Raw genomic sequence first — 72,089 nt, 5'->3', positions numbered from 1 at the left:
GTGCTGCTAGGACTGAAGAGCAAAGAGAAAAAATAAAAGAGAAGAGTAAATCAGCTTTTAAAGCAGAGAGCAGTTGGTGGGGCCTATAGAGGCAGGTTTAGATTTTCTGTGGACGAAAGAGAAAAGCTCTGACCAAAGTGAGGATCTGTATTAAAAGTATAATAAAAGCTGGTGAGGCAGGTTTTGATTTACATTTTTTTTCCTTTTTTGAAAAAATAAAAGTGTAGCAGAGATAAAAAAAAAAAAAAGCCCCAGTTGTGCACTGGGTGGAAACAGGGCATGGTCCCTCTTTAGACTAAAGAAATCAGTGTGTGTGCATAGGGCCTGGCCCTAATAAGCTCAGGCTCTGAACAGAGAGAAAAAAGAGAAGGCAGCACCAGAATGAAGGCATCTGGAACAGGGCCGGTGCAAGGGGATTTGGCGCCCTAGGGGAGCCTTCTCCCTTGCACCCCTCCCCCCCCCCCCCCCCCCCGGTTGCACCACCACCCCCTGGTCTCAGCCCCGACTCCTACCTCATTCTCAATCACGCCCGCTGACTGTGTGGTTTTCTGGGTCACGAGTAGGTTGGGCACTGCTTGTGGCCCGCCAAATCTCCATTCCTCTTTGCCATCGCTTGCGGCCCCATATGACTCGCACCCAGTGGCGCACCAAGGGTCTCCGGCACCCGGGGGCCAATGCATTTGTGTGCCTCTCCAACATCCCCCCACTTAATCCTTCTTGTACTAATGCTTAAGGTCACAGAAAATCAGTGGTGTCGCTAGACAGAAGAATTTTTTTTTTTTTGGGGGGAGCCAAAATGACATTTCTTCATCACACCCACCTCTATAGCATGGATCCTGCTTTAAAATTGGTTATAAAAAAAAAGTGTTAATAAAAAAGTCCAAAGTGTCTTCTGCGTAATTTTAAAAAGCTGGTCAATTTCACACTATAAAATTATTTGATAGCCTCATTCAACTAATTCTATATGGCTATGAAAGTGAAATGTGGAATATATAGGAAGGGACAGAATGTCAATAAAAATCCTGCACCTCCAGTTCTCTAACTCTGTGCATCCACTGAAATTCCCCCAAACAATGAAGCTTGGATGTTTCCCTTACAGCTCATCATACTAAAAGATATTTTCAAATTCTTGTGTCACCTCACAGTAACAGCAGCATAAACAGCTTCCATTGCCATGCACATTGTGAACTAACACAAAACCCCGCAAAAAAGTCACTCAAAATCTATACTGCAATCCCATCGTAACATAACAATAATAACACCAAGGACTCAAACAACAATAACCCTACCTGTGAATAAGCAAGGGTAAATATTACACTGGGTCCTAGAATACCAATACACCACCTACTGAGGAAACAAAACAAACCCGATTGCTATAGATCCCTATACAGACACTACATGCTAGCAGAATCTCTCATCATGGTCACACATACAGAGCTGAGACAGACCCTCACCAAATACAGAATACAAAATAAAGGAGCACAAATTAGAAAAAAATGAAATGGAAACCCCAAGAAGCCAGACTGTGTATTAACAATGGAAAAACAGAACCACCATTCCTTATAAAACAATAAAATCAAGAAATCAGTTAGAATAGTAAAACCATACTAATAAAAGAATATTTAAAAACTACTGATAAATAGAATTTCTATTAATTAAAATCATATACATTTTTTACAATTTCCCAAACACCAATAAAATATTTCAAACCAATACATATTTATTTATTTAAGGCTTTTTTATACTGGTATTAGTGGTTACATCATACCGGTTTACATCAAACTGAAGGTGGAAAATACATCGAACAGGGACAGGGGATGGGACTACAGAGAACAGGGGAAAAAATAGAAGGAAACTGGCAAACAAGAATTCAGACTGTAGAAGATAACATGTTAAACAATGTAACATAACTTAACAGGTAATATCTAAGCAACATACTGATGCAGCAATAGGGTTAAGACGCAGGGGATCTAATCTGGGTAAGCCTATTTGAAAAGCCAGGTCTTTAATTTTTTTTTTAATTTGATGGTACAAGGCTCAAGTCAGAGGTTTGTGGGTAGTGAGTTCCAGCGGGTGGGACCAGCAATGGAGAGGGCTCAGTCCCTCGTGGAGGTGAGGTGTGCCTTCTTGAGGGATGGGATGTGGAGAGTTCCTTTACTGGTTGCTCTGGTAGGGCAGTTAGAGGGTGTGGGATGGAACGGCTCATCAAGCCAGTTGGAGTTGTGTCTGTAGATAGATTTGTGAATAATGGTAAGGGTTTTATAGAGGATATGGAGGGGATCGGGAGCCAATGAAGGTCTTTAAGGATAGGGGTAATATGGTCAGATTTACGGGCATTTGTGATAGTTCTCGCGACAGCATTCTGGAGCATTTGAAGCAGTTTTATGGTGGAGTAGGGGAGGCCTAGGAGTAGGGAGTTGCAGTAGTCCATTTTGGATGAGAGGGTGGCCTGAATGATGGTACGGAAATCATGGGTATGGAGTAAAGATTTTCGTTTTTTCAGAACATTAAGCTTATAGAAGCCTTTCATGAGGATAGTGTTGATATATTTTTTCAGGTTCAGTTGCTGGTCAATCAGGACACCAAGATCTTGTACAAAGGGCTGAGAGGAGATGGAACTATATGCTGGGTTGCTTGCAAGGGAAGGTTTGGGGATTTGGTGTTGGTATATGAAGAGCAGTTCAGTTTTAGTGGTGTTTAGAGCGAGGTGGAGATTTGTGAGTAGGGTGTTAATAGAAGCAAGACATTTCTCTCAGAATTTTAGAGATTCGGAGATAGAGTCACGAATTGGTATGATGATTTGGACGTCATCGGCATATAGGTAGAATATGAGGCCAAGGTCGGATAGGAGCTGGCAGAGGGGTATCAAATAATACCCAGTAATTAAAACTAATAAGGATTTTAAAAAGCCCCTGCTGTCCATACATGGGAGCTCTTGATTTCCAGTCACCCTGATATTGTTGAGGATTAGGCGGTTATCCTCTCTCTCTCACACATACTCACATGTCCATTCTCTCTCACACATACATTGTCACATACATACACATTCATGCTCTTATACCCACCATAACCTCTCGCTCTCACAGACACTGACACACTCTCAGGCTGTAAGACACTCTCTCCCCCTCCACACACCCCCCCACACACTCTTACTCCCCTGGATTTTCTCATACACACTCATGCTCTCACTCTCAATGGCTCCCTCACATACACACACACACACACACACACACACACACACACACACACACACACACACAGAGGCAATCTCCCAGTCATTCTCACACTGACCCCCAGGCAGGCTCCCATTCATTTTCACACCATTACCTTCCCATCCCCCAGGCATGCACACATTCATTCTCACACACACAGACCCCCTGGCAGGCACCAATTAAGAACATAAGAACATAATAACATGCCATACTGGGTCAGACCAAGGGTCCATCAAGTCCAGCATCCTGTTTCCAACAGTGGCCAATTCAGGCCATAAGAACCTGGCAAGTACCCAAAAACTAAGTCTATTCCATGTTACCATTGCTAGTAATAGCAGTGGCTATTTTCCAAGTCAACTCAATTAATAGCAGGTAATGGACTTCTCCTCCAAGAACTTATCCAATCCTTTTTTAAACAAGGCTATACTAACTGTACTAACCACATCCTCTGGCAACAAATTCCAGAGTTTAATTGTAAATTGAGTGAAAAAGAACTTTCTCCGATTAGTTTTAAATGTGCCACACGCTAACTTCATAGAGTGCCCCCTAGTCTTTCTATTATCCAAAAGAGTAAATAACCGATTCACATCTACCCGTTCTAGACCTCTCATGATTTTAAACACCTCTATCATATCTCCCCTCAGCCGTCTCTTCTCCAAGCTGAAAAGTCCTAACCTCTTTAGTCTTTCCTCATAGGGGAGCTGTTCCATTCCCCTTATCATTTTGGTAGCCCTTCTCTGTACCTTCTCCATCGCAATTATATCTTTTTTGAGATTTGGCGACCAGGTGACCAGGCATTAGGCATTCGGCGACCAAGTATTGAACAGGGAGGGGACAGAGCTTGTCCATTGCCCTACCCATGCAGAGTCCCGCCTCGGGAGACTTCCATTCCCAGAGGAGCAGTTGCCTGTGCATAGGGTGAAACGGGAACATACGTGGAGGAGTCCTAAGTCCCGCCAGGACTGGGTCCATGTTAGCTGCTAAAGAGGGCATAGCAGAATCCTCCGGTGACACTTCAATGCCCAGCTTGTCCAAAATAAAGGGAATGAGCGGGTCCAGCTCTTCCCTTTGGAACAAATGGAGAACACGAGGGTCATCACCCTTTAGGGGAGGCCCTGGGAGCAAATCAGAATCCGGATCAGGATCAGGGAGCACAGCTGGCTGGGGAGGGGGGGAGGGGGGGGGTCCGGGGCTCCCGGGCTCCCGGCACCACTCTGACTCTAATGGAACCCTGGCCATCCAGAACATCAGGGGGCTGTGGAGCAGATACCTGAGGGGCTTTAGCTGGGGGGGGGGGGGGATCATCCTCTTCCTGCAGGCTAGCTAAATAGGATTTGTGCATTAAAAGCACAAATTCCTTTGAGAAATGAGGTTTAGGCTTCCCGGGAAAGGGGGGGGGGGAAGAGGTAGGGTCAGAAAACCCCTCTGAAGAGTGAACGGGGAAACAGTTAAATCGGGCTCTCCTTCTTCTTCCCGCCCTAAATATGAGGTAAAAACCTCCCCCAAAATGGCTGCCGTTCCTGGCACCTATTCTCACACATACAAACCCCAGGAAGACACCCATTCATTCTCATACACAGACACACCCTCAGGCAGGCACCCATGCATTCACACACATACATCCCCAGGCAGACTCCCATTCATACACATGCTAGCAACCTCAGAGCCTCTTTCATTCCTCTGCTGCCACTGTCATTGCTGCCGCGTGGCTATTGGGGAGGTGCTGATTGCTGCTACTGGCACTGAGCCCATTCTGCTGCCTCCTCTGTGCAGGTCACGTGGACTTCCACTTTCTCCATGCTGATCTCGTACAATGTGAGATCCGCATAGAGAAAGTGCTACTCTTGCACATTCCCAAAGATTACATGTGCCAATCAGTAAAAAGTAATTTATTTTTTTTTACATTTGCTGTCTGATCTTAGTTTTCTAATCGGTTGATCACAGGCATTTTTTTTCCACCTTCCCTTTCTTATTTTTTTGCCAATTCCTTTTATATTGTCTTTTTTTCTATTTCTTTTCTCTCCATCTGTCTTCTTCCCTCAAACACACAGTCAGGTTCTCATTCTCACATGATTTCTCTCTCTCTCTCTCTCTCTCACACACACACACACAGGCGCTCACTCTCACATGCTCTCTCTCATACAATGATTCATACACACAGTCTCTCACTGGTACATGCTGTTTGACTCTCACACACACAGGCTCTCTCTCACTCTCACATGCTGTCTTGTTCAAGCACAGGCTCTCACTGTCACATGCTGTCTCTCTCACACACACAAAGGCTCTCACATGGTGTCTGCAAACATTCAGGTCCTCACTCCCACACACAGTCTCTCAACTCACTTTCACACACAATCTCTCAACTCATCTCATACATGCACACATACACACTCTACAGGCTCTCAGCCTCTCTCTCACCTCTGGGCCTCCTCTTCACGGGTCGCCGCAGGATGGGCTCTGCAGCGGCCCTGGTCTTCTCAGGCCACCCGCAATGTGAGATTCATGGCGGCCTGTAAGCGCTGCTCCTCTTCTGCACGCGGCTGATGCTCCTCCTCCTTCCTGCCTGTGCGGCTCTGGCAACTTTTTTCTTCCGGGGCCGGGAGGGCAGGAAGGAGGAGGAGCACCTGCATGTTTAGAAGTGACCTGTTTCTTTGGGCCGTGGTGACATGAGCTCCACTACGGCCCTGCCAATCTTCTTGCTGTGTGTATCCGGCACACAGCACAGCAGTAGTTCACTGCTCAACCGCCAGTGGGTTGAGGTCCACCAGCAGCTGCATGAGCCTTCATGTTGGCCATCAGCGGCTCGGCGCCCCCTAATGCTCGGCGCCCTAGGCAATCGCCTAGTTTGCCTAGTGCTTCCACCGGCCCTGGTCTGGAAGCACTACTGAAGGGAGTTTGCAAGCGTCAATTCACAGCCTCCAGAAATGAGAGAGGGAGTATCAGGGGAGCTTCAGACAGAGCCAGCTGTCCTGGGATAAGGTTAAAAAGATCCTAGAAGCAAACAATGTTTTTCTTGCCACCCTTACAAAGGAGAGCTTATGCTGTCTGACAGTAGATCAAATCACTGGCAATTATCCTGAGAAAGCCACTGCAGAGAAAGCCACTGCAGAGAAAGCCACTGCAGAGAGCCCAACAGCTGTGGAATGTACCTGACTGCAGCTTAAGATGGCAGGAGAAGTGCAAAGGCCTGGAGCCTGCAATGACTGTGTTGGAAGCAACAGAAAGCTCATGGTGGAGCTTCATAGCCATAGCAGGCAGTGGCAACCCAGAGTGCCTACAAGGGGGCAGTTCAGAGTGGCCTGCTGGATGCAGCACCAATTGGCCTAGTGTGGATATGGCAGGGAAGCCAGATGGATTTGCTGCCACTGAGACCCCTGAGGGAGGTACCACCATGACCCTAGAGGAAGGTGCAGCGAAGACTCTAGTGGGAGGTGCCATGGAGATCACAAAGGAGGAAACCCTTGAGAGCCAAAAGGAAGGCACTGTGGAGAACCCAGAGCAGGAGTCCATGGAGAACCCAGTGGGTGGCGCTGTGGAGACTCCAGCAACTGGGGATACAGAGGAGCCAGGAGTGGCTGTACAAAGGAGACACCAGATGCCAGGAAGCGCTTATGGCTAGTAACAGAGGAACCAGCACGATATCCTCCAACTAGTCCAAGAAGCTCTGCTGTGTAATTTGAACCCGGAGCCAGCAAAGGACTCAGTAAAAAGACTGGGGGTGGTAGTGCTCTCTAGGGTAACCCTAGTAGGAGGGGCTGAGCATGACCCTAGAACACCAAGCCCAACCCTAGTTGGTGGGAGACCAGATGAAGGGAAGTAGTGATGTGAAACACTTCCCTGGTTAAAATCCATGGGGAATGAAGATGCTTGGCCCAATTGGTCCAAGATGAGGGGAGGGGTATACGAAAGAGTGCCCCTAGTTTTCCTCTCTAAATCTGTGCATGACCAGGCTACATCCTGGTACACTTTAAATGCCCTAAAGCAGTGGTTCCCAACCCTGTCCTGGGGACCTCCCAGCCAGTCAGGTTTTCAGGATATCCACAATGAATTTTGTGGCGATGATGATGCCCCTGGTGGCAGGTCCTCAGCGGTGACTTCGGGCTTGGGGCTAATTATCAAGGACTGCTTCCACAAAGTCCTTTATAGCAGATCCCTTCCTGAAGTTTCTCCCGCGAGACAGGAGTAGAGGATAACCATAAGGCAAGGAGGCTATGGGTCAGCACCACGTGTAAGGGAAGGCCCTCTTACAACTAGGCCCCTGAGACCAAACTTCCCTCATTCTCCACTAGAGTAAGGGTCACCTCCCTGGCAGCCCTTTAACATAACATATTACATTCAGGTAGGAGTTTCTTATGTACTGAAGTTTATTAATTAAACCAAACTCCACAGAAAGGCAAAATACTCAACTTAACAAGCATTACCAACCAAGCTTCTCACTCTGAGTTTCTAGTATACTTTCCCCTGCACAACATGTGGGCAAAGTAGGTTTTTCCCCCAGTACTTTCTACTTCCCCCAAGTATAACCTAGTACTGAAACCTCCCCCACTGCAGGAACGTCTCCTTAGGCCAGCTGCCAGGTCCTAATTACCTCTTTTCCTCCAGCTGCCTTAATTAAGTAAAACAACTCTTTTCCCTGCTACAAGCTCCCCGGGCTTGTGCAGTCCTAAAACCCTCTGTTAGAGCTGACTTAGCTTTTAGTGGAAAAGGTCTGCCTGGGCACCATCCCCCAGCCTCAGGCTTTGGATCTTACTTGCCTTCCCTCCAGCTCTCCTCTCTCTCCTTCTCTTTGGAAGGCTACTCTCTTTATGTCAGATAGAGTGCCCCTCCCTAGGAAGAAACCGCCTCTGCGTTTCCCTGCCCCCAACCCTTCCTGAGGCTGACTACCAGGGCACCTGGGAAATGTAGTTTCCTTCCTGCAAAGTAACCGTCCCATTGAGGAAAACACCTCAAAGTTTTACAGCACAGAGACTCCGCTCTGGCTCAACTCATCACAATATGAATGAGAGAAAATTTGCATGCACTGCCTCCATAACATGCAAATTTTCTCTCATGTATATTCATTGTGGATATCTTGAAAATCCGACTGGCTGGGGGGTCCTCAGGACAGGGTTGGGAACCATTGCCCTAAAGGGAGAGTGCTCCATGGGCGGGACCCTGTTGGGCAGGAGAGCTGAGAGGGCATGGCCAGTGAGAGGGGAAATAAGAGTGTAATCCCAGCTGGGATAGAGGGGCCCCCATCCCTCCAGGAGTAGGAGCTCCTGAACCGCTCTGGGGGCTTTGTGTGTGTGTACAGAAGACTGCGAAGGTAGGCAGTATTGTGAAGTTCATTTTGTTGTATGAAGTTAATAAAGTGAAATTGCAAGAAAAAAGGCTGGAGTCGAAGTGTTTACTGCTCCAGCCCAGAGGTTTTTGCTCGGCCAGTCCTCAGAATCGGATATATTGGATCCATTGCTGTATTCATTATACTTTTGGATTTTTTATTGTATTTATGCTTGTAATTGATATTAAAATTTGTAATATTTTATCTTATGTGTTTTTGAATAACTGCATTTATATAGTTAGTTAATTATCCATTTATCTCCTTTTTGTTTTTTGTTTACCACTCTTGTTGTTTTCCTGTTTATTTGTGAGGTTCACCCACTTCTCTTTTGTCTATTAAAATGGTCAATGGTCTTCGTTCCAAAACATATCGGGATAGACTTAAAGACCTACATAAATATACCCTAGTGGAAAGGCAGGATTGGGAGATATGATAGAGACATTTAAATACCTCCAAAGTATCAATGAACAGAAAGCAGGCCTCCTTTAAAAGAAAGGAAGCTCTGGAATGAGAGGTCATAGGATGATACTGAAAGAGAATAGACTCAGGAGTCATCTAAAGAAATATTTCTTTATAGAAAGGGTGATGGATATTTGCCTTCCAGTTGAGGCAAGGCCTATATCTGAATTCAAGAAAGGGCAAACCCATATTACAAATCAGTTTAGTTGATGGTATCAAGTATAGATTAAATAGAATAGATGAGAAGACAGCCTCCTGCAGGATACCCGTCAGGGCACAAAAAGTGATTTGATGGGGTTACCCGGTCAGAGGCCTGTGCCCTGCTGGTAAGGCCACAGGATTGCTTACATTGAGGCAGCCTCAGACCAGTGCTAACCCGGAACATAACCACACCCCAAGGATCCAGATTGGTCCCCTGAAGGTTCAAAAGGACTTGATGGGAGATGGCTGAACTAAAATACTGGTGAAGCAACCTAGCATGATCGGACCTGGACAAAACCTTCACAGTGGACTATTTGGACTAAGTTCAATAATAATTGTAAATAAACCTTTGTCTTGTGGGAAAAAACCCCAAACCTTTGAATTTAAGTATAAAGGACAACTGTGTTGTGTCCTAATCCAATAATACCACAAGTTCGTGGCAGAGAAGATGAAAAACCTCCAGGTACTACTCATTGTGTGTGCCCCTTTAAGTAAGAGACAAACCAGTTGAGGCAAACATCTGTTATACCCAGAGACCGTAAAAGATTTTCCAAAATCTGATGATCTACTGTATCAAATACCGTGGTAAAGTATAATAAAATCACACACTGTGGAGTTGATAGCTTTATTGAGCTTCCTGTGAAGCATGCCAACTATAACCACTAATGAACTTTCTGTGCTATGGATTTCTAAATTCAAATTGGCATCTGTTAAGAACTGAGTTCTCATCAAAGGCACTGATTTAATTGGCTAGCCACTACCTTCTCTATAATCCTTGACATAAATGGCAAGTTGGAGAATGGATAAAAATTAGTCAGTACTATAAGATCCAAGGTAGTTTTTCCACTACAAATTTGACAATAATTTCTTTTAAGATTTCTGTAAAAACAAGCTTCATGAAAAGATACATTAATCAATATCATAGGAGGCATAAAACATTCATTATGGGCTTGCTTTAAGAGCCGGGAGGGGCAAGGATCAGACAGGCAAAACCTTGGTCTTATTTGAGAGAGAATTAGCTCATGCATGTTGATTAGATAGTTTTGCAGTGATTTTTACTTCTCTCAGTAAAGTGCATTGGACATCGTAACTTCTGCTGTTATCACCATTTTTGATATGTTAGGCTATTACAAGCTGCATGGGCAAATCAGAAAAAATATTTGCATTGATTGCATTGTAGATTTTTCTTTTAGGCACAGAACTGACCCAAAGGGAGTAATGAATCAGACTGTTTGTGACTTTGACTTCTTGCCCCTCCATTTTCATGGCACTCTCCTGATATGCAACTGTTCTGACATACTATAATAATAATTATTATAACGCATACCAGATGTATACAGAACTACACAGAGACACGTAATGGATAATCCCTACTCCTTGGAGTTTATGACAGCAACATCTTGACTGAGAAAATTTATGGTAGGAGGGATTAAATGAAGGCGGGGCAAATTAAAAACAGTATCTTTAGTTACATGAACAGGATGAATTGGGATTCATGTATTAAAAAATCAGCTTTTAATGAGGTGAGTTTTCAGGCTGGATTTGAATCTGGCCAGAGAGGAGACTGGCACACATGTTCAGGAAGGCCAATTCAGGCAATTGGTAGAGCCAGATGGAAGGGGGGGGGGGGGGGGCATGAGATTTGGCAATGGGCGAGAAGAGTACACATAAGAGCAGCTTACCTGATGAGAATTGCAATGCCATTAAGAATGACTGTTGGGATGCAGAATTCCTGAGCTGTGTCAATGACCCAGCATCAGGAAATGTTTGACCCACAGCATTTTCTCTCATGCTCAGAAAAGCATTTTCTCTCATGCTCTCTCTTGTGTAGCTTTGAGTCCTTCCATACCTTTTGCAAACCTCTAAATGTCACAGAACCAGTCTCTAGGCCTTCATGCCAGAAATAATTGCAATTAATTACCTGATTGCATGAAGCATTTTAGAACATATTTTTTTTCTGCCAGGTAAAAAACAAACAAACCCCAACCAGTTTGGAAAATCATTGATGTGACAAATTATGGCAAGATTACATTTTTGCATGCTGTCAAGAATAGTCAGGCAAATTGCATAAAATAGCAATTTTCATTACAAAAGTCCAAGGCTGATCTACCTAATAAAACAAATTACAGGTTGCTTTGGCATTATGTAAATGTGTGCAAAGTAAAAAAAAAAAAAGATTAAGCAAATAAATTAATCAGACTGCACATCTTAGACTGCTTTTCCTTATCACATTGCAATGTACGGTTTGCAATTTGAGAAGGGAAGGTCTTCAGAGTGGGGACCTTTCCACTAATGTAGTAAGAGGACTTAACTAGCAAACTGTTCTCCCATTAACCTTAGCTGTGTTATAACTAAAAATGGATCACTGTTGAATATGCTTTATTTTGCAAGGGTTACTTTTATTACAACTCCATGCCATCTTCCTTGGGAAACAGAAAAAGCATGTAACGTTTTGTCAGCATTGTTTAAACTGACATCTTTGAGGAGGTAACAACCAGTGGCAGTCTGCAAGTCCCCGCTGAACACAGGGAGTATTGAGTGGAGCTGAGATTGTAAACAAGCTGCCTTGAGGCTGCTTTAATGTTCTGCACCACTTGGCTTCCTGAAGCAGTGGAGCTCCATTGACACAGATCTCGGGGGAGGCTGTGAATGCTGCGGAGCTTCTTTGCTAATATGAAGAGGTGCGTCAACACAAAAATGATTGCTTTGCTAGTATAAACATTTCCTAATGGCCTGAGAAAATAAGGATGGCCTGCCGTGGCTCATTGTTTAGTCACAAAAGTCTGGTCTTCTTAGACCAGACCATGAGATAGCAGCAGACTCCTGTGGGAACTTGTGAGAGGCTGCTGGGAAGATGCGGGGAATCTTCAGACAGCGCTGTAGAAAGCAGTGGAGATGCTTCTGGGGACTCACAGGTGCCTGCAGGCATTTTAGAGGTCTTCGCTGCTATCAAAGCCCCACATTTCCTGGAAATTCTGAGTCTCTCTGCTCTCCTTCTGCCTCCAGTTTTCCTTTGCAATTCTCCCAAGCTGGAGTTAGCAGGGCCAGGTTGGCAATGGAGTAGGAGGAGTGGCAGTGGCAGTACTGCCAGATAGAGCAGTGGGAGCAAAACAGACGAGGAGGAGGAGGAACAGCCTCACAGTAGGGACAATAAAAGCATTGCCCTTCCTACTCCCATTCTGGTTTGGAAGGAAGCACAAGTTGCCTGAAAAGAAGGAGGCAGGGCAGCTGCAGGAACAATTGGGTCAACATTTGTATTGTCCTTGAAATACCACTGCTTCTCGTCTTCTGGTTCATGGAGATTGGGGGGGGGGGGGGGGGGAAGGCATTTCAAAGATAGAGTGATGGAGAGGAGAAAGGGGCTAAAAAGGAGGGGGGGGGGCTTTTTGGATGGGGAACGGGAACGAGAACCAAAGAGAGGAAGAATTAGGAAACAGAGCCAGAGTGGGAGGGATTGGGGTGAGATTGATAAAGCAAGGGTTCCCAGCCTTTTGGGGAGTGTGGACTCCTTTTCAACCTGAAAAAAATCAGCAGAACCAGGGGTCACGATTTGAAGCTCCAGGGAGGAATATTCAGAACCAATGTCAGGAAGTATTTCTTCACGGAGAGGGTGGTGGACGCCTGGAATGCCCTTCCGGAGGATGTGGTGAAGACCAGAACTGTGAAGGACTTCAAAGGGGCGTGGGATAAACACTGTGGATCCATAAAGTCAAGAGGCCGCCAATGAAGAGTGGGTGACTCGCCAGAATGACGGCTACTGCCTGGAGACAATACCCTTATTCAATAAACATACACATGCTTACTGTGACTCCAACATCGCTCTAAGCTTCAACAGCAAGAGGAAATGTGGAAAAATGGATTTACACTCACAAAGAGGGGAGTAGCTGGCTTGTTACGGCGGTTACTACCCCAAACCAAATAAGCCTGATACTTCACTTTCAATGCATATACAGCATAGCTCTGTGCTTCAACGGCAGGGGAGAAGAAAAAAGGGTTCGCACTCACAAAGCGGGGAGTAGCTGGCTTGTTACGGCGGTTACTACCCCAAACCAAATGTGTCTGATACTTCACTTTCGATGCATATCCAGCATGGCTCTCTGCTTCAACGGCATGGGAGAAGAAAAACAACCAATAAGGACTGTATAACATAATCTGGGTAAAACAAATAAGCATGGGTGTAGCTTGCTTATTGCGGCGGTTACTACCCCTACTACCCCTAACTAATCAAGCTAGATATTTCAATGGTGGGGGTGGAAGTGAAATAGAACCAAGAGCTAAGAGAAACAGATAAGTATGAGAGAAAAAATGTGTGAAGCTTGCTGGGCAGACTGGATGGGCCGTTTGGTCTTCTTCTGCCGTCATTTCTATGTTTCTTTGTTTCTATGTTTCTATATTTTGCAGACCTCCACATGCATCTCTTTAATTTTTGCCTGCAGTTAAATGTCATACGGAATACTGATTAATGTAACAACGAATGAATATGCACTCCAGAATCATCTGTAATGTTTGAACTTAATGTTAAAGAAGAAAAGGTTTCTAAGCTGCATTCACCATCCTGCCCCCATATTATGACACCTTCATCAGTGCTGCTCCCCATGTCCACCACAGCCTCTTCCCTCCTGCCCTGCTTCCCTCCACCAATGAACCCTTCCTGAGTACTCCTGCTCTTCCTTTTTCCTCTGCAGCTCCTTCTCTGATTCTGACCGTCCTGCCTTCTTCATCTGACCCCTTCCTTAGGTGCTCACTTTCTTGCCACCTATGGGACCTCATGTTGAGTGCTGTGTGCAGTTCTGGTCACCACATCTCAAGAAAGATATAGCAGAATTAGAAAAGGTACGGAGAAGGGCGAGCAAGATGATAAAGGGGATGGAACAATTTTCCTATGAGGAAAGGCTAAAGAGGTTAGGACTCTTCTGCTTGGAGAAGAAACGGCTGAGGTGAGATATGATAGAGGTCATTAAAATGAGTGGAAAGGAACAAGTAAACGTTAAAATCAGTTATTTACTCTTTCAAAAAGTACAAAGACAAGGGGACACACTATGAAGTTACGGGGTAATACATTTAAAACTAATAAGAGAAAATCTTTTTTTTTGTTCAACGCATTAAGCAGCTCTGGAATTAGATGCCAGAGGATGTGGTGAACGCTATTAGTATTGCTGTGTTTGAAAAATGTTTGGACAAACTCCTGGAGGAAAAGTCCATTAACAATTAGGGGAGAGTTGTAGAAATCCCCTGCTTATTCTTGGGATAAGCAGCTTGGAATCTATCTACCCCTTGGGATCCTGCCAGGTACTTGCGACTTGGTTTGGCCACTGTTGGAAACAGGATACTGGGCTTCATGGACCCTTGGTCTGACCCAGTATGGCAAGCCTTATGTTCTTATAGTCCTTGCCTAATGCCTTCTCTCCTGTCCTCCCCCTCCTGTGTCCCCTTCCCTGGTCCTCCACATCAAGGCCCCTTCCTGAGTGCTTCCCCCCTCTTGCATTCCATCCTCCCTCCTGCCCTTACTCCATGGCCTCTTTCTGAGTGCTGCACCCCCTCCCCATGGTCCCTTCTCAAATGCCTTCTCACCTCCATGGCCCTTTCCAGAGTGCCTTGCCTCCTGTCCTCTTCCCTAGCCCTCTCCTGCCTTCCCTCTCCCCATGGCCCATCCCAAGTGTTCTTTTATTTGTTTGCATTTATTACCCTCATTTTTTTTTAATAAGAAATTCACTCAAGGTAGGATACAACATATTTGAAAGGTAACGTACAGTCTGAAGGAGACTTCAATAAGGACTAACCTTGATATTCATCAACAACAGAACTAAAATAGACAAACTGTAGAACAGGACTAAGCCTGAAATAAGTCAACAGCAGGACTAGGAATACAACACATCTCAGTAAAATCAACACAGGACTAATTAGATAAGAATACAAACAACTCAGCACAGCAATAAGTTGTAGCAGCATTTATAAGGTGCTCAGAAATACAAACATCTCAGTAAATGATATTAGACTGCAGCAGCACTTTTAAGGCACCCCTATAATCTGCCAAGCAGTTTATAGCACCTACTTCTGCCCTCCCCCCTCTTAAGGCCCGTTCCAAGTGCTTTCACTCTTATGCTCTCCCTCTTGCCCTCTCCTCCCTGTGACCCCCTTCTCTGCCTCTTTCTGAGTGCCAAACCCTCTATGGCCCCTTCCCTCCTTCCCTCCTTCCCTCTGACCCGCACCATGGTCATACTACTCCCTCAGTGCAGCTTTTTTCCCCTCGCTGTCAGGCCTGCAGGACAGCCGGAGCACACGTAGCAGTGACCAGAAATGCTCCTCTGGTCGTGTGGAGCAGGGGCTGTTGAAGGCAGCATGCTTCCCCTCCTCCTCTCTGCATCGCTTCAGACTCCTTGTGTGGGCAATCAGCCGCACTCTTCCCCGCCTCCTCTTCAGGCCAGTTTGAGGCTGCCTCTTCCTCTCCTTGGCATCATATCAGGCAGTGGAATTAGGCAGCAGGAGCCTTAGAGCAGAGCTCCACAGAGGCGAGGGTCGGCCTGCTCTATTTCTCAGCATTGCCTCTCTTCTTGCAGACCCCTGTGAAGGTCTCATGGATCCTTAGGGTTTCACGGTCCACAGGTTGGGAACCACTGTAATAAGGGAAGCACAAAAAAATTAAAGTGGGGGGGAGGAACCTGTAAGTGGAAGGCATAAGAATAAGAGCGGGACCTGGGGGTGAGAGATGGGGAGATAGAGAGGGTGAGAGAGATGATACAGGGAAGATGAGACATGAGAGGGAAGGAGGGATGAAAATAAGGTTGCTAACCCTCCAGGATTGCCATGAAATTGCCGGGAATGCAAAGTCAACTTCCTGGACATTGTTGCAAGCAATCCTAGAGAAAATTCCTAGAGGATTATATATAAGAGCAAGAAATTTTAAACAGTAAATCAGATTTAGCTCTTTTTCACTTTCTCATTAGTTTCACATGTCCCTGGAAATCATGGACCAGCAGCCCGTGCTTGCAGAGTCATGGTGAAAGGATCAAGATGCCATAAAGAAAGTCATTCTCTTACAGAAGACCCAGTTTTACTAAGGTAAATAAAATAATATTAAGTTCATTTCATTTAGTCTAATGAACGCATTTTAAGCTAGTTTATAAATCTCTTTTTTTTTAAAAGAACTTATTGAAATTCACACAAACACCATTTAAACATGAATTAAAAAGTGAAGTAAATACCATTTAGCATTACTAGACTACTAGCATTACCAGTGATTTTTAAAAAAAAAGTGTTTGTGTAATGCACTTGAACTTTGCACTTGAAAAATCCCTCTCTTTACACACACTGGTGAATTTTTTCTACTATGAGCAACATGTGAGTGAGCCGTTTTCTCCATAACAAATGAGTTTACATAAGCTCAGTCCTTCAAGTCATTTCATTCTGAGATTAAAAAAAAAATCTCCAAGAATAGGTCCATTTAGAGCTGGCAACCCTAGGAGAGGATAACAATTGTGAAGAGGTGGTGACAGCAGGGAGATAGAGAGAGGCAGAGAAGAGATCAATGAGAAAAACGAGATAAAAGAGAAAGATCAGTGTTGGGGAAAGGCAAAGGGGGAAAAGTAACCATAACAAGGGGCAAGAGAAGTAAAATGGAAAGAATCACCCGCAAAAGGAGTTAGGAGATTGACAAGAAAAGGGCAGAGAAGAAACTGAGACTACAAAAGAAAAAGAAACCCCGTTATAGACAAGAGGATAACATTTTTGTTTAACTGCTTGAAATGTCTTCCTATACAATATTACGGCCCACAGGAAGACATGGCTTTCTTTCTTTCACCTTGAAGAGCAGGGCCTACCTCAGCCATAAGAAGATGCCATGAACTCAGCCAGCACTGGGCATTTTCTACTTTGCAATGCACAGAGGGAAGAGTGTGTTGTCAATGGACTTTTATAGCAAGGTGAGCTTTTAGAAAGGCAACCTGAATATTAGTAAAACACTGGTTTGCTCCCCTTCTCCCTCTGCTTGGAGAGGCTGCCCAAGGGGCATTTAAACAATTATGTTTATTTAAAGATACATAGAAGCATTTAGCTGGATAACTCAGAAGTTATCCAGCTAAATTAATATTTGGGCCCTTATCTGGTTAAATTCTAGGTGGATAATTTTTTATCCGGCTAAAACTTGGCCAGATAAGTCAAAGGCATTCCAGGGCATGACTAGGAGGAAATGATAGGGTCATTCATCAAAATGCATTATGGGGCGGATTTTAAAAGCCCTGCTCGCGTAAATCCGCCCAGATTTACACGAGCAGGGCCTTGCGCGCCGGCGCACCTATTTTCCATAGGCCTGCCGGCGCGTGCAGAGCCCCGGGACTTGCGTAAGTCCCGGGGTTTTTTTGTCGGGGGCGTGTCAGGGGCGTGTCGGGGGCGGGGCCGATAGACGCAGCGTTTTGAGGGCGGGACACGGCGTTTCGGGGGTGGGCCCTGGGGCATGGTTTCGGCCCAGGGCAGTCCGGGGGCGTGGCCGCGCCCTCTGGAACCGCCCCCGGGTTGCGTCTCGGCGCGTCAGCGGCCCGCTGGCGCGCGTGGATTTACTTCTCCCTCCGGGAGGCGTAAATCCGTGGACAAAGGTAGGGAGGGGGTTTAGATAGGGCCGGGGGGGGTGGGTTAGGTAGAGGAAGGGAGGGGAAGGTGAGGGGAGGGCGAAAGAGAGTTCCTTCCGAGGCCGCTCCGATTTCGGAGCGGCCTCGGAGGGAATGGAGGCAGGCTGCGCGGCTCGGCGCGCGCCGGCTGCCCAAAATCGGCAGCCTTGCGCGCGCCGATCCTGGATTTTAGAAGATACGCGCGGCTACGCGCATATCTACTAAAATCCAGCGTACTTTTGTTTGCGACTGGTGCGCCAACAAAAGTACGCGAACGCGCATTTTTAAAAAATCTACCCCATGGCGTTAATGCCTGCGATAACGCATTAATGCATGAGTTAATGCCATAATGCATGCGATAGTTATTACCGCATGGCGCAAATGCAAATTTTTTGAAGGGGCAGGATTGAGCGGGATTAATGAAAATGTGAAGTGATATCACGCGTTTTTATCGCCAGAAATAACTACACCTTTTTTCCTGACATTAAGCAGTGCGATATGCCTGAAACGGCCGTAATGCAATTTGCGATAAAAATTACAAATTGCATTTTGGCCATTTCTGGGCTGGGGGGAGAGTGAGAGAGTGTCTTTTGGAGGCATTCACAGTATTCAACTATTTATATCACTGTAGCAGGCCAGCTTATAACTAGATGTGTAGTTTTGGTGGTGGTTTAGGGTTTTGGGGCCAGTTTGACATGCAGCGTGAGATGTATGAACAGCACAGTGAAGATATGACGTCATTTGGAGTGAGAAAAGTCTCCCAAAGATGAGATTTCTACAATGTTCTCTCACCCTAGCTTGAAAGTACCCTGTTATTGAGTCCATCCATGGAGACTTTCCTCACTCCAAATGACGTCAAATCTTCACTGAGGTGGTCTGTGTTGGTCATACGTCTCACTCTGCATGTCAAACTGGCCCCAAAACTCTAAACCACCACCAAAACCTCACCTCGAGTTATTAGCTAGCCCTCCTATAGTGATATAAATAGTTGAATACTGTGAAGACCTCATAAAGAGTCTCTCTCTCTCTCTCTCTCTCTCTCTCTCTCTCTCCCTCTCCCCTGCAAAATACAAGTATTGCAGGGTGTGAAGACTTTTAACGCGCCTTGCAATGTACTTCCTATGCGAAGCGCGTGGTGTGGTAATTCTAAAATTATCATAAACACGCCCCTTTTTCTTATTGCGGGCATTAACCATGCAAAATTATAGCATTTTGATGAATCTAGGGGTGAGTTAGCCAGATATCTTATTGGAATAAGTTTGGTGGCCTGATAGACCTGTCCTAAAGTTAGTCAGATAATTTTATCCTACTAATTTTAGGATAGCTGGATGTATTCAGAAGTGTGGCTACACCACTGAATATATAGGCTAAGTTAGCTACAGAAACTATCATGGAGGGAGATCCCAGTGGGAGATAGTCCCAACACAGCTCCAATCCCGGGTCCTGCAAAGGGATGTATTTTATAATTTATTTATTTTTTATTTTACTGCTTATTGTATTATTAGTTTGATGCTGAATTTGACTGTTGTATTGTTGTAAAACTCTTTGGATCAAACTTCTGTTTGAGGAAGGCAGTATATAAGTTTAACATAAGAAAATATGGTGGCAGGTTTTATTCTTTTTCACAGTCATGACTCCAGCTAAAAATATTCAGTTTGATCAGGCCCTGCATCTCCCAGCTTTTAAGGGAGACCCCAACATCATTTAAATTATTTAAATTAAGGGTAAATATTTATTTATGTAGAGGATTCTCTATTAGAAAGACTAATCCACTTCTTTTATAAACCTGTGCCAACATCTTAAGGTGTGGATTCATAGTTGGATTCCCTTAATTGACCCTCTTAATTCTCCTGGGGAAAGATTCTGGGGTTTTCTTGAATTTAAACCTGGATATAGAAATGGAGACTGAGTACCTTGTCTCATATTTAGTACATGGTTTTTGGAAACCTTTTTTTGTTATTAGAGGAGGATGTTTTTCCACTCTTCCTGCCTCTGTTTTGGGTTCTCTTGGTGTGTAAGAGTTTTCCTATTTGAGATTTTTGCTGACTGCCTTAGGGTTCATGGACCTAGAAAATCATCAAGGAGGAATGGATTCACATTCATTACTTGGGAGAAGGAGGCCTGGGTGGAGAGAGGATAAGACTGGAGGCACCAGCCAGGTGCATCTATCATTATCTTAAATAAAATTGCCATAGGAGGAGAAGAGTGGGACAGTGACATATGGGGAAAGGGGAACAGGGAATACTGTGGGAGAGGTATGAGAAATTGGGGACTTAAAAAGGGCTACATTTCTACCCATTTCACAATGGGAAAGAACAAAACTTAACTTTCCTTGATTGGCAAGGAGAAGGAACTACATTATTGAAGGAATTGACTTTAACATCTAAAGACAGTTGATGGAGGTTTAAGGTCACAAATTTATTAAAGAGCTTAAGTGAAGAACAATTGGACTGTAAACCATCAAGAGCTGTAAAGAACTTTTCCATCCATTTCCATCAATTATCAGTAAAACTGAGTTGAAACCAGACCAGCTTCCAGTGAGACCATTACTGCTGTTTATCTTCCTGAGATCATTAGTGCTATTTACAATGGACTAACAAGGCTAAGATCTAAGCAAAGCATTAGGGCATAGAAGTTTATCTTCTCCCTACACAGGGAATTCTGGACCCTCAGAGTGATTTGACAACTTTTGAAGAAATGAGCAATTAAAATCTAGATTTCAGGTGTGGCCCCTAGGCCATTATCCGGGACTACCCAACGAAGAGGTTACATGCAATTTATGGTATTTGATCCTTCTCCCAAAAGAGAGAGAGTGGATAAGGGATCAAGTTGGAGAAAGGGAGGCCAGGTCCAGGGATCAAGCTGGGGAAGGGTTGTGGGGGGCAGAGAAAGACCAGGGATTGACCTGAGGGAGGGGAGGGAGAGAAGACTGATCTGAGAATGAGCTGGAGGGTGGGGAGGAGAGAGAGATGTTACTGCACTGAGGTCTCTCCCCTCCCATAGTTTTCATGCAGCAGCTGTCTCTATTTCGAGATATACTGAAATAAATCTCAGCAAGTATAACAACCGTGAGGATTGGTGAGCACTGCTGGCGAAGTTAGATGTTTGAAGCATACCGTATGTCAGGGATCGCCCCACGGAGCTGATATGGCTCTTATTTTCTGAATTTAAATGGCTCTGAGCTGATCCTTGCATTCCCGTGTTTATTTTTTATGACAGATTCACAGCTGTCACTGGCGCTTCTCTGACACGAGCAATTTGTCTGCATGAGATTCATTGCATTCGGAAAATAGTACATCCGTTTTATAAAATGCTTCTCCTTTGCAAAAAGCAAAAGCTGAAATCTTATAGAAAACACTCATACAGTTCACAGCAATGGTCCTCTCACTATTGATGTATTGATAGATTTCATACCTTGCTTAACAGCCTTCTACAAATATTAAAAATTGTATATATTATAATTAGAAACACTGGGATCAACCTTATTGGGACAACCAATTTTAATTACCTTTTCCCTTTGGAAATAATTTGACAGCATTGTGCCTTTATGTTATTTTGTGCACATTTGCTTATTTTTCATAATCCTAGCCGCCAACCTATCCCCACATAGGAGTGGGGAGGCCACAATCGGGGTGGTGCTCTGCCGCCGTATCTTGGGGATGTGGCTCAGGGAGAGAGGGTGGACTCTGGGGGTGAACAGGGTCACAATAATGTGGGTGTGGGCCAGACCACCCACTAGCCTTTTATCTTTCGGTGGTTTTTCCCACACATGCTCCCATTCATGGACAGCCTTGCTGGAAGTCTGGGTATGATGTGGCAGGTTGGGAGAACACCGAACAGTCATGGCATAGTTCAGTGGGACTCTGACCATGTCCAAGGGCACACACAGCAAGTGTTGTGCTTAAAGCTGGCCAGGCAGGGAATACCATGTAACCAGTCTCTCTGTCCCTACGCTGTACGGGTGGATGAGAGCTGAGCTGAGTTGCCTGTCAAGACTTCAGCTTTGACAGCTGGGGCTGGCCTGCTCTCCACCCAAACATTATGTTGCATATTCATAAGTGACTCCTGCTCCATTGTGGACTTGGATGTCGTCTAATTGCAGAGAACGTTTTAGCTGGTAATTAGGAACCAAATTGCAGGATAACTTGAGGCTTTGATGGCCCTGCATCCGAAGACAGCAGAATGTGTAAAGGGATTTGGCTTTTATGGTCAACACTGTGGCAGTATGATGCTTATTGAGTATTTGCAAATTGAAATTCAGCAGGCAAGAGCATGGTCACCCTATGGGTTATTTGAGAAGTTAGATTGCATATTTATTTATATTCAGCAATTGATTTGTTGTATGAAATTGACCTAAGCTGTGGCCATAATACAGCCAACAAAGATCTTCCTTCTTGAATAGCAGTGTGATATAGAGTTCTTTCATAGGTTCAATTGAAAAAGAAAATGGGGGTGAGGATAGCGAGGAATAAATAGGCTGTGGGAGGAGGTGAGTTGTGCCTGTCATGGTTGAGTAATCATGTAGCTAGATTATATTTATGGAGAGAGGTGTGGTCTGCTGCAGCGTTTATCAACCTTCCTCAAATTATGTGGACTGGTTGCAATGCTGATGTGTGTGTGTGTGTGTGTGTGTGTGTGTGTGTGTGTGTGTGTGTGTGTGTGCGGGGGTTCCCTCAGAAAATTAAACAGCAGGGCAGATACTCCTTCTCTACCTGGTCTTTAATCTCATGCATCAGCCCTGCAGCTGCTCTGTGTCATTTTAAGAAGGTAACTAGACAGTTTAAGGAAATTGTCTTTTAAATAAAACTTTCCATTTTCTAAGACAGGAAAAATCCTCTCTCTTTCTCCCCCTCCCTCTCCAAGCCAGCCAATAGTAACATCCTCAGAAAAGGAAAAAAATACCTCCCTCTTTCTCCCAGTCAGCCACCAGCTGAATATTGAAAAAAAAAATCACGTCCCTCTCTCCTTCCCTCCCTCCCAGTCAGCAATCAGGTGGTAATGGAAAAAAAAAAATGTAAACATGCTTCTTTTCCCTCCAAGTCAACCACCATCTTAAAAAATGAGAAGAAATCTCTCCCTCTCTCTCTCTTCCCCCTGCCAGCCAGCAACACTACTACCCCTGCCCCATTGGACTTTTTCTTTTCCAGTAGGGGGCCGATCCTGAGTCCCAATCTCTGGGAGGGGAACAACTGCAATGACTGTTAATGAGCAGGTGTGAAACTGAGTCTTTGTCTTCTCCATGCTCAGGCCCCACAGTGGCCCCCCCCCCATCCTCTCCTGGCTTTTGTATGGGAAGTAGGGGCCTGAGAGCAGAGCAGACACAGAGTCAATCTCACACCGACTCAGCTGCAGATGCTTTTTCCTCTGGGTCTCAGATTTGCCCCAACAGGAAAACAAGTACTAGGCCGCATATCTGCCTACCCCATCCCTGCCTAGCATGTCCCTCTCACACCCCCCCCCCCCCCCCCACCTACCACCACTGAGAATCTCCCTCTCCCACCTTCCACCCCTCCCCACACAGCAACAGCCGGTGATAGCTCCAGGCTTCTCCTCGCCCCTTCAGCAGCATTGCTTACTGAGGCTCCCATGCTCTGCAGCACTGCATTTCTGCTTTGGTGAAGGGCCAGGGAGCCTGCTGGAAAGTGCTTGTAGTGGACAGGGCCTGCTTCAAGTGCATTTGAGTCACACCAGACAGCAGGCACTTTGACTGCTTGGGGGTGAGGAGGCGGTTCCTGAAACACGGCATGGGCTTTGGCCCACACTGGCTTCCAGTGGTTGGAGCTCTTCAAACACTTCGTCTGCAGCCCTGCAACAGCTTTTCAATTAGCCTAAAATTAGGGTGAATATTGGTTTAAACAGATTGTCACCTTTGGAAAACCTGGGAATTTATGGGTGAAAATTGGTTTAAACTGAAAATGAAGGACTCTAGTTATTTAATATGGCTCCCGTTATTTGCAGTGGGACCTATTTGCTAATAATGCATGTTAACACACATTGCACTTTGATGAATAGACCCCGAAGATGTCTATTCTAAATATTTGGCCACTTATCCCCCTGAAGCCTTCCCACCCACCCAGTACCTCAGTCGGGGCCTTCTTTTTCTCCACAGATCGCTGTACATAGCCATCCCGGGCATTTCCAATGTTACTGTACTAATAGTGCAAGAAGCATATTATGCCAGCAGTGTGAATGTTCAGTGCTGGGATGAAGTTATCTGGTTAAGTAGCAAATTATCCAGCCACAAAAGGCCAGATAATTTAAAATCTAACTGTTTTTAAACAAAGCCAGTTAGGTTTTTAATTATCTCGTTATATATAGCTGGATAACTTTAGCCGAGTATATTCAGCAGGACAATTACCCTGTTAAATATCTGAGACAAGTTATCCAGCTAAATTTAGCCAGCTAACTTGTCCACCAAACAGCTTACTGAATATTGGCCTGTTAGTGTATATATTAGGGATGCATTTAAAAAGAATATGCAAAATGCAACAAATAAGGCTGATTCATTTCATTCAGGGGCCCCGAAAGGAATCTGTAGTTCTCCGAATGAAGCAAACCTTATTTGTAGTATTTGTTTTAAATAAATGCATCGGGCCTAGGCCTAGGCCTAAGGCAGGGGCCTTGCTTAAGCCATAGGCTGAGGCCCAAAGCAGGAGCTGTGGCCCACAGCTGAATGCGATGCTAGCACCTCGGCCTAAGCCTACACCTAGGTCCAAAGCCGGGTGCTTGTCTAGTAACACACAAAAACCAACCCCCAACAAATTCTAAAGGCTTTAAATGGCCATCATAATAGGTACTTCTGGCTACACCAACATCTGAGGTGTCAACCTCCACGATGAAGGGGCGTGCAGGATCCAGATGATGGAGACATGACTTAGTAGAGAAAGCATCCTTCAGCTTTTGAAATGCAGTGACAGCCTCCAAAGACCAATTGGCAACATTGGCACCTTTCTTTGTCAGAGCTGTTAATGGCACAGTTAGTGAGGAGTAATTCTTAATAAAGGTTCTGTAATAATTAGTGAATCCCAGAAATCATCTAAGAGCTTTTAGACCAGTGGGTTAAGTCCATTTCTGAATGGTCTCAAGCTTTTGAGGATCCATCTGGAACCCTTTGTTAGATTCTATGTACCCTAAGAAAGGTACAGATTCCATGTGGAATTCACATTTGGATAGCTTTGCGTATAGACGATTCTCCCACAGTCTCTGTAAAACCTTCTTGACATCCTCCTTGTGGGTATTCAGGTCTTGAGAGAATATCAGGATGTCGTCTAGGTATACAACGACACATTGGTAGAATAGGTCACACAGGATGTCGTTCATCATGGTTTGAAAGACAGCTGGGGTGTTGCACAAGCCGAAGGACATCACTAACTACTCAAAGTGTCCATCCCTGAATGAATACGAACAAGGTTGTATGCTCCTTTAAGATCAAGCTTGGAGAATATCTTGGCTCCCTGTAGTCTGTCAAATAGCTCTGAGATGAGTGGTAAGGGATAGTGGTCTTTGACCGTGATCTCGTTTAGACCACGATAATCAATGCATGGACGTAAGGTTCCGTCCTTCTTTCCCACAAAGAAGAAGCCTGCCCCAGCAAGCAACTTTGTTGGCCTTGTGAAACCCTTTTGAAGATTTTCTTGGATGTATTCAGACATCGCTTTACTTTCTACCACAGAGAGGGGGGTAAACCCTTCCCTTGGGTGGTTCAGTATTTGGTTTCAAGTTGATAGCAGAATCGTAGGATCTGTGCGGAGGTAGTACATCAGCGGCTTCTTTAGAAAATACATCCTGAAAAGATGCATATTGAGGCGGCAGCCCAGGCAACACCGGTGTCGTTGGCATGCAGGGGATAGGAGAGACCTCCTTCAGGCACTTGCCATGACAATCTGGACCCCAACATGAAAGCTCCAGAGTGACCCAATTGAATTGAGGTATGTGCTTTTGCAGCCACAGTAACCCCAGTACTAGGGGATGCATAGCCTTCTCTAGCACAAAGAAGGCAATGGTCTCTGTATGAAGAGCGCCTGTTCTTAAACTTACTGGTTCAGTAAGTAGGGTTACTTCACCCGATAAAGGCTCTCCATAGATAGAGGATAGTAGAAGCGGAGACATCATGGTAGTGGTGGAGATCTGCAGATGTTCCACTAGACGTTTTAGTATAAAATTTCCTCCTTCCCCGGAGTCCACTAGGGCAAGAGTCTGAAATTCAAGTGGTCCGCATATCAAGGAGACTGGAAGAGAGAGTGGAGGAGAGGCTGCAGTTAGACATAAGAAGAGTCCTCCCACAGGACTTAGGTCTGCTAGTTTCCCAGACAGATTGGGCATGTTTGTACAGCATGGCCAGCTTGTCCACAATACATGCAGAGGCCCAATCTTTTTTGTGTTCTTCTCTCTTTAGAAGTCAGGTGACTGTGGCCTAGTTGCATTGGTTCCTCCTCGCCAGCAACAGGATTAGACCGAATAGGCTTAGATATGGTCTTGACTCGGATTTCTCCCTGGCTAGGTCTCCTGGAACTCTTGACCTCTTGAACCTTATCCCGAAGTCAGTGATCAATCCTTGTGGCCAACTTCATCAGGTCCTCCAAGGTCTTGGGAATTTCATGAGCTACCAGTTTGTCTTTTAGCCGGGAGTTCAGGCCTTCAAAGAAGAGTGTCTTCAGGCATCTCGAGTCCCAATTTAACTATGAAGCCAAAGTCTTGAATTCTATGGTGAAGTCTGGTAAAGGTTTATTACCTTGCTTCAGATGAACCAATGTAGATCCTGTTGTAGTATACCAGGCATTTTTAATCAGCAAGGTTTCACCTTTAAGTTAGCCAGCTAAATATTTTCAAAATTAGACTCCTATGTGCACACCAGTTCAAAAATACGGCTTAGTAGATACGGCTCCTCGCGTATCTACTAAAATCCCGCGTACTTTTGTTTGCGCCTGGAGCGCCAACAAAAGTACGCCAACGCGCCTTGTTTGAAAATCTACCCCTCAGTGTAGGGATAGGACTTTCTAATCCTCCTAGTTTTAAAGGCTCCCTTCTCCCCTGTTAGACCCGACTCTTAAAACCCTACCGACGAGCCCTGAATTTTTTATTTTTTTGACTTACATGCCAGCAATAGCAGAAGTAAAGTTATGCGGTGAGGACCCCCATTGTGAGTTTGTGCATGTAAGCATTTACATGCACATTTCTTGGTCTTTCCCCAACACGCACAATTCTCGCCCCTTTTTGGAACTTTTTTATTTGTGCGTGTACCGGAAGATACATGAATACACAGGCGCTTCCAAAAATCTGCAAGGTGCATGCCGGTCCAAGACACACGCCTATCTCCCGGCTTTGGCGTGCATAGGGCTTTTAAAATCTGTATGTGTAAATCCCTATCCCACACATACCCTTGGACTGCATCTTCCTTAAGAACATGCCATACTGGGTCAGACCAAGGGTCCATCAAGCCCAGCATCCTGTTTCCAACAGTGGCCAATCCAGGCCATAAGAACCTGGCAAGTACCCAAAAACTAAGTCTATTCCATGTTACCATTGCTAATGGCAGTGGCTATTCTCTAAGTGAACTTAATAGCAGGTAATGGACTTCTCCTCCAAGAACTTATCCAATCCTTTTTTAAACACAGCTATACTAACTGCACTAACCACATCTTCTGGCAACAAATTCCAGAGTTTAATTGTGCGTTGAGTGAAAAAGAACTTTCTCCAATTAGTTTTAAATGTGCCACATGCTAACTTCATGGAGTACCCCCTAGTCTTTCTATTATCCGAAAGAGTAAAAACCCGATTCACATCTACCCATTCTAGACCTCTCATGATTTTAAACACCTCTATCATATCCCCCTCAGCCGTCTCTTCTCCAAGCTGAAAAGTCCTAACCTCTTTAGTCTTTCCTCATAGGGGAGCTGTTCCATTTCCTTTATCATTCTGATCGCCCTTCTGTGTACCTTCTCCATCGCAATGATATCTTTTTTGAGATGCAGCGACCAGAATTGTATACAGTATTCAAGGTGCGGTCTCACCATGGAGCGATACAGAGGCATTATGACATTTTCCGTTTTATTCACCATTCCATTTCTAATAATTCCCAACATTCTGTTTGCTTTTTTGACTGCCGCAGAACACTGAACCGACGATTTCAATGTGTTATCCACTATGACGCCTAGATCTCTTTCTTGGGTAGTAGCACCTAATATGGAACCTAACATTGTGTAACTATAGCATGGGTTATTTTTCCCTATATGCATCACTTTGCACTTGTCCACATTAAATTTCATCTGCCATTTTGATGCCCAATTTTCCAGCCTCACAAGGTCTTCCTGCAATTTATCAAATCTGCTTGTGATTTAACTACTCTGAACAATTTTGTATCATCTGCAAATTTGATTACCCCACTTGTCTTATTTCTTTCCAGATCATTTATAAATATATTGAAAAGTAAGGGTCCCAATACAGATCCCTGAGGCACTCCACTGCCCACACCCTTCCACTGAGAAAATTGTCCATTTAATCCTACTCTCTGTTTCCTGTCTTTTAGCCAGTTTGTAATCCACGAAAGGACATCGCCATCTATCCCATGAGTTTTTATTTTTCTAGAAGCCTCTCATGAGGAACTTTGTCAGATGCCTTCTGAAAATCCAAGTACACTACATCTACAGGTTCACCTTTATCCACGTGTTTATTAACTCTTTCAAAAAAGTGAAGCAGATTTGTGAGGCAAGACTTGCCTTGGGTAAAGCCATGCTGACTTTGTTCCATTAAACCATGTCTTTCTATATGTTCTGTGATTTTGATGTTTAGAATACTTTCCACTATTTTTCCTGGCACTGAAGTCAGGCTAACTGGTCTGTAGTTTCCCGGATCACCCCTGGAGCCCTTTTTAAATATGGGGGTTACATTAACTATCCTCCAGTCTTTAGGTACAATGGATGATTTTAATGACAGGTTACAAATTTTTACTAATAGGTCTGAAATTTCATTTTTTTAGTTCCTTCAGAACTTTGGGGTGTATACCATCCAGTCCAGGTGATTTACTACTTTTAAGTTTGTCAATTAGGTCTACCACATCTTCTAGGTTCACCGTGATTTGGTTCAGTCCATCTGAATCATTACCCATGAAAACCTTCTCCAGTACGGCTACCTCCCCAACATCCTCTTCAGTAAACACCGAAGCAAAGAAATCATTTAATCTTTCTGTGATGGCCTTATCTTCTCTAAGTGCCTCTTTAACCCCTCGATCATCTAACAGTTCAACTGACTCCCTCACAGGCTTTCTGCGTCGGATATATTTAAAAATGTTTTTACTGTGAATTTTTGCCTCTATGGCCAACTTCTTTTCAAATTCTCTCTTAGCCTGTCTTATCAATGTCTTACATTTAATTTGCCAATGTTTATGCATTATCCTATTTTCTTCTGTTGGATCCTTCTTCCAATTTTTGAATGAAGATCTTTTGGCTAAAATAGCTTCTTTCTCCTCCCCTTTTAACATGCCGGTAATCGTTTTGCCTTCTTTCCACCTTTCTTAATGTGTGGAATACATCTGATTTGTGCTTCTAGGATGGTATTTTTTTTAAATGACCACGCCTCTTGCACACTTTTTACGTTTGTAGCTGCTCCTTTCAGTTTTTTTCTAACAATTTTTCTCATTTTATCAAAGTTTCCCTTTTGAAACTTTTGCACGAGAGCCATGGATTTGCTTACTGTCCCCCTTCTAGTCATTAAATCAATTTTGATCATATTATGATCACTATTGCCAAGTGGCCCCACTACCGTTACCTCTCTCACCAAATCCTGTTCTCCACTGAGAATTAGATCTAAAATTGCTCCCTCTCTCATCGGTTCCTGAACCAATTGCTCCATAAAGCTATCATATATTCCATCCAGGAAGTTTATCTCTCTAGCGTGTCCCGATGATACATTTACCCAGTCAGTATTGGGGTAATTGAAGTCTCCCATTATTACCGCACTACCAATTTGGTTAGCTTCCCTAATTTCTCTTAGCATTTCACTGTCAGTCTAACCATCTTGACCAGGTGGACGGTAGTATACTCCTATCACTTTAGTCTTCCCCGACACACAAGGGATTTCTACCCGTAAAGATTCAATTGTGCATTTAGTCTTGTGCAGGATGTTTATCCTGTTGGACTCTATGCCATCCCAGACATAAAGCACCCCACCATCTCCCGGGTGCTCCTCTCTGCCATTGCGATATAATTTGTACCCCGGTATAGCACTGTCCCATTGGTTGTCCTCCTTCCACCATGTCTCTGAGATGCCAATTAAGTCTATGTCATCATTCACTGCTAGGCATTCTAATTCTCCCATCTTACTTCTTAGACTTCTGGTATTAGCATACAAACATTTCAAAGTTTGTTTTTTGTTTGTATTTTCCTTCTGCTTTTTAATTGATAGGGATAAGTTAGAATTTTTTAGCTCAGGTGAGTTTTTAGTTACAGGCACTTGGACTACTTTTCTAATTATTGGAACCTCACTGTCAGGATGCCATAATTCTAATGCATCATTAGTATCCTTTAAAGATACATCTCTCCGAACCATGCGCTGCTGAGCGACTGTCGGCTTTCCCCTTTGTTCTAGTTTAAAAGCTGCTCTATCTCCTTTTTAAAGGTTAGCGCCAGCAGTCTGGTTCCACCCAGGTTAAGGTGGAGCCCATACCTTTGGAAGAGACTCCCCCTTCCCCAAAAGGTTCCCCAGTTCCTAACAAAACTGAATCCTTCTTCCTTGCACCATCGTCTTATTCATGCGTTGAGACTCCGGAGCTCTGCCTGCTTCTGGTGACCTGCACGTGGAACAGGGAGAATTTCAGAGAATGCTACCCTGGAGGTTCTGGATTTATGTTTTCTACCTAAGAGCCTAAATTTGGCTTCCAGAAACTCCCTCCCACATTTTCCTTTGTCGTTGGTGCCCACATGTACCACGACAGCCGGCTCCTCCCCAGCACTGTCTAAAATCCTATCTAGGTGACGCGTTAGGTCTGCCACCTTCACACCAGGTAGGCGTATTACCAGGTGATCCTCACGCCCACCAATCACCCAGCTGTCTACATTCCTAATAATCGAATCACCAACTATGCCAACCTAACCCTTCCCTCCTGGGCAGTAGGCCTTGGGGAGATATCCTCGATACGAAAGGAGAGTGCATCACCTGGAGAGCAGGTGTTGCGATCCTGCCCGCGAGGAGCGTGGGCAGGCTCTTACCTTTTCGCAGCCAGTCGGGCTGCTGACGCTGCTGCTTCCTTCTCCCTGAATCAGCTGGGGCCGTCCCCGCAGCTGTTGCCATGCGGCCCGCTCCTCTGCTCCTGTTTCTGCCTTCCCCCGACGTGCTGCTGCGATCCCGGGACCTTCAGCCAGCAGGGAGGCCGTCCCTGCCGGTGCCTGCTTCAGCCCAGGTCCTTGCCTGGCAGGGAAGCCGGCCCTGCCAGTGCCTGCAGCCTGCTACAGCTCTCTACTCTGCCTGCAGTCAGCCCTTCTCCTGCTTCCTGCTTCAGTCCTTGCAGCTCTCTGTTCTCCCTGCCGGTGCCTACAGCCAGCCTTACCTCTCTCTGCTCCTTCCTGCTTCAGTCCTTGCAGCTGGGAGCTGTTCCAGTGACCTGCCTTCACCCAGCTCCAGCCCAGGGCTGCTCCACTGCTTCCCTGGGCCTTCCACGTGGCTGAGGACGCCACCAGCTTCCAGCCTCTCTGCTTCTCTTCTAGGGCCAGCCAGGTGTGGCCCCCTGCTGGCCCCTCCCTGGGCGTTGTCTACCCCAGCTCTACTAAAGGGCTCAGCGTTCAGTCTGTCTTTGCCTTCGCAAGGAGTTGGTCACTCCTGAGATCCTCGTTCCAGGAGCTGCCTTGAGTTCCAGCCTTCTGCAAGGTCCAGTGTTACTCGTTCTCTGTTGGAGCTTCTCGTCTCGTCTGATGTTTACCTGCCGTTCCAGTCCCGATGTCTGCTTGATGTACCAGCCCTGATGTTTGCCTGTCCATGTTCCTGCCTTTGGCCTGTCTTCCAATCCGATCCCGTGTTCCAGTCCAGTTGATGCCTTGCCTTTGGCTGCCGGTGTGCAGCAATCCCTGCTTCAGGCTGCCGGTGTGCAGCATACTCTGCTTCAGGCTGCCGGTGCGCAGCAATCCCTACTTCAGGCTGCCGGTGTGCAGCATACTCTGCTCCAGGCTGCCGGTGCACAGCAATCCCTGCTTCAGGCTGCCGGTGTGCAGCAAACCCTGCTATAGACTGCCTGTACTGCAGCTACCTGCCTTACCCTGTTCCTGAGTCTCCTGAAAGCTAGCACCTCGTTCCTGTTCTTCAAGATGTCCTGGTGCCTCGCGGCAAGTCATGTCGTGGTCCGTGACCAGCCCCATGGGCGGGCTGAGTAGGGCGCTTCGTGATGCAAGCCTTGCACCTCGTTCCTGAATCTGTGAGAAAGCCTTACCCTGTTCCTGAATCTCCTGAAAGCTAGCACCTCATTCCAGTTGTTCAAGATGTCCTGGTGCCTCGTGGCAAGCCATGTCGTGGTCCGTGACCAGCCTCGTGGGCGGGCTGAGTAGGGCGCTTCGTGATGCAAGCCTTGCACCTCGTTCCTGAATCTGTGAGAAACCCTTACCCTATTCCTGAACTCTCTGAAAGCCTGGTATCCTGCTGCAACCTCTGTCGTGGTCCGTGACCAGCCCCACGGGCGGGCTGTGTAGGGCGCTCCATGTTGCCAGTCTCGTACCTCGCCCTAGAGTCTCCTGTATGCATCATACCTCGTTCCTGACTCCACATCTACACTTCCAGTACCTTGCTTCTGAGTCTATGTCAGCACGTCCAGTACCTTGTCTCTGAGTCTACGTCTGCACTTCCAGTACCTTGCTTCTTAGTCTACGTCAGCACGTCCAGTACCTTGTCTCTGAGTCCTCGTCTGCACTTCCAGTACCTTGCTTCTGAGTCTACATCAGCACGTCCAGTACCTTGTCTCTGAGTCTACGTCTGCACTTCCAGTATCTCGTTTCTGAGTCTCGTCTGCATCCATGTTCCAGTCCTCGCTGCCCTGGCCTCCATCCGGCCTGCCGCTTCATGCTGTACCCTGCGGCAGGTCCGAAAGGGCTGGGAACGGTCGGAGGACTGTTCACAAGACCAACATAGCGTTGTTGGGTCTTCCGAAGCGTGCAGGCTCGGAGGAGGGCCTGTCTTCCAGTCTTCACTCCAGCTTGCTACCGGTTAGCCCATGCTCAGGCATGCCACGCCTCCCGCGGCACCTCTTCAGACTCTCTGGCGTCGAGCCGCGGCCCAAGGGCACACACATCTCCCAGGAGTGGGATCGCTCTCCGAGTGCTCCGCAACAGCAGGTCCTTGCTACAGGATCCTTTCCTGCTACACCAGGTTGATGCTCTCCAATCATGAGACCTTCTTCCTACAAGGCAGCTCCAGGGCTGCCAGTCTGAAGTTGGGACTTGGCTACTATGTCCCTGAAGGTCTCATCTATATACCTCTAAGTCTGCCTCAGCTCCTCCAGGTCTGCCACTCTAGCCTCCAGAGATCGGACTCGTTCTCTGAGAGCCAGGAGCTCTTTGCATCGCATGGGTAAAAAATCATACATGTGACACTTGACTTTGAACATTATCCTCCCCCTCTATTTGTATGTAGGATGGTATTGAACATGTGGTGGAAACAGTAAATTAGGAGCACCATTTTCAAGCTTTTTGCCATATAGAGAACTTTCTTTATCATAACTTGTTCTCCTTAATTGATTCATTCTTTGTCCTTTTTCAGAAAATTTGTATTTCAGGTTTTCTATGTCACTTACTGAGACTGTAATATTGAAGAACTATAAATAGCTCTCATTACAGCTTTCTGTTCTGAAAAGGGAGGCTGTTGGACCAGAATGAAATATTTTCTTTCATTCAGGTTTGATATCCATTGTCTGCCTTTCATTCTTAGAAGTGGATGACTCAGAGTTCCTCTTTCTTATGCCTCACAACATTGTGCTCAGACTTTAAATTCAGCTTTCTGATGCAAGACAGGCAACTGAAGCCATGACACCTTGAACAGCTAGCTTGTATTGACTGGGAAGCTGGAAAATTTAACCAATTTGATGTATATATATAAAAAAGACAATAATAACATAGACAAAAGAGCATGGCTGTCACATTATGATAATATGCAGCCAAAAATAAAAAAACATCCATATAATGTTAATAAAAAATATACCAAACAACTTAAGTTGATGATTTAGATATCTTATGCTCACTATAGACTCGTATTTAGAATTCTACCAATTTAATTCTCTTGTTTATAATGATTTATGAAGTTTACTTAAGGCTAGCGTCAGCTGGGTAATGACTCCAGAGAGACAAATATGGAATAAAATTCAATTATTATTTTCTGCATAAATGAAATATACTAATATGAAATAAAAAGCTAGCAACATTTTCATATAGAGTTTGTAAAGCTTTATAAGGATGATGAAAGTCAGAGATAGAAATGCCTAACCAAATTTACACAAATGCATTTGTACCTTTTAACTTTTCAGTTTTTAATTTTGTACCATTTAAAGGCTCATTTACCACCTGGTCCACAAAAGTGGACAAGCACAGTACATTTTTGAACTGGTGTGCACATAGGAGTCTAATTTTGAAAATATTTAGCTGGCTAACTTAAAGGTGAAACCTTGCTGATTAAAAATGCCCCCACACACAATTGACTAACTTAGGGGGTCATTTTCTATCGGTATTGCATGCAATAGCTTGATAGGGGCGGAGTTGGGGCGGAGTCGGGACCAGAGGAGGAGGAGTCGGGGCGGTGTCGGGGCGGATGCAGCGGTAACTTCGCTGGCGGTGATAAGGTAAGACCCGTTATCGCCGCCAGTAGCGCGCCCATTAGCACCACCTTTCACGGTGGCGCTATTGGATGAGAAAGTCGACAGCGATAACACCGCTGTGGTGCGATCGCTGCTGGCTTTCGCAGGCCACCCCCGCTTCGCCCCCTGCTCCCCGTTACCGTGGGATTCACAAACCTGTGCGATATTAGAAAATCCAGGCCTTAATCAGCAAAATGCACAAGGCCCACAGATTCAGCCAGTTGAAAAATGGGCAGTGCCAGAGGTGGTCTGATCCATTTACAACTTAGTTGGTTAGGTTAGCACTGATTCACAGCATTAGCTGGCTAAATTTAGTGTCCAACCCAAGCTGAACAAACCTAGTTCTAACCAATTAGATTTAGGATATTTTTCATTTGAAAACCTAGCCAGTCATGCTGTGTTGAATATTCAATTAAAGATAACCTGTTAAAATAACTTGTTATCTTTGTTTTTCAGTGACTCTTTGAAAATGCACCACAGAGGCATGAGACTTGGCACCCAATATATTCAGAAGGGATGCAGTATTATTAAGACACTTAATAACATGGTCTAATGCCCATGCTATTTGTAGCACCAGAATTGGCCTCCGTGCTCCAGATTATTGATCGTTGGGAAAATAGTTGGCCTACTAAACTGTCCACAGTTTTGTAACTATCAATAATACACAGTAGAAACCCAATACATCTTTTTTATTTAAAATTCATTGCTGTGGTCACACAAAATGTTTCTGTATTAAATATATAACAAGTATTTGAAAAAAGATTTTTAAGTGAAAGCTTAAATATTATATGAAACCACCACCTTTCACTTAAAATTTTTTTTTCAAATACTTGTTATATATTTAATATAGAAACATTTTGTGTGACCACGGCAGTGAATTAAAAATAAGAAATGATGTCTGCATTATTGATAGTTTCAAGTTGAACCCATACCAGTGATCTGGTTACATTTGGTTTGTCACACAGTTTTGTAAGGCATACTTCAAAATTTGGAGGATATATTTTAACCCTTGTGATCAGGCCCAAATTTGGTCTTGATTTTTAGCAAGTGTACATTTGAAGCAACAAGAAGACTAGGTGTGTGCAACTTCTTTCTGTAAATGTGATTATGTAGCCTGCCTGCTGTTCACCTTGATTCAAATATTAAAACCAATGCACACCAGTAAGATACACTATTAGGTTACAAATTGCAGCTGTTTATAAATAATCTTTTCAACCCAGTATAAACACTAAAGAATGTGTATTTGTTGGAATCAAAAGGGGAAATTTTACCAAAAATGTCCAGTTTCTTTTAAAACAAAGCAAAAGAAAAGCAAACAAAATTTTGTTTGTTTGTCATTCATTTCATTTTATAAACAGGGCATCCCACTGCAATCCCCCTCCCCAATCCCAACAATTTCTGCACCCCCCCCCCAGCCTCCCCAGATCTTCTTACCCCAAGTCTTCCTTCTTCATGGGGTACGAGCTGCAACTCGCCAGCGTTACAGGTGAATGGTGCAAGGCTTAACAGTTGCAGGAGCTTGGCCTCCACAAGAATTCCAGCTCAGAAAATAAGCAGAAAACCATACTGGTTTGATATTTTGAATAAACACCCCTCTTTAAAAAAAAATAAATAAGGAAGTCCCTAAGTGCTGGCCTGACCTAGTTTGCGGTTTATTTGTTTTTATTTTATTTTATTTTTTTGCAGTGGGGGTGACACAACTTTTTTTTTTTTTTTTGTATTCTTGCTTTATACCCATAGGGTTTGCTGCACCATAATCAAGGAGAAAATACATGGGTACTTTCGTTTTGATGATTGTCCAATGAGAAATTTCCTGTTTTCTCTGTGTGTAATTTTTTGACACAAAAGATTGTATATAATTTTGAAAATCAAAATAACTTACATTGTTGAATTCTCTGCCTTCTCCCTGCAGTCTGTACATAAAAGTACTAATGTTGTAGAACAATGCATGAACTTGTACCTGTGAACAGGTGAGATCATATTTAAAGCCCCAATTTCTGCAGGTAAAACATTGTTTTTACCAGTGAAAAGGGTTATGAATATTGCCTCATAATGAGCAGGGATCTTTAATGTTCTAATACTATCATTAAAAGGAATATAAATTAAATATGCATTATGGGCTCAAACATTTCCTAAATGGAAATTGTTGCATGAATGTCTAGGAACCCTGCCTGAACTTGCAATAATTAGAAGTTAAGCACGTTCAGATTGTTTCATATTGTATGGAAACCAACATGAGGTCTAAAAGCATTTTTGTACATTAAATTTGATTTAAAGATAATAATGCTGCATGGAATCAGATAATGTATCATAGCTTAAGTACAACTTGAATCCTGGAGCTACAGTAATTAATATACTACTCAAAATATATGCAGATGTCCATTTTTTTCTGAGTAGCAACAGCAAGAAAAAGTTAGCAATGTTGATTTTATACTGTTATTAGCCTGTATTGAAATTAATATTTTAGCATTTATTTAGCACATATGTTTTAAAGGACCTTACAAGCCAAAACGAAGGTCTTTTTAAAATAGTATTATAACATGTTTTTCCCTCAGAAAGGTAGGTGGCATGCATGTGCAATAGAACTGGCTCATGCATAGTGCACACAGCCCTTCCATTCTCCAGCCCCGGTTTGAACAGCTTGGCTTGCGAGTGAAGTGACGTCACTATGGCACGGGCAGAGTCAGGTGACGTGCAGTATAAGCAGAGGGAGCTGTCCTAGTGCTGAAAACAGTCTATTAATCCGCGGCAGATAGAGCCAGCAGACAATGCTTTGCACTCCCTCGGCTTTCTAAGTCACAGGTAAGACTCGGTTCTCGTATTAATGCACGGTAAACGAAGGTGGTTTGTGTGTATATTTTACCTCTGAAAAGATTAACTAAGGCTAGAAGATGAAGCATAACTGGGAACATAAGGGGGGGGGGGGGGGGGGGGGAACAACCTGATGCATTCAACTAATGAGGAAATTCTGCTTGCAAGTGTATATCATTGGTCCTCATGATGGATTTTTTTTAAATGATTAGATCAGTCAGAAATAATTGGATTGATTAAAACTAAAAAATACGGATAAATCACGGAATAAAATCTTTTTACATCTGTGTTTGATACTGGAATAAGTTGTAAACTGATTTTTGTTAAGTGTTTAAATGCATTCTTCTTCGACTGCAAATGCACAGTTACTAGGTTAAGATTATGGAATAATGTTTGGGATTTCCAAGATGTTGATTGATAAAACTACACGTATAACTCTACAATGGATTTTCCGCAGAGCTAAACAAGTGTGATATCAATTTAGGTAAAATTTGTGCCAACAAATGTGGCAATCGTCTTATTGCTAACCTTATTACTACTTTACTATTGAGATAACGATTGTAATTGATTAGAAAAGTTACTGTGCAACCTTACACCTTAAATAAGGAGAAGTAAATGAGAGGATATCTGTTGCTGTATGGAAAACTTATACAGGCTCCCCAACGGAAGTCAGAATCCATCACCAGATTATAATGCGAGTCCATGAGAAGCTAAGGAGAAATATACAAGTGGCATTAAATCCTCATCGGTTACCTTTAAGATTACAGGACTGAACTGGAAATCTCACTGTTGCTCCGAGGAACTTCCCAGGATAAAATCTATTATCTTGGCTTTCAGTGTATATATTTCACCGAGATCTGTTTTAAGGCATCATTGAGATGATGCATTATGCTGAAAATCGCTGGTTCTTGACAATAGTAGGGATGATTTGCAGCCTGGTATAAATTGGGGCAATGAGAATGAAGAGTGCAGGGCACTCCCCAAAAGCCTAGAAAATAAAGATGAAAAATATATATAGTTGTATCATATCAGAGTGATCTTCCCATATTTGACTTTTTTCTAAACAACTCTAGAATATAAAATTTAGAATTAAATCATCTCTCAGGATTATTTGATGAGCTAATTAGATCTCTGGTCCTTTATCCTTATATCGTTCTACGTCAACAATAAATATACAAATGTAGATTCAAAAGTCATTACCTGAACATATTTTAATTTTCTAGATTATAATCTGTGTTGTTGATCAGTTTTCTAATATATATCTTGCTGTCTTTTCCCTCAAACATGAAAGAAAATACACAGAAGGCGTTAAAGCCTGATTTAATCAGTTGCACTGGAGTCTGGCTGATCCGATTCTTCCCTTTCTGCTTGCTGTAGTGCAATTTGTGCAGCCGAATCAGTTTAGCATTTTTTATTTTTAATACTTCCTTTTAACTGAACTGCCTAGGCAGCTTTTCAGTAGAGAAAAGATTCAGGGAAACTAATATTGACAATGGAGTTTACACCTGCGTTTAATCCATCAAAAATTAAAGTAGCTAAAGGATTCTATACCCCCAATTCTCAGGTAGTAAATAGAACAAGTTTAAAGTACTGTGAAATAATTTGATTAAACATGCTGGGGAGAGGCCATGTGGAAAATCCCTGGATTTGATCCCTGAGTCAAGTTGTTTGCTCCCTAGGTTGGATGAGGCTGGGATGCCGCAGGAGCAGCGATCAGAGCCTCCCAGGGGAAGGGAGTCATGGTCATTGTTTAAAGACGATTCCTATTGGTCAGATTCAGGGACCATGCTTGCAGGGTTCCAGAAGGAGCCCTGGTGTATGGCTCCTAACCAAGGATCATCACCACAATGACCAGACTTAATATGTTGGGGGGGGTGGGGGGGGGGGGGATATAAAATAGGGAAACAATCTCTGGTTATTAGTGAGAGAAGGCTCCTGACACCAGATCCCAGCCTGGTTCTAACTGATCTGTATGTAAAAAGGAGTAGGAAGAAAATATATGGTCAAAAGTTAACACACTTGGACAAATGTTCGAAAGTGAAAAGTTTATCAGAAGAAATGACCAAAGGCTATTTATCTGATATTTTTTTCCTATCTATAAAATTAATTGTTTTTTTAAATTTTATATTCTGCTTTTTGTGACTGGGTCAGCCATTTCAAAGTGAATTATATTCATGTATTGTAGGTATTTTGATTGATTTTAGAACAGAAAAAAAAATATTTTTCTAATTTTTAGGGCTGAGGATGTTCCATAACTAGTTAGTAGTATGTGCTTCATGTACCAGTTGGAGACAACAGTGGTCAGGAAAGGTATACCCAGTGTCTCCCTAGTACAGTACTCTCTTAGATTACAATTTTTGTTCACTTTTCACAAAATGAGTATGGGATGCATTTTGCTTAAACCTCACATGCATTTGAAAAGAACTGTAAGATGAGGCAGATATGCACTTCTGCCCTCTTGGGTAGTTTATCTCAAATACATTAGCAATATTTGTAAATGGACCTCTGCCATAGCTGAGGGGAAAATTAAACAAAGACTGTACTCTAGCAGTGTCTGCTGCTGATGATATAAAGTAATGGTTCCCAACCTTTTCTGAGTTGTGGCACACCTGGCACTCTTCATTATGGCATAACAACTTCACCATCATCAATTTCACTTCTCTTCTCTTTACCCCCACCCTCCTCCTTCCCTTTCCCCTCCACCCCCATCACCATCATCTTTTCTCTTCCTTCTCCCTCATCACCTAGCATCATAATCACCTTCTCCTCTATCTCCCATGGCATCATCACCTTCTTCCCTGCCTTCTCCCTCCAGCCCCCCCCCCCTTCCCCGGCATCAACTTCCTCTTTCTTCTCCCCTCCCCACCCCCTGGCATCATCATCATAATTGACTTCTCTCTCTCCCTCTACCCTCCACCCTTCTCTCCCAACCCCCAGCATCATCATCACCTCTTCCCTCTCCTCAACCTCTCTCCCTCACCCCTGACATCAACATCACCTTCCATTTCCCTCAACCCCTCTCCTCCATCTCCTAGCATCATCATTACCTTCCCTCTCCCTCCATCTCTCTCCCCACCCTCCTGACAACAACATCTTCTCTTCCCTGACCTCCACCGCTCTGGAATCATCAGCTCCCTTCTCTTTCCTGTACCACACCTCACTAGCATTATCACCTTCCTTTCCCTCTCTCCACATAGCAAGTGGCAAATTCAGCTTTCTCTTCTTTCCCCCTGTCCTGGAACTGGCAGAAGTCTAAGCAGCACTTATCGGGATCTGCTTTTTCCTTCTCTGTTTGCTTCTGAACTGCACAGGTCAGCAGATCTGGGGAGACTACAAAGCCCTTGCAGTTTCTATTGAAGAGGAAAGCCAGCATAGGAGGAAACAATAGCAGTCGCAGATAAACGCTTCTCTCTGATTGGAAAAAACTTGTTTCTAGGCTGTTCAAAATGTGATACCATAAATTTTCTTCCTTGAAAAATAACAGCAGCTAGATATGAAACTAGGAACTTAGAGGCCTAGGCATTAAAATTCCTGCATTACTTTTGTATGCACACTTGCAAGGGGCAAAGCAATATGAGAGGTCAGTTGGCACTTATGAAAAATTCAGTGGAAGTGAGATGGAAGGGAGCCAAGTTCTCCCCCCCCCCCCCCCCCAATTATTGTCATACTCCTTACTTCATCAGGTGGGTGGGTGGAATCTGCACTTAGATTTATAAAGGTGAGTAATTAAATCTTAAATCCAAATCCAATGGGAAAAAGGATGGCCAGGGGGATCAGGGCATGGAGGACCCTTGATGATGTATGTGTGAATGTGTTGGGAGGGAGAAATCCATGATCATTTGGGACAACCAAGCCCCTTGATGGTATGTACAAGTGACAGAGAGTGAGAGTGTTATGTTGAGGCCATCAAACCTCTTGTGTGTGTGTGTGTGTGTGTGTGGGGGGGGGGGGTTGGGAGAGGCAACTGGGGCATGAAAGCTCCTTGATCTTGCTGTCAGGAGTGAGGGATGAGGAGACTATATGTGATGAGGAGAGTAGAGCCTGTGCAGTGCATTTGAGGGAGCTACTGAAGCCATGACCTCCCTTGGTGTTAGATAATAGTATGCTGAAGCTGTGGTCTGAGCTCATTACCAAACTCTACGCTTTAGTGAGCAGTTGCTAACTGGCATCTGGAGGAGACTGTACCACACTATTTAGTGCATGCGTGCTAAAACTTACTTTGATATCCCTTCATTTACAAATGGATATATGCTAATAGACTGCACTGCCACTGAGCCACTAGGCTGACCCTATTAAGTGCTTTTTTTTTTTTTTTACCACAACATAAGAGCAATCTGTGAGTATATGGATGAAAGAAATATTACATGCATGGTAACATAGAACTGTTTCAATTTGCTTGCTAATAACATTTTTTTTTTTTACAGATTTTCAATATTATTTTTAACATATGGAGGCTTATACTAAATTAATTTCATTTAACATCATTGTAATCGAATTAAATATAATCTGTTCTTACATAATCAGTCTGTTTCTTACATAAATTTCTGAATAGGCTCTTCTGTTTCATATTTTGGTCCATGATTCAAGTGTGACTTGCTTTAATGTGATATAAGTTTGGCTATCAACCGAAACTGGCATAAATAAAAAGGATAATTCATTTCACTTTGACATAAAAAAAAAAAGACAATCTTTACTCAGGAATAATTCAGAACAGATCTAATTCTAGATTCTTTTTTGCTGTTGGGTTGGGTGGTCCTTGCAGATTAGAGACTGAGTCATGCAGAGCAGGTTGGAGCAGCCAGCATGGCTGTTGACTAATTGCATTTTGTCTAAAAAAAGATAAATTATGATATCTGTTTGTTGGCAGTCTCTTAAAGTAATGACTCATATTAACTCCGTATGCCATTTTAAACACAGTACTATAGTTATGTATTTACTGTATATGTTCATTGATATTTATTCCAAATTGCTTGGACATGTTTGGCAAGTTATAGTTAGCTGCATTTGAATTTTAAGATCACATTATATTTTATTAAATGTACATATTTTGTGGGATATTATTTAGGATATGACCTAAAGACTGAAGGCCCAATTATGTCACCTCTGCATAAAGGTTGAATTGGCCAATCAGATTGACATATTTAGCTTTTAAAACCATGCAATTTTTTGCTACTTCTTCAGGATAAATGCAGTAGAAAAAAAAAGGATTAAATTGGGCCTAAGGTTACTGGATTTATTGATCCCAATGAACCAAAGAAATCTTCCTAATAAGCTAATCAGATTCATTTTATTCATAATTGTTTCTAGATAAATTATATTGATCAGGGCCAGTTATTCCATTAGCAAAACTAGACAGTTATATAGGGTGCCAATATTTTGGGGGGCAGCACAATCCTCCAGGTACTGCCTACCCTCTTTTAAGGCATCACAAGAAAGAAAGGAATGGATACTGGGCAGATGTAAGGATGGGTGGAAAGAGGAAGCTGGGCAGGTGAGGGTAAGGTGGAGAGAGAGAGAGAGAAAGAGAGAGGGAATGTTGATCAGGTAGGTCTCAATGATTATATGTAGGGCTGATTATATAAGAGAAAATAATTCATTTGAAGCCCAGTATGATGATCTTTTACATATTTGACATCATGATAAGATATATTAACTATAAGAGATGTTACCATAGGATTGATTCAGAATATATTTGCCACTTTAGGCTTTACAAAATTAATTGAGTATCTAATAAAGAAACTATTGGTTCACTGTTTAACTAAAACAAGTTGTGTTTTGTCAAGTTTCTGATTAACATTTCATCTAATCACTTTTAGTTGTCATGTTTAATTTTTGCAATTTATTTTATGTTCTTACTCCAAGCATTGTGCACATCAATTATGATTGACTTGTAATACTTGCTCCCTATTGTCTGGGATGAAAGAGAAATCAAACTCATGCATACATTTTCAATAGTGCTTTGTGGTGTGCAGATATCCGGCAACATTTTTTTTAAAGTATTGCATATAAACTTACATTTTTCAATTTTTCAGTGGTAATGGGACACAACATTTTATATATCCATGCTATGCATTGTTGGTTACGCTATTATGTTAGTATAACCAATTTTGCTTATAAAATAGTGCCATTGTATGGATACAGCACATCTGTGTATGAACAATGATCTTTTCCAGGTGTCAGGCATGGTCCCCTTTTGTTGGATATGCCACATAACTCTAGTTCTGTTCAGTATGCATTATTACTCATCAAACTGTATGATGTTACTAGTATGCATGGTACTGCTTTAAATTATTTCGGCCTATTCCTGTTGAGTGAGTGTCAATCACTGAATACTTATTGCTTCCAAAAAAACTATCACATGGAGTTTGGCAGGCCTTGCTATTTTCACTAATTTTGTTCCATGTCTAAATGATGCCACTTGGAGAGCTGATCAGATGTCATGGTTTGATTTATCCTTTCTATTACATGATGGTAACATCATTGTTACCCGGCTGGCTCAAATTCCTGATAGAGTGAACGATAAGTGTGGCTGAAAGGTTATAGTGTATGGGTGCTTTTGTTAGGTTAGGAGAAATAAGAGTTCACCCAGATATTTGTCTTCTAAAATTGGAGACCGATGACTATAAATGTGCTGTAGCACATAACATTTATGATTTATTGGCTGATGCTGTAGGCAAAAGTGATTTCTTTCATCTGTATTTAAAACCTGAATGGTAGTCTCTCCTTTGGGACTCACACCTTCAGTCCATAGTTATCCTTTTTTTGGTTAGTTACTGTAATGAAATTTAAGTTTTCTTTGTAAAAACAACCACAGACCTCAGCTTCTGCAAATTATGAGGCCTGAGCTGCCCATGGAAAAAGTCTTCTTAGTGCTGGGCCTCTTCTCAGGAACTCTGCTAAAGGAGCAAAATTTTGCCATTATGCCATCTAAGTCTTTTTAATTCCCTGAACTCATGTATGATTTTTTTTTTGCTGAAGAAAAAGATTTCATTCATTATATAAACTAAAGTCATTAACTTTGGAAATGTATGATCTTCTAACTGTAACAATATTTGTATGTTCCTATTTTGAGTGGTCTATTTTAGAAAATGGAAGATGGAGAAGGAATGAAGAAATCTTTCAGCACAGTTGTTGTATATGTTGGGTTTTTATTTATTTCCACAGTTTCTAGTCTGCTGATCTACCAATCTCAATGGATTACAGTCAACATAACAAAACCTTTCACAACAAAAGATAATGCTGACCACCTTAGCCAAGTTTTATATTTGTCTTAAAATACATTTGAATGGGCTAATTAAGAGAATGTCAAAAGTAAAGCTTAATTTGTATTTGAAATCAGGACTATATGTGGCGTATCAGTTTCTAAAAGGTAGAGTTCAATTTTTCTTTTGTGTTACATTTTTCAAGTACCTGCATTGATCTGGAAAATAAACGAGAACAGTTTTTCTTACCACTTATCAAAGATTGAACACTTGCAGAGACGTTATAACAACCCACAAGTTCCATGTCTATAAAAGCTTACACTGGCTGCCTATCCAAGCTAGGATCATGTTTAAAGTTATTAGAATTTCAAGATTGTGCATGGAATGGCTCCTGGTTATCTTTTTCAGAAAAAGCTCTTCCACTACCAGAAATATATTTGATTTGAACAGCAGAACATGCTTTCTCTGTAATTGCTCTCAAGCTTTGGAATGACATTCCTGATAACTTACTGTTACAAATTATTTATCTTTTAGGAAAGGTATAAAAACATGGTTATTTAGTAAATTCTATTCCTGAATCTTTAATCCATTAAACTACAGTAGTGAGAGTGTGTGGCTGTATGATGTTTACTTGGTAATATGGAGAAAGTAGAATATGGAAGGGTTCTTCTTGGGTAAAGGAGCCAAGAAGGTGCTGTAGTTTGAGGTGGGGATTGTTATGCTGCATTTTTAATTTGGTTGATGTTGAAGGGGGAGTTCATGGTGAGCAGTATTGGGGGGAGGGGAGGGGATGGGGGTTATAGCTTATTGTTGATTCAAGGATGGATGGATTTTTAGTATGTATTATAAATCATCTTGAGATGTTACTAACAAGACAATTAATAAATGTAAATAAATAAAATTATGAACTTCTGAGAGATATTAGGAAAAGATTAACAGGAAAGGCTTAGGCCTTAACTAAATGAATCCAATGAGAATTCCATAGATTCCATATTAGAAATCCTATGGGTTACTTGGTATATTCCAATAGTAAATATAAACATAAAGTTATCATGGGATTACTGTAAGAATGTTCATAAAAGAAATTCCATGGTTACTCATTCTTCATGGATTATTTACTACTGTATGTTTGATTATGTTAATCTCTCTTTCTTTTCTTTTTTCTTTTAAGGGAGAAATTGCAACCATGGCATGTGCTAACACCTGCCGGCTTGGAATAGCTTTATCTTTCACACCTATGTTTCTCCTAAGCTGCTGTGTTGATGCAGCATCATTTCAGTACTACCAGTTGCCACAGAAAGACTCGGATCATAGGCTAAAAAACATACAAAGGTTCCCGAATCCAGAGATGATCAAAGCACTGGAATATATAGAGAATCTCAGACAGCAAGCTAACAAGGGAGAAAGTATACCAGACTATAAGTCATACCAGAGTGCTCCATTTCTTCTGCAGAAAGGAAATGATGATCAGAGTCATTTATTGGAGAATTTAAAGGATCCTTTGAATGAAGATGAATCACAGTGGGTAAGAATAATGCTTGAAGCATTGATGCAGGCAGAAAAAGAGGCAAAGATATCCTCTAAAGCAAATAATAAACCATATTCCATTACTTCAGATAATAACCTACCAGCTGAATTGAGTGATGATTATGAAACAAATAAATGGCCTGAAAGAAGACACAAGAACCTGAAGATACCCCAAATATACTATGAAGAAAGTTCTAGAGACAGTCCTTTCAAGCGTACCAATGAAATAGTTGAAGAACAATATACTCCCCAAAGTCTTGCTACTTTAGAGTCAGTTTTTCAAGAACTGGGAAAATTGACTGGGCCAACTAACCATAAAAGGGAAGGGCATGAGGAAGAGCAGAAATTTTATAAGGATGATGAAGATGGCACATATAAGGTTAATAACATTGCATATGAAGATGTGGTTGGAGGAGAGGATTGGAATCCCATGGAAGAAAAAGTGGAAAGTGAAACCCAAGAAGAGATTAAAGACAGTAAGGAAGAAATTGATAAAAATGAAGAAGAGATTGATGATGATATGAAGAGATCAGAGCCACTTGAATTCCAAGAAGATGCAAGAAAAGAACATAAAGAACAACCATCAGAGAACCTTTCCAGGTTAATGAATTATTACTTGAAAATGTTGAGACTAGTAAACAAGTTTGAAAATGGTAGACCAAGAAGTGGACTAACTGAAGAGAAGAGAGCAACAAAAGTTTTAGAAAGAGAAATTGATCCTCAAACAGTATATCAGCTGATAGAAATGTCAAGAAAATTACAGATCCCTCCTGAGGATTTGATTGACATGCTGAGGGCAGCAGATAATAAAAAACAAGTGGAAAAACTAGAGACTGGCCATGAGCCTGAGCTCCCAGAAGATCTGAATGAAATTTCAGACCCTGCTTTGGATCAGATAGATTTGCTGAAAAGTAAAATGAACTCAAAAAATGGTTACCTAAAGCAATCACCAAATTCTATGTTGGAAAATCTACCTGAAGACCTCACCATTGAAGATATTATAAACTTTCTGGGGACAGATAATTTGCAGAACCAGAAACCAGGTTACATTTTAAGTCCACTTAATCAAGACAATGGTTTGCCAAGGCAATCTTTTGCATTTGGGAAACCTAAAGGACATAAATATGCCAAAGCTTCTTGGATCAATGATTTGGAAAGAAGACAAGTAGAACATGAAGAAATGAATGACAAAGATGAAGAACTAGCAGACTACTTAGCAAAGATGTTGTCTAAATACCCAGAAGTAATGACTCCAAACCAAATAAAACGAGCACCAATGCTTGTTCCGATTGAAGATGATTTAAAAGAAGATGATCAATATGATCAGGCTATAAAAGAGTATTTAACTCAAGGGGGATCCCAAGAGGTTGATAAACCGGCCTCAGTCATCAAAAGGTTTTCTAAGATGAAGGAAAATGGTGACACTCAAAATAAAGAGTATCTGGATGAAGATATGTTAATGAAGGTATTGGAGTACCTTAACCAAGAAAAAATAGGAAAGGGAAGAGATCACAATGTTAAACGAGCAATGGAAACTATGTAAACTGCTGTCACTGATCCTCTCTATATAGTGTTTCTCTTCAATGTATTGACCCTTACCACATTTCAGTTGTGATTTCAACTAATAATGTAGATTGGTCCTTGCCATTGAACCATCTGCTTCTTTTATTTTGAGCTGTTTATGTTGTTTATAGATATGTGTATTTGTAACAAACTATTTCAATTGTTTTAAGAAACTATCAAAATAAATTATTATTGGATTAAAAAAAACGCATTTCTATTACATTGTTGATAAAAACACATTCAGTGGAGAGTGGCAGATACGATTTTGCTCCACAGGGTCTTTTAAATTAATTGAATTATTTTGTTACTGTCTGTAGTGTTTTGTGGAGTACTGAGGAATAAAATAAAGCATTATATTAATATATATAGTTTTATTTACACTGCTTTTTTCTATTGTCAGCTTTTAATGTTCATTAAATAAATATTATTTCTGGATTTCAGACTGTTTCTTCATTACTGTGGTTATTCATTGCACAACTGGGTATCTGGCAGGGTCAGGCAATGAAGCTGCAGTATTCTGCAATGATAACAACTATGCCATATACTGGAAGTCTCCTACCTGTCCCAAGGGAAGTGACACTGGCAGATTTCATCATGTGGTATGACATCATCACAATCTAAATTCAAGCAGTAAAATTCAAATTCAGTCAGGGAAGCCTTCTGTCCATCCAATCAGTTTAGTTTACAACACTGTCAGTCACAATGATGTGTAAATTGTCCTGTTCTTTAAGATTACTTCAAATTTATCAGTTTCATTTGCACATCCCAATATTCTGAAAGTGTTTGCATCTGTTTACCAATAAAGATACTGGGAGTATAACTGATAAGAGAGGTACAAGCAAGCACAAACATTTGTATTAAAAGTATGATGCAATCTGATTTGCTAATCTATGCTTATGAAATAATGAAAAGGAAAAACAAGTAGAAGATGAGTCACAAATAGGCACAAGTGAAAACCTTATATCATTCATAGGAAAGATTCAAAAATATCATATTCAATGTATCTCATTTTCAGGGATACCCATGCAACTTTTTTAGTATCCATTTCCTCCCTCTTCTTTATGTTTCTAAAATCACTTACGTTTATTTAAAACTTGCTTTTACTAGAAATCAAAGCTGACAGAAAGGTTTATTTGGTGAATGCATGCTCATTTTTTCAAAAATTCACATCTCATACATGACTAGTAATTAACCTTACCTGCTCCTAAAATAATTCCTACAATTACATAAATTGTTCAATAAACATTGTAAATATTACATTCCAATTGAAAACACACCACCTTATTTAAACTTCTGAAATTCCTATGTGAGTTGATTCACTAGTTCCCATCTTTTCAATAAGACAGTTATGAAGAGAAAAAAAAACTCCTAGGGGAATGCACTGAACATTTTTTCAAATTTGTTTTTTTCAATTTTCTCATTTTTCCTCTTGTTTGTTGTTTATTTTGTCTTGTTTAAAGAACACAAAATAAAAAAGGAAAACTGAAAGCAAAATGAAACAAAATTTGTAGACCTGGGCAAAATTTTAAAAAAATGCAGCCACCACCCCCACCCCCACACATTACTCCTCCCTCCAGCCACATCATTCCCGTTTCACAGGGCTTCCATGGACAGGATCAATTCCCAGGTGCTTCTGTCTTGCCTGTTCTGGTTTTCAAAATGGCTGCTGGTTGGCCTAAGGCTGGCACCATTATGTTTGCATGGCAGAATTTGTTCATTCAACGTGATGGCTTCAGTCTCAGGTGTAACCAGCAGCTATTTTAAAACCAGGAGAGACGAGGCAGGCGTGACTGACAATCACTTCTGCCTATGGTTGACCCACAGATGGGGTAAGATGTGTTATGGTGGGAGGTCTGGGAGGGGGAGGGAGATGGGGAGTGTGAGGGGTCCAAGAGTGACTTTGGGGGGGGGGGGGGGGGGCTGGCTTTGTTTTTTGCAGCAGCAGAGACTTTGCTTTGCGGGGTTGTTAGCAGTGATAATTTTTTATGCAATTTTGTTTAGTTTTCTTTCATTTTGCTATAAACATGAATTGAAACGAAATGGGGAATTATATCAAAATTCTAGTTTTGTTTCAAGCAAATGCATATGCCTTCTAACTACATAAGATTTTGAGTAAAGTAGAGAAAGGCAAGAAGATGGCACCTTTTCCATGTGTTCTTTGCGGACTTTTCAAGCTTGATTTTCAAAGCAAGTTGATTGCAGAAACCTCTGCTTTAGCAGGTGATTCTGTACGATGAGCTCATCTGAGCGCACTGTTTTACCCGCAGTTGGACGCGCATCCACTGCCCCTTATACAGTAAAGGGTTTAGCACATTGAAAATGCATGTCCAACCCCCCCCCCCCCCCCCGAAACTAATAGCGCTCATCACATGCAAATGCATGTTGATGAGGCTATTAGTTATGCACCAGGGATACTGAAAAAAAAATGTGCAGCCAAGTCGCACATTTAATGCTCAGGGCAGACGTTAATTTCTGAGCAGCCCAAAAATGTGTACAGAAAAGCAGAAAATACTGCTTTTCTGTACACCCTCCGATATTAAGTCGGAGGAATCAAAATGTTAAAAAAACAAAATTAAAAAAATGTTTTTTTAAATGTGCTGACTAGTCAGGTTAGGAAAACGGGCACTCAGTTTTACCGGCGTCCATTTTCCTAACCCATGGCTGTCAGCCACCTCTCCTGGGCCAAGGAGGCATAGGAGTGCATAATCATTCCTAGTGCCTCCTTTTGGTGTGACTCTTCATTAGGGGTGTGCATTTGTTTTGAACGAATGTGCATTCCGCAACATATAGGTCCCTATTTGTTGCATTCGTGGGTCCGCAAAATGCATGGCGAACCCCCACAAATGCAATGTATCATTACCAAATTTTTCCCCGTCTTGAGGAGCGAATTCCAACAAAACTAACTAAAACCCCCACCCTCCTGACCCCGGCCGGCACCATCTCGTGCTCCTACCATGTGACAGGAGCCGACCAATGGCACCAGTAGCCCCTGTGACATAGTAAGGGCAAAGGCTATCGGTGCCATTTTGAATACCGGCAGCCGACGGCGCGAGTGCAGGAGATCGCTCCAGGACCCCCGCTGGACCACCAGGGACTTTTTGCAAGTCTTGGGATGGTGAGGAGGGTGGGGAGGTTGTAGTTAATTAAATTTAAAGGGTTGGGGTGGGGTTTTTTTTGTTTTTACAACTTTAATGGGAAACGAATACCGAATTCAACTAATGGACGGATCGGGTTTCCCCTCCATTGACCGAATGCAACATATTTGGGTCCCGACGAATACAAATACCGAATCCAATGAATACTTTCCATCTGCACATCCCTACTCTTCATTTAAATACAGGATCCCTTGCCCAGGAGAGGTGGCTGGGCGCGCGTTGGGAGAGTGGGTGCTCAACACTGAGTGCCCGTTTTCCCATGGAAGTTGCCGTATCAGCCTGATTGTGTGTAAGTGGTGCTTTGAAAATCAATTCAAGGGAATACATGCAAAACCCCATTTCAAGCATACCCTACCCACACTAGAAAGAGGTGTTCTGGGGCAAAGATGGGGGCAAGGTAAGCATTTATGGGCATACTTTCAATTTTCCAAAGGTATACATGTCATGTAATATATACACACAGAAAGCTACATCTGCTGGCATGTGTGTGCATACCTGGACAACCCACACATATTCAAAGCAGATTTCTGAGAATAAGCTTGCTGTGAAATTTTGGGCGGTTAAAAAATTACCTTCTTTATGGCGAGGATAGTATGCTCTTTCTTGGGTAGGCTGCATCAAAACTAATATCCCTTCTTCAGTTGCTTTAAACGCATACATACTTTTCTTTAGATTTCAGCATACAGTCAATTTTAGGGATGTGCAGAGGGACGCCATACGTTGTATTCGGGATTCGTATTCGTCGGGGGGCAGATACATTGCATTCAGCAAGGGGGGCCCCCGATACATTTATACATTAATTCTTATTCGTTTTCTGGCTAAAATTAAATTAACTACAACCCCCCACCCTCCTGACCCCCCCAAGACTTACCAAAACTCCCTGGTGGTCCAGCGGGGGGGTCCAGGAGCCATCTCCTGCACTCACACCCTCGGCCGCTGGTTTCAAAATGGCGCCGATAGCCTTTGACCTACTACGTCACAGGGGCCGACCGTCGGCCCCTGTGACATAGTGAGGGCAAAGGCTATCGGCTGCTAGTATTCAAAATGGTGCAAGTTGGCGCCGGCCAGTATTCAAAATGGCACAAGATGGCGCCGGCCATCCATTGCTCCTACCATGTGACAGGGGCTGACCAATGGCACTGGTAGCCCCTGTGACATAGTAGGACAAAGGCTATTGGTGCCATTTTAAAACTGGCAGCCGAGGGTATGAGTGCAGGAGATGGCTGGACCACCAGGGACCACCAGGGAGTTTTGGTAAGTCTTGGGGGGGTCTTGGGGGGGGGGGTCAGAAGGGTAGGGGGTTTGTTTAAATTGGCTCCTTTAGTCGGCTAAATAATTCGGCAAAGATTCGTTGTATTCGTGGGGAATCACGATACGTTTCGCTTCCCCCCGAATACAACGAATATGGCCCTATATGTTGCGGATTACCAATTCGTAGGGAACGAATGCACACCCCTAATTTTATATTTCCATTCTCATGGCTGCGATGTGTGTGTGTGTCTACATACAGAGAGAGAATACTTCCAATCCAGACACTGACAATGAATGAGTCAGAAGGATTACTTTAAGACCTAATGAAATATTAATTTGTAATAATCATTGTATTATAATCTCACTCTATTTGCAGTTATCAGCAAGGAACTCCCCTGTTGTGGAATATTTATTCTTTTGGGATAAATTAGAGTTGGACGAATTCTGGACTGAAAATATGAAGTCTGAAATGCGATTAATGCTGGAAAAAGAACACATGTGCATTAGTAGCTGAATTATTTATTGTGCAAGGGCTGAAATCTTTTGATGTTGATGGAGAGGGGCTCTCAAAACCCATTTTCCTGAAGACTAGAATAATAAGTGTATACACCATAGTGTTTCTATTTAACAGGGCTTTGACATAGAAGTCTATGATTTCCAAAATGTTATCACATACACTGTGATCACTTCCTATATTTTCAGTCTTTAATATGTAAATTGTATTTATTTATTGTATTTTTATGTTACTTGTTCTCAGAGAGGATCTGGGTGGCTTACAAAATTGTCATACTACATTATGACCTCTTTTTTTCTTTCATAGCATCCTAAATGCACAATTAAATTAATTTCCTCTGGTCATCATCATCAGAGCCTTTTCCCTCTTTTGTCTCTTGCAGATACATTCCTCACATTCTATCCTGTCACTTAATCCCTCCTCATCTAAAACTTACTCCTTGCCCTCCTGTTCCTCAAAAACAGCCAACATTTTTAGTATATACTGCTGGCTGGTTGCCACAACCATCACAACCCAAAACCAGAAATGTGGCAAGTTAGATGAAAGAATAGGAAAAATGACAAAATTTCGAAAGGTACTACTTAACATTTCTATAGCGCTACACAACATACGCACACCAGTGTCGATTCCAGGGATTACCTATAATACACCTCCTTCATGCTTGCCTCTGCCAATAGATGACAGTGTATTTATTTTATGTATATTCCATTTTCAGACACTTCAGAGCAGATTATATTCAGGTACTGTAGGGATACATTTCAACGGGAGTATAGGGTGACTGATTAAACTGGTGGTGCATCAGAAAATGTGATGCTGTCATGTGACTCAAGAACAAATTAAGTGCATGCTACCTATTTAAATAAGAGGAATAATGAACGATTAAGCTCATTTTCCTATATGTATCAATGTACATTTTCTCTCGGCCATGTGATGATTCTGTATCGGTCTAGATGAGTACAGGCTTCTTTGGCAGCAGTGGTATCAGCAGTTCTCAGCTCCTGAACACGGCAGTAGCTTCCCCTGCCCCACATCCTCCAGGAAAGAATATACCTAAGAATGTTTCAGTTGTGGTTACCCTGAGATTCGGTGTGGAAGGGAAAGCCTAAACTCTCTCTCTCTCTTTCCCCTCCCTCCATGGATGACTTCCAGACCTCTCCCCCTTGCTAGGCATCTCACTCAGCAGAGCACAGCCCTTTGCTTCCTGCTCCAGTCCCTCCCCTCCCAGGCAGCGTATAGGGAACAGGAGGAGAGGGGCTGAGACTGAGGTTGGAGCAGACAAATTCTGACAGCTATATTGGCATGACAATTTTGTTTATGTGTTGCCAAAGTGATACATAAAATGTTTAAAGCAAAAAGGAAAAAATGCACAAAATAGTGATAACAATAGTAAGATAAAATTACAGGGAGGACAGGAATAATTCTCAGGTTTTGGTGCTGGTCTATATTGTCCCTGGTCAGATCAAGTTACTGGCCTGCTGGCAGGATATAACATATTTTGCTGCTATTTTTACTGTTTTCCCCCAAAGTAGAGCAGCGTCACTTTGCTCCTTAATCCAGCACCATTCCTCTTATTGTTTCTCCCCTGCCCCCTGCCAGGAGGCCTACAGAGAAGGAGGTGTCTGCCCCAGGAGATTTCCTAGGTGTGGCCAAAAACACCCAGCCTCTACCCCCCATGCACAGGAACCATGGTCACAGGTCAGCGGGGGAAGTTTGCAGCTCTCAGTTTCTGCTGCAGTGGCTGTGGGACACCGGCAAAGACAGAGCTTGCAAACTCCCCTTCCCATTCATTGCCCTCCTCTCTCCTGCCAGTGCTCAGCTGTAGTTCAAAAATCCTCATTTTCTCAAGCAATGGACCTCAGTGTCTTTGATAGGTGGTGCACAACACATTGCTTTTAGGTTGGTGATGCCTGTGCACCACTCTACACTAATGACCCTATGCCCATATGTTTCAAACTATGCTTTCTATTGGAAGAGTGTGAGCACTTTTATATCATCTCCACAAAAACGCTTTGGGAAATGTTCTGTATAGCATCTTCTTCAAAACATTAACAATGGTTTGGATTTTTTTAAATTGTTTAAAGACAGCCTGATTTTCAACAGTCTGTGTAGGTCAGCATATCCATGCATAAGTTGGCATGTGTGAGTTACAGCAGTAATTTATAATCTGTGCAGTGGGAGCCGCATAGTTTATAAAATTGCACACATATCTCTGCCACAAAAGTATGCATGTATGTTTCAGAATGCACGCATGTCTGGAATAGAAGGAAACTAATGTAACCCCCATATTTAAAAAGGGCTCCAGGGGCGATCCGGGAAACTACAGACCGGTTAGCCTGACTTCAGTGCCAGGAAAAATAGTGGAAACTGGAAAATATTCTAAACATCAAAATCACAGAACATATAGAAAGACATGGTTTAATGGAACAAAGTCAGCATGGCTTTACCCAGGGCAAGTCTTGCCTCACAAATCTGCTTCACTTTTTTGAAGGAGTTAATAAACATGTGGATAAAGGTGAACCCGTAGATGTAGTGTACTTGGATTTTCAGAAGGCGTTTGACAAAGTTCCTCATGAGAGGCTTTTAGGAAAAGTATAAAGTCATGGGATAGGTGGCGATGTCCTTTCATAGATTTCAAACTGGCTAAAAGACAGGAAACAGTAGGATTAAATGGACAATTTTCTCAGTGGAAGGGAGTGGGCAGTGGAGTGCCTCAGGGATCTGTACTGGGACCCTTACTTTTCAATATATTTATAAATGATCTGGAAAGAAATACGACAAGTGAGGTAATCAAATTTGCAGATGATACAAAATTGTTCAGAGTAGTTAAGTCACAAGCAGATTGTGATAAATTACAGGAAGACCTTGTGAGGCTGGAAAATTGGGCATCAAAATGGCAGATGAAATTTAATGTGGACAAGTGCAAGGTGATGCATATAGGGAAAAATAACCCATGCTATGTTACACAATGTTAGGTTCCATATTAGGTGCTACTACCCAAGAAGAGATCTAGGTGTCATAGTGGATAACACATTGAAATTGTCAGTTCAGTGTGCTGCGGCAGTCAAAAAAGCAAACAGAATGTTGGGAATTATTAGAAAGGGAATGGTGAATAAAATGGAAAATGTCATAATGCCTCTGTATCGCTCCATGGTGAGACTGCACCTTGAATACTGTGTACAATTCTGGTCGCCGCATCTCAAAAAAGATATAATTGTGATGGAGAAGGTACAGAGAAGGGCGACCAAAATGATAAAGGGAATGGAACAGCTCCCCTATGAGGAAAGACTAAAGAGGTTAGGACTTTTCAGCTTGGAGAAGAGACGGCTGAGGGGGGATATGATAGAGGTGTTTAAAGTCATGAGAGGTCTAGAACGGGTAGATGTGAATTGGTTATTTACTCTTTCAGATAATAGAAAGACTAGGAGGCACTCCATGAAGTTAGCATGTGGCACATTTAAAACTAATCGGAGAAAGTTCTTTTTCACTCAACGCACAATTAAACTCTGGAATTTGTTGCCAGAAGGTGTGGTTAGTGCAGTTAGTATAGCTGTGTTTAAAAAAGGATTGGATAAGTTCTTGGAGGAGAAGTCCATTACCTGCTATTAAGTTCACTTAGAGAATAGCCACTGCCATTAGCAATGGTAACATGGAATAGACTTAGTTTTTGGGTACTTGCCAGGTTCTTATGGCCTGGATTGGCCACTGTTGGAAACAGGATGCTGGGCTTGATGGACCCTTGGTCTGACCCAGTATGGCATGTTCTTATGAAACTTTTCCTTTCCCTTACCTATTTTATAAAGTCCACACACATATTTTATGCGGTTAATATTTGTAACATATTCTACATATGGGAGTACTTACTTGTGTGGGTACTTGGAATCCCCAACTACCAATACCTCCACCAGTGCACCCAGACTTTCACTAGTTCACCTAGGCCCTCTGGCACTTCTTCCTAAACCCACACCAGTTTGCCCAGACCTCTTTCCCAAAATCTACAGAGAAAAGACAAGTGCAATTTAATTGCATAAGTCAATTTGTGGGTGTAAAAGCAGACGGACAGGTTTGGTAGTCTATGTTCATATACCATTTATAAAACAGAAACTGGGGCATGAACTTCTGAAGCCAACTTCAGAATTCCTCCGAACCAATCCTTGTATTCCCTTTCACATTTATGTGTAACCCTTCTAATAGGTGCATAATTCAGGCTTTTGAAAAATATTACTTGTGCATGTACATGTTACCTACATGTGTAATTTCCAACTTTAGAAACATAAACCTTCCGAAAATTCACTCTGTAAAACACTCACATTTGAGTCTATGTAAATATATCCAACATTATCTCTGTGTTGACATCAGGCTAGAACAATAAAACCATTTCATTTACTCAGTCCTTCTACACTCATTAATCTGAAAAAAAAACTGGCTGGCACGTGCAAGTTACGCCTGCCTCAGGCAGGCATAACTTAGACAACAAAGGTAGGGGGGGATTTAGGTAGGGCTGGGGGGGTGGGTTAGGTAGGGGAAGGGAGGGGAAGGTGGAGGGAGCGAAAGGAAAGTTCCCTCCGAGGCCGCTCCGATTTCGGAGCGGCCTCGGAGGGAATGGGAAAATCCATCGGGGCTCCTCTGGGGCTCGGCACGCGCGGTAGCGCACGCATGTTATAAAATCGGGTGTATATTTGTGCGCACCGGGTAGTGCGCCCAAATGTACCTTGCGCGCGCTCCTCTAAAAATCTGCCCCTGTGTGTAATAAAATAGAATCTCTCATTTTGTGTCTGTGAGATAAATGCTTAGTACAATTCTTATCCAAACATGTCGCAATACACCTGGCACTAGATTTACTTCCTTACAGCACACCATCCTTTCCATTCCCATCTCTCAACTTAATCACCTTTCCTTCCTCTCCCTTCCTTTCCCTCTTTCCTCACTCTCCTGGCATAATAACCTTCCCTTGCCTCTCTCCCCATCTCCTGGCATAATCATCTTACACTCTTTCTCCCTCCAACCCCTGACATCACTTTCCCTTCTCTCTCCCCTTGGTGTTATCATCTTCCTTTCCCTTTCTTCTTCCCCAACCCCCGACATAATATCCTTTACTCTCTTCATTCCCTAACCCCCTTTGCATAATCACCACTTTGCTGGTTTGCTGTACTGTTCTTGTGGCCCAGCCTGGTCCTCCTACCCTGTCTCTTTCTTGGTTACGAAAAATGCAAGTAAAAGAAAATAAATAAAAAAATCTTCTCTTTCCGCCCCTCCTTTCTCCGGATTCTGCACCTTTGCTGTCTTGTTCTGGCTTTGTTACTGACCAGCCTGCTTCTGGCCCTCTCATGGTGTTCTCGAGAAATTCTGCCACTGCTGGTATCGTTTTGCCCCTTACATGGTGCCTTGGTCAGGGGCAGATTCCGGGTAAAGATCGGCCCCGGGATTTTCTCCCAAAACCGGCCCAGAAAATACCCCGTGGTCTGCTGAGTGTGACTCTGTCGCGGCCGCGCTTGCAGACCACGTGACCAGAGCGACCGGCCCACCAGGGGATGCCCAATCCCCCAATAGGCCAATCCGCCCCTAGCCTTGGTATATTTATGCCATTATTGGGGCTGCTTTGCTGCCTATTTGGTACCATGCCACTGTTATTGGTTCCCTTTCTCCCTCTCACAATATCTTGGGGTTTTGATGTCACTGTGCTTGCTGTTTTACTCCTCACTCTATGCCTTGGACTATTGATGCTATTGTGCTTGCTCTGCACCTATGCTTTGGGGTTTTAATGCCAATGTTCTTGCTATTATGTCCCTCTCTTTGTGCCTTGAAGTGTTATTTCCTCCACATCTACTGCTTTCTCCCTTACTCCATGCTTTGAATGTCAGTATTGGTCACACATGACACAACCATGGTGGAGTTTGTTACCAAGATGTTCGAGTTGTGGGTGCAAACCAAACAGTACACCACAGTCTATCATAGCATGATATAGGTTGCTCTGATTTCCTCGTTCTTGCCCTCAAACTAGAAGATATCGTTATGAAAGTCCAACCTGGCCTGCTTTACTGCACTATGTTCAAGCACAATTGCTTTTACCATGTCATGTGAAAATATACTTCAACAATGACGGTTAAGTGTTACCTTATGGACATTTCTCCAATGTAGACTGCAGGATTGTGGAAACTATTGATTAATTTAATTGAATATGATCCAACCAAAGCACTTTTTATCCACTCTAAACCAAGCTCAACCCAAGACTACCCAGCTCTACCCCAGTATTGACTCCAGCAAAAAAAAAAAAAACAGATCTACTTTTTGGATCTGCTATATACTTGTGACCTGGACTGGCCACTGCTGGAAACAGGATGCTGGGCTTGATGGACCTTGGTCTGTCCCATAAGGACATATCTTATGTTTTTATAGTCATTTATGTGCTGATCAACAAGATGACAACTACACCATAAATAAATCCTGGGCAAAATTCTCTCTCGGGCTGATCATGTTAAATACCAAGAATTTGCAGGGCCCTAAACAAGTGGAATTGCCAGTTGAAAACAATGATTTAAAAAAGCCACCTTCTAGCGCTCTTCCACTAATCTCTGACCCCAGCCCATCCCCAATCACCCACTGACTCCTTCAGCCTGACTCACAGACTCTCTCTCCCCAGCCCACCTTCCTGCCAGCAGAGCAAATCAGTCTTAATGGAAAGTGAACATTTGTTCAGATTCAATTCACATTTCTGTAAACTTGAACAAAGTGGTGATATGTGGGGCTCACCAAAGAAACAGGAAACTGGAGCTTGAAATTACAATGAAGCAAACAAAAAGACTCCTATTGTTTTAACAAAATATTGCACAAGACTCTCTCTATGATGACAATTTTTCTGAAATTCCAATAAATTATGGAGTAAAAGACCTCAGTGTGTCACTGGGCAGCGAGCTGGAGACAGGGAGCATCACCACAGAAGTAGTATTGGGCTTCAGGGCAGGACTGGAGCTGGTTTTCTATCTAGTCTGCCCCCTCCCCTGCAGGTTGAGCTGTTTAGAGCCTGGTGCCAGAGTGAGAGCTGTGTACAGGCCAAGAGCGGGGGTCAGGCCCAGGTTGGAAGCTGAGATCAGGCACAGGCTGGAAGCTGGAGTCAGACACAAGCTGGGAAGTGGGTGCAGGCATTGGCTGGAGCTGGAACCAGGTGCTGGCTGAGGGCTGGATCCAGGGAGCTGGGTTCAAGCACAGACTGGGGGCTGGAGGACAAGGGCAAGGCCTGAGGCTAAAGGACAAGGGCAAAACCAGGGAAACAGAAAAGATAGAACAAGGACAGCAAAGACAGGAATGAAGAAAGACCAGACAAGACCATGACAGGCAAGGACAAGACAGGACAGAAAACATAGTAGGAATGGAGTCCACAAGGCAGAAGGTCCGGAGGCTGCTTGGCCAGGCAGAAGGCCCAGAGGTCACAAGGTAAGGTAGAAGAGCATAAAGGGCCATAGAGCAAGACAAGAAGCCAAAAAAAGGGCTACAGAGTAAGTGACAGGCCACAAGAGGCTCCAGAGCAAGGTAAGAGGCCAAAATGTATTTATTTATTTGTTTATTTATTTATACAATCACTTTTATACCGCAAAGGCACAAAGTATCATTGCGGTTTACAAACTTAAAATACAAGCATTAAAATTATTGACTAAAAACAAAAAAGACATACAGCTTGAAATACCATGCCAATTCCTCTATATAATCAGAAATTAATAACATTTCTATCCAACACTCCTGCCTATGATGTTATGATTCCAAAATGTCTCTGAAACAAGCAAGTCTTTCAACATTTCTTGAATGTGGAAATAGATAGTTAATTTCTCAATAACTCTGGTATATTGTTCCATAGTGCAGGCCCACCAATTGAAAGGGTATGAAGTCTAATTTCCCCAATATGTGCCGCTTTCACCGATGGAAATTCAAGGAGTCCTTTATTTTGCAATCGTAACTATTGAGAGGGAATATACACTCTTAAGGCTGTGCCTAACTATGGAGTATTTGCCTGAAAGACTAATTTATGAATAAGCATGAGGATTTTATACTCAGTTCTCAATGATATAAGAATCCAATGCAGTTTAGCCAGAATCAGAGTAATATGATCAGACCTCTTACTTCCTGATAATAAACGAGCTGCTGCAATTGATGTAATGTCAAATCAGGAAGACCCAACAAAAGGGAATTGTAGACCAGATATGTGAAAAGTAGAGACTGAACTACGAGTCTAAAATCTAGGGGGCTCCAACAATGGTTTGAGCCTTTTCAACAAATACATTTTATAGAATCCAGATTGGATAAGTTATTTGATTTGATCAGACATTGAGAGCCTAGAATCTAAGGTTACACCTTAATCTCTCACAGATAAAGAGATCTTAATTGTATGACCTTTAAAGGAAATCTTAAGATTTATAGAAGCATCTTTTGCTTGAGACAAGAACAAAATTTCTAGCTTAGAAAGATTCAATACCAGATGATTCAATATCAGATGATTATGAGATATCCATCTTTGGATAGGCCACAAGGCAAGACAGAATAGCAAGGAAATAGTGGTCAGGTCAGAGAGCTGAGGTGACTCAATGAAGAGGGACTGAACAGCCTGGGTTAAGTAGGGCTGGAACTGCTGTGTCAGGAGATCAATGAGGAGGTGACTTGGGTAGCTGGGAGCAGGGCTCACTGAAGACCTCTGCAGGTGGGGAGGCATCATAGCAGGCAAAACCATGGCCTGGGGAGGCTGCACAGCAGACAAAACCATGACACAGTGATGAGTTTGAACTGCACCGGCTTGAACAAAGCTCAACAATTCAGTCACAAGTAAGAAAACCATCCATGTTCTTATTTTTGATTAATGCATTTGTGTATAAAAACTAACCCACTCATGCTTATTATGTGCTGAAAAGTTTTGAACCAAAAGATTCATATATCATGAGAAGATGCAATTCAGAGAAGATCCTAGGAATCCTAGGATGAGTTATATTTAGGAATTTAAAATCCTTTATAGTCAAAGATCCTTTTCTCAATCCATCCAATCCACTGTTATAGTTTTAATAGACATCTATAAATGGCAGGTGGAATCACCAGACAACACTGTATAACTGTTACGATCCTTCAATTGATGAACTTAATTTACATAGTCACTGTGATTTTGAACCAGTTTTGCTCCACCTTTAACTGCAGCTTTAATGACTATTGAGGCATCCCTTGATAGTGTTAATAAAGCATTATATACTTCCTTATTTAAATTTAATTTGTATTTGCAATGCTTTGATTCCCAATGTGTAAACTTATCTCAATACTAGTTCTTGAATGTATGCAACAAAGGTTGTAATGGACCTGGTGGATTCCATTTAGATGGATTTTGAATAATGGAAATATACCCTTGAATAACTGGATTTCCAGCAAAGTGCAATTTCAGTGCTAAGGATTTTATAAAACTTTGAAAATCTAACCAGAACTAGAAGGCTTCATGTGTAGTAACAGAAACAAAAGTCAGACCCTTAGATAAAACTGAAGTTTCAATGGAACTCAAAATTCAATCTGATTAATTAATCACAACTGATTTTTTTTAGATTGTATCTGAAACGTGGAACTTGCCCATACCTTCAACGGGAATACACCTCTGTGACTCCTTATATTTGTTTTGCCCCTCTTGGTAACTGAATACAATCTTAAAATCACTTTAAATCATTCTATTATTTCTTTACCATCTGATGATCCATCTGATGAACTCTCAAAAGTGATCTTTTTAGGATTCTTGCGATTTCTATTTTGTAATTGGATTTGTCTCAATTAAATTTAGTCAGATTGAATTGCTGCAGTTCCTTCTTAAAAATGTTCATGAGTTTTTGAAGATATTCAGAATGACTATCAAATATATTTGTTTTTGATTCTGCCTTGATCCCTGTGATCAAAACAGAATCAATAACAGATGCATTTCATAGAATCAATAACAGATGCATTTGATAAAATCAATAACAGATGTATTTGTTTGCTTCCTTGTAATTATTGATAGAATCAATAACAGATGTATTTGTTTGTTTCCTTATTTGATGGATTTATACATGTTGTCTCTAGAATAAAGATATATTTTTTAAAAATCAATAATAGATGTATTTGTTTGCTTTCTTGTAATTTTGTGTTCTAATTCCATTTCTTTGGTGATTTCTTATGGAATGAGAGGGGATGGCAGAAACACGGTGCAGAGCATTCAGCTATACTCAGGAGCATGTCACAAGTTTGTTACAGCAGCCTTCACTATTTCAAACTGAGTCAATCAGAGCTGCTTTGAACTTTGGTCTGAAGCATTATCTTTATCTAAACATCTTATTTGAGCTGAATTACATGGGGCTACCTTAGTGGAGTACTGCAAACAAGAGATGATGGGTATATGTTTTTTTGCTCCAGTGATTATCTCAAATTTCATTGTATTATAATCACTGTTCCAAGCGGCTCCACCACTGCTACCACTTGCACCAGATCATCTTGTTGGTTCTAAGATCAGTAGTGCAATGAAGCAATCATTTATAGTATCCAGAAGGTTAATCTCGTTGTCATCCTCGGATGAGACATTTACCTAATCAATGTTAGGATAATTGAAGTCTTCAATTATTATTGTGTTTCTATACTTTGTAGCCTGTCTAATCTTGCCTAGCATTTCATTGTCTGTTTCACCATCCTGGTCAGGTGGGTGGTAGCAACCCCCCAGTGCTTTATTCCTCTTTTTTTGTTTCTATCATAAAGATTCCAGATTGCAAATTGTTTCTTGCAGAATCACTATTTTACTTGATTCTATGGAATCCTTGACATATAGTTACATACAACCACCACTTCTATTTGTACATCAGGCTGGAGGAAGCCAGAAGTAATTTCTAAGAATGCTCAAGAATGAGAAGTATACATGCTCTGTCAAGTTTCTCCTTCAATCACAGACTCCATATTGCCCTATCTGCATCTGCTTGATCACCAAGAAGCCTTGATATAAATAGACGGGCAGTCTTAAAAGTTCCCTGAGTCATGGCCTTCCCTGACATAAAACCCTACATGTTATGGACTTATACAACATAAGTAGAAGGCTAATAATGTATCAGAACCATATCATTAAACCCTATCCAGAATAAGTAAGTGTCTCCCTTCCATCTAGGATCCATTGCCTTGTGTCTGCTGAATAATCATAGCAACTTGCAATCCTAGCCATGCTTCTACACATAACTCTCAGCCACTGGGACAGTTTCAAATCCTTTATCTATACCTTGGTTGAATGCTGAAAGGAATGCATTTAAGAATATTTATAAGGGCTAGATACCCCCTAGAGGAGATTGGTGTACAACAAATATGTTTAATAACCATACCCTTGAACTGCGCCTTTTATGCAATGCCATCTAACTGTATCGACAAGTAGCCCTAGCCAAGATCACACCACTAGATGAATGGACAGGCCTTTTTATCTATTTTCATAGAAAACAGCAGCTCTGAAAAGGAGGAAGATGAGCCCCTGACCCCTCAGCAGGACCAACAGCTGTGGACTACCACCACAACCCTGGGACCCTGCAGTGGTAGGACTATCACCTTCCCACTCTAATGGTTGTCCTGAGCCCCAGGCTGCATTGCCAGCTATCCCTCTCCCTTTCCTCTTAGGATTTCCTCCCCTTTGGCCCCAGGACCGCAAGACACAGGTCCTGATGCTGCCTAGTTACTGCTGGATGAATTTGTTGGGCAGATCCATGGAGAACTTCACCTGATTCACTGCAGAGCCCCTTGGAAGGAGAGTCTACACCTGGTCACAAGCCTTAAATCCTGGCCCATAGGGCAGGACTCTCAGTTCTATTGGGGTTGCTGTGTAGAGGATGGGGGAGGAACTCTGCGGCTTCTGGGTCAGCTTTAGGAGGATGATGGTAGTGGTGGAGTGACTCGCCCATGCTCAAAAGGATTACTCAGCAGCTCCTAAACTGATGCCAAATGAGGCAACTGGCTGCCACCACCATTAAAAATTGCTGCTGGCTGCCCTTTTCTCCTATCATGTGACAGGGGCTACCCAACAGCATGGGTAGCACCTGTCACATGGTAGGAGCAAAGGGCAACCAGCGCCATTTTGAAAAATGTCAACTGCTAGGTCCAGGAGTGGAGTGATTGCTCCTGGGCTCACACTAGACCACCAGGCAGAATTTGGTGAGTCCATGGTGGGTGGGGGGGAGCATTGAGAGGGTGGGCTAGGGTAGGATGGCTTTTGGGGGGGTATTTTTTTTAACAAAGAGGATGGGTTGGGGCAGGACTTGTGACTGGGTATTTATTTTAAAAAAATATTAGGAAACATCCACCTCCAGGGATGGCGGAGGTAGAAATGGGGTCTCTGGGGACACTCAGGTTGTGCTGTTCATTGTGTGTATCTCTGCTCACTATTTCAAATACTGTTGCTTGAATCCAGCTAATCACTTGCTGACCATCTCTGAGTATCCTACTCAGTCTGGATTTCGTAAGACATGCTTCTTTCCTCAGGGGAGGGAAGCATGTCAAGGACTCCAGTCTAACAACAATGATAATGTCAGATGCTGCATGACCAAGAATTGTATCCTCTGAGGGAAGAAGCATGTCTTCTGAAACCTGGACTGAGTAGGGCATTCAGAGATGGTCAGCGAGTGATTAGCTGGATTCAAGCAACAGTGTTTGTGAAATTCATGTTTGGCAATATTCATTACATCAAGACATCTAAGATAAGTACTTATAGTGGTAACGGGGATTGGATTGGGACATTGATCTCAAACAGTGGAATTAAGTGGAATCAAGTATAAGAAGTATACGTTTTTTAAAATGCATAAAATATATAAAAAAAAATTTACATACATATAGGACTGATGATTACATAAGAGATGGGCAAGGCATTTTAAGGCAACATATTAGTTGCTAGATAAGCTTTGCAATGTTTTAGCCCTGATTATGAAGGTCCTTATACATGTAACATTATTATTATGTGGGAGTGCATTAAACATTAAGAACTACTGCATTATTAAAAATGGGTGGAATCCATGTTACATTGTAAATTTCTATTATGTAACATTTTGAAAATTCATTCTAATATTTCTGCATTTTTGTTTAGCAGAATCTTCTATTTAACATTTTAGATTATGTACCCTTTTACACTTGGAAAGTTCACAGAACAAGCCAGGCTACTATAGAACCCCACACAGAAACTAATACTAGCAGAACACTTCACCTTGTTCACACATGCAGAACACAGACAGACCCTCACTAAATACAGAATAAAGAGACCTTAAAGTATAAATAGAAAAACACAGAGTTAAACAGAACTGTTAATTGCAACAAGCCAGAATCTGTATGTAAGTGCAACAAAGGAAAAACAGAAACATTTCCATTCAACATAAAAAAACAAACAATAAAATCAAGAAATATAAAACATCAATAATAGTAAAGCCATTCTAATAAAAGGAATAAATATTTCAAAATAGCTCAATAGATCCCTGGAGATAGTCCCACTTCACAAAGGTAGGCAGCAGAGAGGAGGCTGAAAACTGTAAGCCAGTTAGCCTTACCTTGGTGATGGGAAAATTAATGAGGCCTCTGTGAAGAAAAGGATAATGAACTCTCTATAGTTTGGTGAGTTGTTGGACCTGAAGCAGCATGGTTTCTCCAGGGAAAGTTCATGTCAAAGAAATCTGATTGATTTTTTTTGTTTGGGTGACTAAAGAATTAGATCAAGGAAGATTGCTTGATGTGATCTACTTGGATTTCGGAAAAGATTTTGATACGGTTTCACATAGGAGGCTCATGAATAAAATAAGAAGCCTAAGAGTGGGAGCTAAATTGGTGGAATGGATTACAAAATAGTTAACTGACCAGAGACAGTGTGTAATGAAAAATAGAATTTACTCTTAAGAGAGACCATGTTAAGTGGCATGCCTCAAGGATTGGTTTGAGATGGGGGGTAAAATACTAATGTATACATACTTGGAGAGGGACCTTGGGTGATAGTATCTGGTGATCTGAAGGCAATGAAACAATGTGTCAAGGCAGTGGCAAAAGTCAGAGGGATGCTGGGCTGCATAGAAAGAGGAATAACCAGCAGGAAAGAGGAGGTGATTGTTATGTTTGTGGACCCTTGAGCCGGCTGAGAGCAGATGGATCCACCAAGGGGAGGCCCTATAATAGTACTCTTAGCTGGGAGGTGGTGCAGGACCAGGAGACCAGACTGGAGCTTCACCTTTACCAGCCCTCATTTCCCGCAGGTTGAGCCCTTGAGTGCCGGGGCTAGCAGGACTTAGGCGAAGGTCTCCTGGCAGAGAACATCCAGTGGGCGGTCCGAGTTGAGGCGGGCAGCAGTGATGCAACACGGTAAACCAGGCCAGAGGTCGGGGCAGGCTGAAGACAAGCCAACAAGTGGCCCTTACCACCGCAGTAAAGGCAGAGGCCCAGAAAGTGACGTCGCTGCCTCTCCTCAGGAGTGAGAGGACTGCGGCCTAGCTGCATAGGTTCTTCGGTTCATGATGAGTTGGCTTTGGTGGAAGGAGGAACCAGGGGCTGAGAAAAAGAAGGTGCCAGAGGAACGGGCCTATGTCCGGGTTTTACCTCTCAGGCTCGTTGCTGTAACCGACAGTCAATCCGTCCCATCAATCAGGGATTCGAGGTCATCAGGCAGTTCCCAGGCTGCGAGCTCATCCTTTAGCCTGCAGGACAGGCTATCCTCCCACCAGCCCAACTCTGAGGCCAGTGTACTGAACTCTACCGCATAGTTGACCAAGGGTCGGGAGCCCTGGAGTAAATGGAGGAGCTCTGTGGCAGCGGTAGATAGCCGGGCCGGCTCATCAAAAACCTGCTTGAAGGTTTGGATAAAACGCTGGATGTCACCAAGCAGGGAGTCATCTCGTTCCCAGAGGGGGAGGCCCAAGCCAGGGCCCTTCCATCCAACAAGGACAAAATGTACATCGTCTTGACTTGATCAGATGGAAACTGCATTGGTTGTAGCGAGAAGTGTATAAAGCAGTGGTTAAGGAAACCCTGGCACTGCTTAGGATCTCCAGTGTGGCGAGGTGGTGCAGGTAGATGCAGAGGCGTTGAAGGCATCGGCACCGGGACTGGAGGCGGAGGCGGTGCTGTAGCCTGTGGGGTGGAATCCAGGTGGTTAGCCAGTTGCTCAACGATAGCAGCCAATACATCCAGGCAATGCTGCTGCTGTTGCAAATGCTGAGCCATGCCCAGAATGGCCTGAAGGCCGGAGAAGTCCACTGGGTCCATGGCCTTGGCAAACTGTTGTGTTTGTGGACCCTTGAGCCAGCTGAGAGCCGATGGATCCACCAAGGGGAGGCCATTTAATGGTACTCTTAGCCGGGAGGCAGTGCAGGACCAGGAGACCAGACTGGAGCTTCACCTTTACCAGCCCTGATTCCCCACAGGTTGAGCCCTTGGGTGCCAGGGCCGACAGGACTTAGGCGAAGGTCTCCTGGAAGATAGAGTCCAGTGGGCGGTCTGAGTCAAGGCAGGCAGCAGCGGTGCAACACGGTAAACCAGGCCAGAAGTTGGGGCAGGCTGAAAACAAGCAAGAACCAGAGAACACGCCAGAGGTCAAGGCAGGCAGAAGGCAGAAGAATTAGGTTACTAAGTCGGGGTCAAAGCCGAGAAGACAACTGAAGATAGGAGCTGGAAGAGGAGCTGAACCACGGGAGCAGGAACATTGGAACTGGAACGAGCAGGCACACAGGAGCGGAGGCAGGAACGAGCAGGAACACAGGAACTGAAACAAGCTGGCACGCAGGTACACAGAACAAGCAACTAGCTACTTTCACGAGCTGACCTGTTGCCAAGGCAAGGAAGGGAAGCAGGAAGTGGGCTTATATAGCCCTCAAAAGTGATGTCATCGTTGGGGGCCGGGCCAAGGTTTAAATCCCCTCAGCCCGGCCCCTTTAAATCTGGAGCTAGGCTGCGTGCACACCTAGGGAGGAGGAGTCCAGGAAGCAGCCGGTGGCATCTGACTTGTGGGGAGAATGCCATGGTAGAGGTCCAACGTGGCCTGCCTGTCAGGGCCGTGGGAGAGGACGGAGACCAGTGTCTACTGGGTAAGTTGGGAGGATCTGGTTGGTGCAGTCGGCGACCGGGATTCACAACAATGATAAAGCCCTTGTACAGGTCTTTGGAGAGGCCTCATCTGGAATACTGTGTTCAGTTCTGGAAACCTTATCTCAAAAAGGATAAGGACAGGATGGAAGCAGTCCAGAGAAAGGCAACTAAAATGGTATGATGTCTGCATCAAAACCCATGAGACTGAAGGGCCTGAATATGTAGAAAATGGAAGAGAGGAGGTGCAGGGATAGACTTTCAAATACTTTAAAGGTATTAATAATGCACAAACAAGCCTTTTCCACTGGAAATGAAACTGCAGAACTAGGGGTCATGATATGAAACTCTAAGGGGGGGCGACTCAGAACCAACATCAGGAAATATTTCTTCACAGAGAGGGTAATAGATGCACAGAATACCCTCCTGGAAGAGATGGTGAAGGTAAGAACAGTGAAGGAATTCAAAAGATATATAAATAAATAAAAGAGCAATAGATATATAAATAAATAAAAGAGAATAGGATGAACCCTGTGAATCCCTACAGGCTAGAGGATGGAAAGGAAACAATAGGTAATTATGTTAACTTTAGGTGTAACACTTCTGCATGGGGGTAACCTGCACGGAGCAGCAATTACTACCATTAACAGTAGGAAAGGGAGAAAGCTGATTGGAGCAGCAGTTACTACCAAAAACAACTTGCTGGGAAGACTGGATGGACCTTTGGTCTTTATCTGCTTTGATTTTCTTTATTACCATATTACTGTGATACTATGTTTTGAGCATGTTCTTTTCTTCTTTTTTTTAAACCACTACAACTACATCTTGGAAGGTAAAGCACTGTAGTGCATAGTACATGTTTAAAAAATGATATTTAATTTGTCATATTCTTTCTGAAGGTTTATCAATGTAAAATTAATATACACACAGACACACATTCTTTCAATATGTGCTAGTATACAATCCCCTCCATTTTGCCCAGAGAAATATCAGCTCTCCCTGCTTAACAGCATCTCACGCCCACACAAAGAACATGAAATTCATCATTTCTAGCAGTTTGCAGAACATTTGCACATTAATTATTAAAACAAAAAATGGACTAAAATGTTTATGCAAAAAAGACAAGCAAAACTGTTGCTCATTTTCATCAATAGGCCCTTGGATTTCCTCTAATCCATTTTATTAGAGAGAAGCCAGAGGCAGACTGGTAGATCTGCGGCTGCTCAGAGACACTGATTTGATTTACTTGTTGCCTATTGAATTATATCCAGGCTCAGGCAAAAATAGTGAACAAATTATAAAATGAAGATAAGTTTCATTCACAGAATCATAATTAGGCCTTTGCTGCTCTACTGTAATTTTGCATCTTTCTTTTGGTTTGCACTGGTTTGCCTTAAAGTTTGATATTTTTGTATGTTATAGTTTTGAACTTAATAGGGATATACACTGCCAAAATCTTCATTTGTTTTGTAGGTCACAGTCATTTGTTGGATTCAAATGAAAAATAGTTTTCGTTTACTGGTAATTGTTTTATTCTTTTGTTTACCATTGTAGTCAATGAGGGAAACAATGCAGCCTATTTTGGGTTCCCAAATTGGGACTTTTCAATCATTTCTAATGGAATTGGTGGGTGGACATAATTAGAAGGGAGAAGGCATGCTAACACATCAAAATTATGTCAATGTGGTACAAAAGGTGGCATGAAGAAGCAAAGGAACTGCAATGGGGCAAAACAGTACTAGTAGTGGTAGGAGTTCTCCAAGGCACAGTCATAGGAGCAAAACAGCAGCAAGAATGATCAGATCACCCCAAGGCAGCAAAAGTGAGGCAAAAGGCATCAACAACAGTGGCATTAAACCCCAAGGCTGCACAAATGGGGCAAAGTGGCACCAAATGTGGCATGAACAGCTCAAGGCACCAGGAAGGAGAAAGAAAGCAGCAATATTTATTGTTTATTTATGTTAACATGTTTTGTGTACCATATATTCGGTTTTGCCATCATAATGGTTTACAGGACAAAAATATTAGTAGAGTAACATTAGAGTTTTAACATAGAATTTCCTAGATCATGTTGGGTAACATTGGGGGAGGTAATAGTGGGATAAGTTTATATAGGGGAAAAAGGTTCTTAGATGACTATTGTAGAGATATTGTAGATAATGTAGAGATATTGTAGATGACTATTGTACAATAGAGAGCCAAAGCAGCTGAAAGAGTAGCATGAGGACTCCAAAGCATCACGAGAGATGCAAAACAGCCACCCAGAGTGGCAAGAACACTCCAAGGATCCGGGCACCAATCAAATTGGTACAATGCTCTAGGCAGGGAGAAGCCAGAGGAAATCTCTGGAGGAGGCCTGATGTCATTTCCATATGGCATCATTAGGTGAAGGAGCTGGTTGCTCAAGCTTGAAGTTGGTCTTTAGTGGAGGCTTAGATGCTGCAGACTAGAGGCACCAAATGCTCTTTAGCTATTAGCTGTTTAATATCCTGTGATTCAAGGAATCTAGGATACAATACTTCTTCTGAATCAGTTCTTGCAAATACCGCCTACTTTACCTCACAATCAGTAATCATGGAGGACTACGATCCTGGTTCTGGGTGATACACTTCTGCAGCCCTTGCCTTTTGCTGTGGTATAATTCATTGAAGGTTAAATACTAAATGAGAGCAATAATTGAAAGAAACGTAAAGGAAATGGAGCTTAAAAGAAAATGTACATGAGGGCATGAATTTGTTAAAGTCAACTGGGTGGGTATGGCTTATATAAAGCACTGGATTGTCAGGACAAGTTCAAGAGTTAGCAAGTACCACAGGGAAAAGGGATTTGGAAAGCACCAAGAAGAGAGCTGGAGCAATGGAGGAAGCACCCTAAAGTACCAAGACTGGCTTTGAACGACAGCGGCAATAGTGGCTCTGGTGATTAAAAACTGAAATTGCAGAAGTAGATCAATACAGCAAGAGAAGTACCTGAAACCTCTTTAAGATATACCTCAAGGGCTGAGGCAGGAGGAGGAATGGTATAAAAATCCTGAAGATTGGTGCAAGAAGTGTGCAAAGCAATGGATGGCCATGGTAAAACCAAAAGTCAGCAAGTACCATAAGGGAAGGGGATTTGAAAAAAAGCTCAAAGACAGCTGGAGTGCCTGTCCCAGTTAGAGGCATAGCTACATGGTTGATCCTACTAGTAGCATATGCTTTAGTGTAAAAATAAACATTGAACTATGCATTCTTTTATGTGTTAAGTACAACTGGTAGAGTGAAACTGTGAATGGCTCATTAAATCAGTTATGGTTGCATCTGTTAATTGGATAACTGTGGTGATTGTAGAGCTAATACATGCCTACAAGCGCTGACCCCAAAGACATTATGTGGGGAATCACAAACTGCTCAAAGTCATCAAAAT

At 42.8% G+C, this 72,089-nt stretch overlaps 1 protein-coding gene across 1 annotated transcript; it reads left to right on the top strand.

The window, feature by feature from the left end:
* Positions 1-37,329: 37,329 nt before the first annotated feature.
* SCG2 (secretogranin II) lies at positions 37,330-48,143 on the top strand. Its single transcript, XM_029617021.1, has 2 exons — positions 37,330-37,413; positions 45,796-48,143. The coding sequence occupies exon 2, from the start codon at positions 45,811-45,813 to the stop codon at positions 47,692-47,694; it is 1,884 nt and encodes a 627-aa protein (XP_029472881.1). The 5' UTR covers positions 37,330-37,413; positions 45,796-45,810; the 3' UTR covers positions 47,695-48,143.
* The last annotated feature ends 23,946 nt before the right edge of the window (positions 48,144-72,089 follow it).

This window comes from Rhinatrema bivittatum, chromosome 9, assembly GCF_901001135.1.
Source record: "Rhinatrema bivittatum chromosome 9, aRhiBiv1.1, whole genome shotgun sequence".
In the NCBI taxonomy this organism is placed as follows: Eukaryota; Metazoa; Chordata; class Amphibia; order Gymnophiona; family Rhinatrematidae; genus Rhinatrema; species Rhinatrema bivittatum.
The sequence above is the reverse complement of the archived record's forward strand: the minus strand, read 5'-3'. Positions and strand labels throughout refer to the sequence as shown.

Coding starts and splice junctions, on each gene's coding strand:
- SCG2 (XM_029617021.1), top strand. CDS start 45,811: ATGGCATGTGCTAACACCTGCCGGCTTGGAATAGCTTTATCTTTCACA.